We start from the raw sequence: 72089 nt of genomic DNA, 5'->3' as shown, positions 1-72089 counted from the left end.
CGAATTTTTTCCCCGAACTTTGAATTCCTGCCGAATTGCACGGACCCGAAGCGGGGGAGTTCGGACTTCGGCATATCCTGAATCTAAATGGGCCGAATTCAGCCGAATCCGAACTATACCAAAAAAATTTTAATTCCACAGCCCTAATCAGTATTGCTTATCTATCTCTTCTACTATCTCCTGTACAGGTTTTAGGGTTCCTCCTCTGAACATATCTCCCAGTCTATAGTATCCTTTTGACCTTAGGATTTCCCACCATTTACTTTCCCTTGTCTCGCTGTACATGGTCTCTAGAGGTGCCCATCTTGAGGTCCTCCCTAGCCATAAAGGCTGCCATTTACTCCATACTTCTAGTGCTGAGCATCTGGGCCCTGTGATTGATTTTAAGTCTTTATTTATAACTTTGGTGAAGATACCAAAATGTCCTATGTCACTGTTAATCTCATTTTCGAATCTAACCCATTTCTGGTCGCTTCCTTCTCCTATCTCTAATAATGGCTTTACTTGAAAGGCGTCATAATAACTATTCAAGTTGGGGACTCCCCAACCCAATTCTGATCTATGGCTATATACCAACCTTTTTTGAATTCTACATTTTTTACTACCAAATATCCATCCTCTTATCATTCTATTCCATTGTTCTAACTTATTTGTACGAATTCCTAGTGGTATCGTCTGAAATAAATACGTTAACATAGGCACCCAGAACATTTTAGTACTTCTAATTCTAGAAGAAATACCTAGTTTTATTTCTCCACTTTTTCATATCCTTCTCTATCTTTCTCAATATCATATTATAATTGACCTCCAGAATTCTATTAATATTCTTTTGTAGTACTATACCTAAATATTTAAACTTTTTAGCTCCCATTACTATATTTCTAATTTGATTTATCTTTTTTTCATCTTTGTTCACATTGAGATAATTAATTTCTGATTTAGCCATATTGACTCTTAATCCTGAGCAGCGTTCAAAATCTTCAAGTATAACCTTTATTTCTTTTATCGCTTCTTTAGGGTTTGTCATGATAACTATGATGTCGTCTGCAAATAAATTGATTTTCATTTCTTCTTTCTTCATCTTGTAGCTTTCTGCTGAAAAAAAATTCAGTACAGTTCGGCTTCGGCAAAATTCGGCCCTTTTAAATTCAGGCCGTGCCAAAGTCCGAACTGCCCCGCTACGGATCCCTGAAATTCGGGCGAGATCCAGAGTTCGGTGGGAAATTTGGCCCCCCTGCGGGCCTTCAGGGGGCTTCCCTGAAGATGCGTGGGGGGGGGGGCTTTAAACAGATCTGCACCTCCCAGCTGGGAGGCGCAGATCTGTTTAAAGGGTCCTCTGCGTGCCTTCAGGGAAGCCCCCTGAAGGCCCACGGGGGAGGGGAACAGATCTGCGCCTAACAGCTGTTAGGCGCAGATCTGTTTAAAGGGGCCCCCACACGCCTTCAGGGAAGCCCGTGAGTCCCGGGAAGAGGGGTGGTGGGTTGGCAAGCCCCTCTGCTCTGCCCGCACAGGCAGGGCAGAGGGGTTTAAAGACTCCCCCTCTTCCCAGGAGTCCCAGGAAGAGGGGCGGTGTGTTGGCAAGCCCCTCGGCTCTGCCCGCGCAGGCAGGACAGAAGGGTTTAAAGACCCCCCACCCCTCTTCCCGGGAGTCCCAGGAAGAGGGGTGGTGGGTTGGCAAGCCTCTCTGCTCTGCCCGCGCAGGCAGGGCAGAGGGGTTTAAAGACCCCCCTCTTCCCAGGAGTGCCAGGAAGAGGGGCGGTGTGTTGGCAAGCCCCTCGGCTCTGCCCATGCAGGCAGGGCAGAAGGGTTTAAAGACCCTCTGCCCCTCTTCCCGGGAGTCCCGGGAAGAGGGGTGGTGGGTTGGCAAGCCCCTCTGCTCTGCCCGCACAGGCAGGGCAGAGGGGTTTAACCCCCCCCGCCCCTCTTCCCGGGAGTCCCGGGAAGAGGGGCGTTGTGTTGGCAAGCCCCTCTGCTCTGCCCGCGTAGGCAGGGCAGAGGGGTTTAAAGACCCCCAGGCCGGGAGGCACAGACCTGTTTAAAGCCCCCCCGCATGCCTTCAGGGGGCCCTTTAAACAGGTCTGCGCTTCCCAGCTGGGAGGCGCAGACCTGTGTAAAAGGGGGTGGGTGGAACAGATCTGTGTCTCCCGGCCAGGAGGCTCAGACCTGTTTAAAGGGGGGGGGTGGAACAGATCTGTGCCTCCAGGCTGGGAGGCACACATCTGTTTAAAGGGATGGGTGGAACAGATCAGATCTGTGCCTCCCGGCCGGGAGGCACACATCTGTTTAAGGGAGGTGGAACAGATCTGGGCCTCCTGGCAGGGAGGCTCAGACCTGTTTAAAGGCTCCCCCGCGCGACTTCCCGGGACTCCCAGGAAGGCGGGTGGGGGTTGTCAAGCCCCTCTGTGCTCTCTGCGGGGGGGCCCTTTAAACAGATCTGTGCCTCCCAGCTGGGAGGCCCAGATCTGTTTAAAGGGGGGTGGTGGAACAGATCTGTGCCTCCCCGCCGGGAGGCAGAGACCTGTTTAAAGCCCCCCTTGTGCCTTCATGGAAGCCCCGTGAAGGCATGGCCCCCCCCGAATCTGCCGAATTTATTCATCGAACCCCTGAAGTCGTCGAATTTGGCTCCCCCGTTACCCACCTTTTTTATCGGGGGAAATTCAGCTGTTTTTCGGTTCAGGATGAACCGAATCAACAGCCCTAGCGGACAGCCCTGACGAACTCCTCTCTGAATCTGAAAGGCTTGTGAGTGATCGTTGTTAACCTTCACCACTGCTGTTCCGTCTCTATATATCTCCTGAATTGCATTTATATAAATATTCCCTATCCCGAACTTACTCATAATCTGCCACAGGTATTCTTGGGAAAGGGTGTCAAAGGCTTTGAATACATCCAGTTTTAGAAAGCCCAGTTTTTTCCGCTGGCCATGTTGCAGGACATTTATTATATTTCTAATGGGTGGGCTATGTTCCTATCTTTTACAAATCCGTACTGGTCTTCTTTTATTATATTCGGGATAGCCTTCTTTAGTCTATTAGGAAGTGGTCCTTTCTAAGAGCCTATCACTTCAACAGCAAGACCCGCTTCAATATTAGAGTCTGAGATCCACCTTCCTTCAGGTTCTACATTAAAAGCAAGAAAACAAGTATTTGGCCAGCAAGAATAAAAGGCAAAAACTAAAGGAAGGAAACAGGACTGCACCTGATTCAGTCACCCTAGACGGATGAATAGGCAGCCGCCTCCGAAAAGTTTATAACAAACCTTAATTTTTATTTTGATCCTATTTTGGTTGTCTATATTTGTTTAAACTCTTCCCCAACAAGATAGTTCATGATCACCTTGTCACAAATCCTATTACTGGTGTGTAGTTTATTGCTTAGAACTTGTGATTATTTTGCTTATGTCAGCCAGGATTGAATCCTGATTGTTCTGGGGGACTTTAATATCCATGCTAAAGATACGTTGCCAGGACTGGCCCAGGATTTTATAGTCTCTTCCTTTCAACACTCAGTAGTTTTAGTCACCAAACTTGGTCCTTGTTTAAAATAATTATAATGATTCCCTAGTAGCTTATTAATCAAACTGGATGTTTTGTAAAAAAAATTATAAATGAGAAACAAAAACATTATGACCATGCCAGGGCTGCCAACCTCCTGGTGGGGCCTGGAGAGCTCCTGGAATTACAAATAATTTCCAGACTACAGCAATCAGTTTTCCTGGAGTAAATAGCTGCTTTGGAGGTTGGACTCTTTGGTGTTACACCCCACTGAGGTCCCTCCCCTTCCCAAACCCTGCCTTCCTCAGGCTTTATTCCTGAATCTCCAGGAATTTCCCAACATGGAGTTGGCAACCCTAAACCAGGCCTATAGCTCACAAATATGCGAGTCCCACTTTCTGAACTTCTAGCCATTACACCAGTTTGGGGTTGCCTCCCAGAAGTGGGAAATTGGTCTTGGTGTAGGTGGGTCCATGAGGGTGGGGGGCAAGAGGAGAAAAATGAATGCCCATGTTCATTCAGCCTGGTATCTGTTTTTAATCATTAATTGCAAGACATCTTGCTGTGTGAAAGAATGTATGCCTCTGAGCATGCACAGAACCCCTTCTACTCACCAATGAATAACTACTGTCATGCTCTTCTCCTCCCCCCTCCTCCAATTTGGGATTAGGGCTACAGAAATGAAGAGACATTATGATCAGGCAGGTAAAGTTTAGAACTTCTCACTCAGAAGAAGACGTACTTCATTGCAGAAGGCCAAAGTGCTGGCGTAGGGGGCACTAATATCCAGACAATCTGAAGCCCTTTTACTACAAAAAAAAAAAAAAAGGTTCTTGAGAGGATCTAAAGAAATCTCAGCCAAGAATAGTTCCTTCTCTTAATGCTGGGACTGCAAACACTCAGCATGTGCAGAATGCTTTTCTGTAACTACACAGTAACCACACATACCTACCTACTGGCACTAGGCGATAATTTCAAGGCTAGTGGGAGTGATTTGCAAGTGGAATCTTTTTAAACAATTAGATTAATTAAAGCAACGATCAACTGCTATTTCCCCTGTAAGCCTTGTAAAAAATTGTATTTATGTTGAAAAGTGCATTGCCCTGTTTGACTTGCAAAGTTGTGAAACTAACCTAGAAGCACTGCCCTCTAGAGGGAGGTGCCTATTACAGGGGAGGCTGGGAAAAAGAGAACACCAGCTGGCAGAAGAGTGGCCATCTTTTGGACTCAGTCTTTGATCCTGAGGGTCGCGGGGGGGGGGACTTTGCTGTGACTGTGAGGAAAAAGGGGTTTCTCTCAGGAGCTGTGAGGAGAACCGTAGCCGTCTGAGTTTGTGAGTCAGGACCCAGAGACTAAAGAGACTTCCTCCCCTTTTCCCCACTGACTTTGGGACTGGTTAATATAATTGTTATTCTCGCCGTTTTGCTTCACACTCTCCATTTGACTTTATTATTCCCTTCCCCTTTCTTTTTTTTTTTTTTATATAAATTTTATTGGGTTTTATGATAGAAATTTTCCATTGCATTAAACAACATCTATAACAATATCGAATTTCAATTCTAACCTAAAGTTGTTATAATTCCATATCATATAATAAAAAAGAGAAAAGAAAAAAGAAAAAAAGAAATGGAAAATTTTTTGACTTCCCCATCACCTCTATCTGCCTCTTAATAAAAAGTTCATCCCGTCATAGGTAATCTAATCTTGATAAAATATCAATACCATATATAAAAAACCATAATCTGTAAGTAAATATAATTATGCTTATTCAATATAAAAAAAAATCAAAAATAATCCTCTGGATCAGATTAGAAAATATTCTTCCATTCTTCCCAATTTTAACTCATATTCACAATAATGCATCCACGCCTCCCATTCCCCCAAAAACCGAACGTCATTTTCTTCATTTAGAATAGCTGTGAGTTTTGCCATTTCTGCCACTTCAAACATTTTAACAATCCAGTCTTTTTTCTCTGGAGTTTCTAGCCCTTTCCATTTCGCTGCATAAAGCAGTCTCGCAGCTGTTGTGGCATATATCAAAAAGGTTCTTTGTGTTGCTAAGTCGTCTGGAATCATACTCAATAACATCATTTCTGGTGTTTTGGATATATTCTTTTGTAGTATTAATCTCAGTTCGTTATAAATCATGTCCCAGAAGTCTTTGGCTTTGTCACAGGTCCACCACATGTGATAAAAGGAACCAATTTCTTTGTTACATTTCCAACAAGTAGGGGACATCGTTTTATAAATCTTTGCAATTTTCTTGGGTGTTAGATACCATCTATACATCATTTTATAGATGTTTTCTCGCACTGACTGTGCTTTTATTCCTTTTAAATCTTTAGACCATAATCTTTCCCATTTATTTAAAACAATATCATGTCCCACATTTTGAGCCCAATCGATCATAGTTGGTTTAATCGTGTCCTGCTCACAGTATATTGTTAAAAGGAGATTATACATTTTAGAAATCAGCTTTGTATTATTGTCTAGTAGAATCCTTTGAAAAAGAGATTTTTCTTTAGAGAAACCTTTTTTTGCATCTTGTACAAAAACTGATTTGATTTGGTAATATTGAAGCCATTGTAAATCATCCTTAAGCAGTTGAAAGTCTTTTAGTGAGCATTTCTTTCCTTCCCAATTAATTAGATCTTGATAAGTAATAAATTTGTCTGGTCTAAGTGGGCGCAAAGTTAGCATTTCTTGGGGCGATATCCACATCGGTGTTTCTGGTTCCAAAATGTGTTTATATCTCATCCAAATACGAAGTAGAGAGGACCTGATTATATGATTACGGAATGTTGCTTGTAATTTAATTTTATCATACCACAAATAACCATGCCATCCACTTAAGTTATTATAACCTTCCAAGTCTAGCAAACGTACATTTGACAAATTCATCCAGTCTTTTAGCCATACTAAAGCTACCGCTTCAGCATAGAGTTGAAAGTTAGGCAGTGCTAAGCCTCCTCTAGTTTTTAGATCCACCAAGTATTTATAAGCAGTCCTTGGTTTTTTTCCTTGCCAGATGAAGTTTGAAATGTCTTTCCTCCAAGTTTCAAAATATTTTGTTTGTGATATTATTGGTAAATTTTGGAATAAGAAGAGCATCCTCGGTAAGACATTCATTTGGATCGTTGAGATACGTCCCATTAATGACAATTTTTTGTTTGACCATATAATCATATCAGTTTTAATCTTACCCCATAACTTGAGGTAATTGTTGGTTAACAGATCTTTATTCTTTGCAGTGATCCAAATTCCCAGGTATTTAACTTTGTTAGCTTTCTCCCAGCCAGTATATGATATAAATTCCTGTTGTTGTATTTCCGATAAATTTTTAAATATTATCTTTGTTTTTTCTTGATTCACTTTAAAGCCTGATACTTTTCCAAAATCATCCAAAGTCTCCTGAAGTATATTCATTGACTGTGTTGGGTTTTCCAAAATTAGCAGTAGGTCATCCGCGAATGCTCTCAACTTAAATTCATGTTTTTTAATTCTTAGCCCGCGGATGTCCTCCATACTTCTTAGTTTCACACATAGCGGTTCCAACACCAACAAAAATAAAAGTGGAGACAAGGGACATCCCTGTCTAGTCCCTTTCGTGATTTGGCAGTTATCTGACATTGATTCATTAACCAAAATTTTAGCTTGTTGGGAGGTATAAATAGCCGATATACCTTTCTGAAAACGATCTCCAAAATTCAATTTATCCAAAATCCGTTTCAAAAAGTGCCAAGAGACCATATCAAAGGCTTTTTCTGCATCCAAAAATACAAAAGCCGCAGTTTGTTGAATATTATGGTCATAATATTCCAGTGAATCTAGTAAAATTCTTACATTATCTTTTATTTGCCTTCCTGGTATAAAACCTGCTTGGTCCTCATGTATAAGATCCTTAATAAATTGCTTTATCCTACATGCCAAAACCGAAGCAAAAATTTTGTAATCCACATTTAAGAGCGATATAGGTCTGTAATTAGATGTTTTTTCTGGATCTCTTCCTTCTTTGGGTATCAGTGATATAAATGCGTGTGACCAAGTCTCCGGGGATGTTCCCTCGTCCAAAATTGCATTGTAAAGTGAACCAAAAAATCCAACTAAATTGTCACTAAATGTTCTATAAAATAGTGCAGTAATTCCATCTGGTCCAGGTGTTTTATCCGTTTTTTGTCTCAGTATTGCTTCTTGTATTTCTTCCCTTGTTACTGGAGCTTCAATACATTCTCTCTGGGTCATTGACAAAGCTTTCATCTGTATTGAGTTTAGAAATTTGTCTATTTTCTGTTTTGGAGTATTTTCTTTCTGATATAACTTAGAGTAAAATGAAACAAATTCTTTCTGAATTTCTGAAGTTGAATAAACTGGTCCTTTAGCAGTTTGGATTTTTGTTATAATCTTCTTTTGAAATGAGTCCTTCAGTTGTGTTGCTAAAAATTTTCCTGGTTTATTTGCATATTCAAAATACTTTTGTTTAGCAAGTTTCAGATTTTTATTCATTTCCTCCATTATTACCAAATTTAATTGGTGTTTAGATGCAGAAATCTGTATTTGAATTTCTCTTCTCTCCTCTTCCTGTGTTACCATTACCAATTTCTGCTCCAAATTTTGTAAATTCCAAAGTATGTTGTTTGTAAATTGCAATTGAGTCTTCTTCCAGGCCGAGTGTTTCTGTATCATAAAACCTCTCAGAACAGCTTTGAATGCGTCCCAAACTGTATTTAAAGAAGTTTCCCCATTAAGGTTAATTTCAAAAAAGTCTTTCATTAAAACCTGTAATTCCTTTTGTATCTTGTTGTCTTTTAAAAGTTTATCGTTCATTCGCCATCTAAATGCTTGTTTATTGTTCCAATCAAAGGTAACAGGATTGTGATCAGAAAAAGTTCTAGGTAAAATATGAATTTTACGTAGTTGCGTGAAAATTGATTTACTGGATATCAATGATAATTGATATCATATCGATTCTGGAGTGTGAATCATGTCTTGCTGAATAAAAGGTGTATTCTTTAGCTATTGTATTCATTGTTCTCCAAATGTCTTGTAATTCTAATTCTGAAGCCATGGCAAAGAAAGTTTTAGGCAAGCATCCATCATTGATATCTTTTGCTTTTGATTTTTTGTCCAGAGATGGGAGAATAATTCCATTGAAGTCGCCCATCAATAAAATTTGGTCTTGTGCGTACTGGGTTATCAGGTCATGTAATTTTTCATAGAAGGATTTTTTCCCTTCATTGGGTGCATAGATTCCAACCACTATTGTCCTTTGTCCCAATATTTTAGTTCTGATAATTACAATTCTTCCTTCATTGTCTTTATATACTAGTTCTGGACAGAGACTGGGGTGGGTATAGATTACCACTCCCTTTGTTTTAGTTTTAGCAGAAGCAATAAATGCTTGTCCAAGCACCTGTTTCTCCAAGTATTTTTTATGCTTTGAAGCTATATGGGTTTCTTGTAGGCAAATTAGGGAGTATTTATATTTCTGTAGATATTTGAAGATTCTGGCCCTTTTAGTTTTCTCATTCAGTCCATTTACATTCCAAGAAATTGCTTTTGCCATAATGTAGTATTTTTTAGCAAAATAAAAAGTCTATAGTTTGGTACCACCTTCTGCACCCTGTACCTCTTCTTCTTCCTCTTCTTCTTCCTCCTTCTCTCCAGGTAATTCTTTAAGGTCCATTTTATATTTTCTCAAAAATTTCCCCACATCTGCTTGGGATAGAATTGTCGTTTTCACTTCCTTATAGGTGAAAGCCAAACCTTGTGGCATAATCCAACGGTATTTGATGCCATTAGCTTTCAGTATAGACACAAAGTCTTTGTAGTTATTCCTCTGTGAAAGTAGATGCCTTGGAATATCCTTCAGTAGTATAAGAGAGGAATCTCCTGCTGACACTGGATTTTCATAATGAATCTTCATAATCTTGTCTTTAACTCTGGTGTCATAGAACACTATCATCAAATCTCTTGGCTTAGATCTTCTCATTCTAGCAGGTAGTGGTATCCTGTATATTCTATTAATGGCTTGTTTTAATTCTTGTTCATCTATCTGAAATAAGTAGGCCAAATTTGGTATTGCAGATTCTTTATTATCTCCCATCATATCTGGAAAATTGCGTATACGAAGGTTGGTCTCTTTCACTCTCATCTCCATCATTGCCATTTGATTTTTTGCCGCCATCTGATCCGCTTGTATTGTTTCAATCTGTTTTTCTTGGCTTGTTAATTTTTTCTTTGTGTCCTTGTGCTCATCCATCACTTTCTTAATTGATACATCCATCGCTTGCATATCTGTCTTCATAACAATCATTTGAGTTTTTACTTCTTTCAAGTCTCCAGTGACCACATCCAACTTCTGATTAATAGCTTGGGATGCTTGACCAAGATTTGTCATCATAGAAGTCAACTGTGCCATCTGTGTAGACATCTGTTCAACCTGTTTATTTGTTGCCTCAGTTTGTTTAGTTAGCATATCCTGTAACTTTTTTTCCATGGTCGAGGTTTGTAAAGAGTCCCTTAGTTTAGTATAGGCAGGGCTGTGTAGTGAGCCAGAGCGGGGTCGAGACATTTACATTCAAAAAAAGCTGGTAAAATACATGTCCACCGACAGGGCCTTTAAGGTGCTGGTTAAAAGATGATAGTTCAAAGATCAGCCTAATAATTTTTTCGGGTTGAAAAGAGTCGAAATTGGCTTTAAAATTGCATTTTAAAGTTTTAAAATACCAGTGAGTTTTTTCGGTCGCTCTAGATCGGATTAATCAGGAAGTAAACAGGAAGTTACTAGTGCTGCAGACCTTCTATCGCCTCTTCTCGATGGTTATTCCTTCAGGAATGATTTGAAAGTAACTCGAGTGCGACGGATATTCAGTCCCGCGGCTACTTCCTGTTGTTTTAGTTCCAATGATAGAGAGGGTGTTATAGAGAGTCTTCCGTTCCAGGCACTCCCTTACTGCAAACGTGGCAGGAATTCGCCGGAAAATCAGGAAGAGAAATCACCCTCCCCTTCCTTCGGACCTTCTCATTGGTGATAATTCTTGTCAGTCTAAAAGGTATCCTTCCGACTCTTTGTTATGGTTTAGGCTGATCGATCCGATAAGGCTCCTGTCGCTAATCCCGATGACTAACTCAGATCAAACTTTTTCAGTTCGGATTATGGAGGGGTGGGGGTCCCAGAAATATTCTTATCAGCCTCCCGTCTGTTCAAATTTCTAGTAAGTAGACGAAGAGTTCTTTTGTACTCACTTGGGTGTCAAGAGGTGAGGTTCTTTTCTTTATGTAGTCCTTATGTTGGTATTAAGGCGGTGGAGGGTAGAGCTTGCTGCCAAAGTTGCGTTTTGGCGATGTCCTTCCCTAGTGCCCTCGCAGGACCGGCGTCTAGGACTCCGAGGGGCTTAAAAAAGCCCCCTCAGAGTACCTAGGAGGTCAAACCGCGTTTGCGGGCTGCAGGGAGTTCCTGCTTTCCAACCCACTTGCAAGGGTCGGATTGGGGTATCTATGTACCCCAAAAATAACGCAAAGTTGGATTTCTCCCAGGACAACCTGGGGAAATGGAGTGCTCTCTCCAACGGCACCACCGGAAGTCCACTATTATTCCCTTCCCCTTTCAATAAACATTATTTGTTTAAGTGTTCCAGGTTTTGAACAGGGCCTCTAAAATCCTGTGGTCACTAACCTGGCCCTTTTTACAGCAAAAAGGGTTACACCCCCATACCCCAACTTACCCTACAGTCTTATGCCCTATAACAATCTCGAGAGAAGAATATACGGGGCACTAATTAAATGACTCATGGTAGGATTGCTTTTCCCTGGATAGGTGATGGTGGCCTGTGGTTCCCCTATGGCAGGGGTGGGGAACGTCAGGCCCAGGGGCTGTTTCAGGCCCGCGAAATCATTTGGTCTGGCCCTTCGTGGGTCCTGGCAGATCTCTAGCTCAGAAGGATCTAAGACTGGTGATCTGCCCCCTCCTGCGGACAGGAATAGCCTCTATTCAAGGCAGATGTGAGTTTGTTTTGCCGAGAAAAGGAACCATTTTTTCCCCTTGCAGAAGAGTCGTTAGCTATGGAGCTGCTAGGACCGCCCAAGAAACTGTGTTAATCCTTTCCCACCCAGGCCATGGAGAAATGTATTCCCTCTGTAATACAAGAGGGTTGGGGGCGGAAGTGGCGGCAATGGAGGGGTTAAAGGAGGCATGGCCAGAATGCGCGGGGGGGGGGGGAGTTCTTAGCCAGTGTGTCCTCATTTAATCTCTGCAGGTGGAGGTAGCAGGAGCCGGCTGTAGAATCCAGCCCCGACCGGCTGGACAGCTACACCTGGCTTGTGCAACAGAATACCCTGTGCCACCAGGTGGGCAAGTGCGCCAACAGTTGGATGCCTGCCTGCTTGCCCACGCCGGGGGGGGGGTCATCTGTGGCAGCTGCCTGCTTGGGGCTTAATTGGCTAATTTTTAAGTTGATAATTTTGTATGGCCAGCTAATGATGTTATAAATATCTAAATGGCCCTTGGAGAAAAAAGGTTCCCCACCCCTGCCCTATGGGTTCCCCTAAGACTTCTTGTGCACATGTAAATTGTTCCTGTACATGTAAATTGGAGCTGGAAGGCAATAATCTGGCACTATCAGCCCAACTACATTTTACATTTAACATATAGTTGATTTCCATGTCTTTTTTTAAAAAAAATTGGAAATAGCCTGTCTATTCAAAGTTACAAAACTGTGATGTAACTACACACCTTCACAGACACCATGTGATAAAATACCTGGTGATGTGTGGAAGTACTATCATTAGCCCTACGATTCAATATGAAATTGCCAGACCTCATGACATTACTGAACCCTTACTTATGACATCATCAGGCCATGTCCAATAAATCTTCGAGTTTAGGGTGATGGGGACCTGGCAAACCTACCCTTCCTCAGTGTACTCATGATGAAACAGGTTTTCCCTGAGGAAGACTTGATGCCAATGCAAGGACTAGCATCTTTATGCAAAATCCTGAGAACGACTCCCTCACTTACAAGATTAGGCAAATATTTTCCTTAGCGTTCCTCTCTCCATGGCTTTGCTCATGTCTGGAACTTTTTGAGAAGAACTTTCTGTAATAATTTAGTTCTTAGACTTCCTGTAACTGGAAACGTCTTCTTCCCTATATTATGTATAATCATTCTTGTCTTAATTTACAAAGTGTCATGAATTATTCACTGCTGGTTCTTGGCTCTGATTACAGGTTCTATAGCATTTTTCACATTTCAGAAATTATTGTATATTGTATAAATTATTCAGAAATATTCAAATCACTCTTATTCAGATGTATTTTTAAACAAAAGATTTTGCTTATCATGCCTAAAATAGTTTATTTAAAGGATGCAAATTAAAAAAATGGCTTACAAAATAATCATTTATAAATACTCTGGTGTAGGTAGAAATAAAAATAAAAATATGTCAGTGTACAGGAACAGTAAATAAAAATATGACAAACTTACTCTTGAAAAAAAACTTACTTTATTAGGGAATACAATTATTATTCTCTTAGAATATCCAGAGCCCTCTCTGACTTTTCTTCTCATTGCTTCCATAAGGATTCTTGCATTCATTGGGAAAGATCTACCGGCAACCTGGTCGCCTTCACAATCTCTGTCCTTTTCAGTAGTACATCTCTAGAATGCAACTTTGATGGATTAGAGTGCAGGAGACCTTCACAATCTGTCACAGTGAGGTCAGGGTGCTTAGACACACATCAAAATGCTTCCGGTGCCAAACATATGACAATGTGAGGCAGGCTGCTCTGCAAACGCACAAACTATTTTCAGAAGTGACCCCCTCTCAGGATAGATGAGAGCCAGCATGGTGTAGGGGTTAAGAGTGGCAGACTATAATCTGGTGAACTGGGTTTGATTCCCCACTCCTCCACATGAAGCCTGCTGGGGGACCTTGAGCCAGTCACAGTTCACTCAGAACTTTCTCAGCCACATGGAGGCAGGCAATGGCAAACCACCTCTGAACGTGTCTTGCCTTGAAGACCCTACAAGGTCGCCATGAGTCAGGTGTGACCTGACAACACACGCACACACACACTCAGGGTAGACCTTCCCAAACAGTACCTGATGTCCTTTAATCAGAGATCCCAGGGACTGATCATGCAGATCAGGTGTTTGGTCACAAACTGTTCTTTTATAGCATTGTGTAACTCTGTACCACTTCTTCGAGGACCCTGCCTTATCTGACCTAGACTTGCATGTTTCTGGAAGCCTTGGACTGGTTCTCCCATGCATAGAATTGAGAAGTAGATCTCTTCCTAGCTCTGCCTTTAGATGCTGGTTCTTAATTACTGAGGCAAGTTCTTCAGGTACAGCCCCCTGAGTGAAAAACTTGTCATCTGGGACCCCCCCCCCCAACAGAGTAACTTTATGTCTTTTGGAAAGGAATTCTGTCTGAAAAACCTCAGCACCATAGATGCTTTCTGGTTTCAGGATGCAGCACTACAGAAAATCATTTCATCTATAGTTTGGCTCAAAACTTTAAAGACTTCAGACAGAAGTCTAAGAGGTCTCTGGGTACCAATTGCTGTCAGGTTTATGGATGCATTCCTGTATAATGCCAAAGCAAGTAGTTTCTGCTCTCTGCAGGATGCCACTTCCAGCTCTAAAATCCACACTATGTTAAAGTGGTGGCAGAGACCTTGCTTAAATTGCAAAAACGTAGATATTCTGAGACAACAAAGAAAGCCCTTCTCTCATACCCTGCCACATTTCCATGTGCTCTGTCATAGATACATATATTTTTTTTGTGTTCCCTCCCCCAGACCTTTCTCCCATTATTTTGGATTAAATATCCTTTCAACTGCCCTTTGCTCCCTTAAACTAGTTTCTAATCACTATGCAAGACAGCTTTCAGTGTTAGGTCACAATAATTACAGCATACCCTATGGACATATACAACTCTCAGATCCTCTAATTTCTTTTCAATTTTTTAATCTTATGTAGCATGTAAAAGAAACTGGTCTAGATTCGGAAATATACCCACCAAATAAAACCAACTAATATGAGCACGTGGTTAAACTTGTTTCTGTCCTTAAGTTCTCCAAAGACCATGGGGAAAAAAAGAAAGTTCAGAATGGGAAGCTAATGATGGTTTTGATTAGAAGATGGAAGTATCTTCAAGGATATATTATGGTCTAATTTTGTAATCCAACTTTGTTGCATTGTTAACTGTATCACTACATAGTTCTCCAGTTTCTAATCCTGCTTTGCTGCCTGTACTCACAGGTCATTTATGTAGGGCTGACTTTGCTGCTCGCTCGCAGCTGAGTTTAATGATCCGAAACATAACTCCTGTTCATGGGTGCAGAGTAAAATGACAAAGTCTGGGGCTGAGCCCCCAGGGGGCTGCCATTCCAGTTCCAGAACACTTCTGTTAGTCCCATGGGTCGTCCCAGAACACTTCTGTTAGTCCCTTGGGCTGTCATTACACTCTGAGGGCTGCCATTCCAGTCCCAGAACACTAATGCTAGTCCCAGGGGCTGTCATTCCACTCTGTGGGCTATCATTCCAGTTCCAGAACACTTCTGCTACTCTTTGGGGCTGTCATTCCACTCTGGGGGCTGTCATTCCATCCCAGAGGAATGTATCTGGGCCAGAGACCTTTATGGAAAATCCACTCCACATTTTCTTTGCAACTCTTTTTGTGCTGTAATGTATTTCAATTGAGCCCATGCAAGACAATTGGCAATCCAGGCTCTCATTATCTTCATTGGGCTGTGCAGCCTGTTCCATTGTTTTTAATGGGCAATCTTGTCATTTGCTTTAGTACATCCCTGATTAAAAGAGCACTGCCTTGGTCTTTTGCCTTGAATATTTGTTTTCGTTTTTTAATATTTTATGATACAGCGCTGGTTTGATTACACGCAAGAGTTAAATCATTCATTTTTTCAATTCTTACACTCTCCTAAATTATCAGCCTATGTGGCTACTCCATTTTAAGATCAGCCCAGGTTACGGGCCACACACTGGTCTTTGGGTCAAGGGGGTGGCAACTTGTTCACCCTCAGCTTTTTGACCAATGCCTTTATTTGTGGCGATTAGACATCACCCCCCCTTCACAGATTTGCAGGCAGGTAAAAAAAAAAAAAAAGATAAAGTGATCGGTCATGGCTGACGAGAAGTGAAAAATTGGCTTCATATCTTCTGATTTATGTATCAATACTTACATCGATATTTCGACAAGAAAGAAATTAAAGAGAAAAAAAGGAAGCATTTTGTTACAATCTACTACCAGGAAGATTAATCTCTATTCATTCACATGTTTATTTTAAAATGCTACTCTTGAATGTTTCCTCAAGCTGAGTAGGGCTGCCAACCTCCAAGAGGGGTGGGAGATCTCCTGGAATGGCAAGTGATCAGTTCCCCTGGAGTAAATGGATGCTTTGGAGGGTGGACTGTATGGCATTATAACATGCTGGGGTCTGTCCCCACCCAAACCCTACCCTACCCACAAATTTTCCAACCTGAAGTTGGCAACCCTAAAGCTGAGCAGTACTACACGAATGAGAAGCATGTTTTCAGAGACTGTAGCACCTACAGCCCTGGAACAGCCGTACATACAAAGAAGGGGGGGGTGCGGTGAGTGTAACTGGGATGGCAAAAATGCCCCCCCACTTTTGATTTTCTTGTGGTGTTTTATGTTTCATGGTTTTTGTAAACAGTCTTGGCTCTGTTAGACCTCTATGTGGTTTGTTGTGCTGCTGGATTGGGTTGGTGTCTTGTTGTGTAGGGTTTGCGTGAGTTTTTGGGTAGGGAGGCATTGGCCTGTGCTTACTCACATACCTCTCCGCTTTTCCACTGGAACTTAGACTTGTCCTCCCATTGCTTTACATGGGCCCATTGAAACCAATGTTGAGAATGTTGGCTTGGCAATTCCCAGCATATGTGAAATAGGGCCACTGTAGTCTATGGAAAAATCTTTTCGAAGCTCCTGTGGAGGCGTTTTTGGAGTTCCGAAATTTTTAGGGAAATTTGAAGGAACTCTCCTTGCATGAACCCCAAAGTTCGATGAAGACGGGGTCAGGGGTCCAATTTTATGGGGTCCCAAAGGGGTTGCCCCCATTCCTTATAGGAAAAACAATGTTTTCCCATGGGGAATGGGGGTAACAACCCCTTTGGGACCCCATAAAATTGGACCCCCTGACCCAATCTTTGTAAGCCCTTGGCCTATAGAATCCCCAAAAGCAACAACCCAGACAGGTGGTCCTAAGGTAAGTTGACTTTATTAGAAATCAAGCAGGTAAACAGAGCTTCCATACTAACTAAGCCAAGAATGGTAGGTAGGTTCAAATCAGTGATATATATTGGCATAGATAGCAGCTAGTGCAGGTTGGCATGGCAACTCCGTCTCCCACGGGAGAGGAATGTCCGAGATAAAGTGTTCATTACAACAACAATCCTTGGCCGAGACGAGCAAAGCAAGGCAGCTGCGAGAAGCTGCAAGAAAGTCAAAACAACTCAGAGGAGCAGAGGAGCCGAGAAGCGTCGAGAACAGGCCTGCTCCTGACAATTTTTTCGGTAAACCTGGAGATACGCCGAATATCCATATTTACCGGTATGAGTATTCAGTTTATTTTGGGGTTTACTCAAAAAATTCGGGCCCAATAAACCCAAACCTGAAATGTACGAATTTTTTTTTTTTGCACAACCCTAGAAGCTAAGCAGGGTCAGCCCTGGTTAGTATTTGAATGGGAGACCACCAAGGAATACCAGGGTTGCTGTGCAGAGGAAGGCACCGGCAAACCACCTCTGTTAGTCTCTTGCCATGAAAACCCCAAAAGGGGTCGCCATAAGTCAGCTGCGACTTGAAGGCACTTTACACACACACAGTAATGAGAACACACTCCTGGAGAGTTTAAAGCAGGAGTGTCAGACATATGGCCTGGGAGATCTGGCTTGCAAGGCAGCTGAGGCAGCCACCCCCCACTCTTAATTTGGGCTGGGGATCCTGCTGTAGGCAGCTACACTCCCACTCTCGATTTTGGCTGGGAAGCCCACTGCGGACTCGCTAGCCGAGTTAGCCACCCCACACTATTGATCTGTGCTGGGGAGCCTGCTGCTCTGGGGAGCCCACTGGGCTGGGGAGCCCACTGATAGCCCCTCCTGATAGATCACTCTTGTGATCCATTGGTGGTAGAGGAGGATAGTTTTATTTCAGTTGTAAAGAAGGACCACTGCTTGGGGTGTACACACTGATCCCATTGTCCTTTATAGTAAACAGATGTTGCACATTTTTGTGTTGTTTCTGGCTGATTGTGTGGAGAAGAGGTTGTTTTAAGTCTGGACAATAAAAGCTTCCTTTTGTTTACCACACTGTGGAGAGGTTTTGAAATACGTATTAAAATATTTATACTCTGCCTTTCCCACGTGAGCTCAAGGCAGCGTATATCATTTCATAAAAAGCCACAACTCACAAACATATTAAAATAAATATGTTAGAAAATAAGTTAGAAAACCTCCTGCCGGAGGCAACCCTAACTAGAAGTAAGTAGGAGTTGTACTGGTGCAGCACCACAGTGCCCCACTGCTCCTAGCCACTATAGCAGACCCATGGAAGCCAATGTCATAGGTCCCTGTGCCGGTGTGGAAGTGGGCAGGCTGGGGGCACGGCAGGAGTTACCGTAATTGGCTCCCTAAGCCATTTCAGTCTGGGATTGCCCCCCTCCAACAATAGTGGAAAGTTATGACAGCAAAAACCATGGCTTGGCTCATAGGTGTAAACTAAAAACTCGAGTGCCCCTCACTTGCATGGCCGTGCCCAAAAGGCCTGGTATGCTGAGTACGGGGGGAACCAATCTCACCTGCAGTGACCAAACCCCCTTCCAAGCACCCCCCCCTGCCCTACAAAAACCTTGATCAGGATACCCCATAACTAATAAGGTCATCTCAGAGCTCCCTTCCATTTGGATTTAGAGTGAGCAGCATGACATTTTGGTCGCAGGAAAAGCAGAGAGTGGGCACTTAGCACTACTGGGTAAACACTTAGCACAAACATCCAAGAGGAAGAGCGTAGTCCATACTGTGTGGCTAACATGTGGATCAGCTTGCCAGACAAACCTTGGATTCATTCCCTTGCAGGATCAGAGCCCTGAGCAGCAACCGCAGCTGCTGTGGTGAATTGATCATTTGAAGTCTCGGAGGACTTCTGCACAGGCCGGGTGAGTGTAGTTGGGAAGGCACCAGCATCTGCCTTAAGGAGGATTCCAGGCAAATTCCCCCCCCCCCCATGGGATTGGGACTGTAGACCCTGCTGGGGTGCCACAGACATAGTTGATGTTGTTGTTATTGTTGTTTTTAATTTTATTGGAGAACAGCAATAACAATAAACAATTACAGCAACTAGAAGAAGCAGAAAAGAAAGACAGCCCAGCACGTCTGCTGTTTTCCATTGCTGCAAGTCTCTGTTTTGTTTCCGTGCAGGTGGCTGCTCTAGGAAGGGGGGGGTGTCTCTGGGTGCCACATTCTCCCACAGCGCTGTTGGTGTCTGATAAACCATGCAGAATGTCAGTGCATGAGTAGGACAGCTGTGGTGCTGAAGCACAGGGGGGTAGTAGAGGAGTGGCATCCAGGTAAACTGATGGATATCTGGGGCAGCCCACCGGCTGGCCATTCTGTCCCCCCTTTTGCCATTAGTGGGGGCAGAAAGTCAGCCCCAAGATTTCTGCCCATCTCTCCCTATGTGGGGAATGAATCAGGAGCCCTGGTACTGCTGTCCCAGTGCTTTTTCATTGAGCCATGCCTGTCTGATATTCTCTAACTGGATCCATGTTGCTGGTGGTGACATCAAGGATGTAGTGGGCTGCATTGTGCCTACTGGCATGTCTCCTTGGAACCTCCCCTGGGGTTAGGGAGCTGATCTGGAATATTGGGGGCTATGGGTTGATATCTGGCCTCTATCTGTTTTGGTTTTTTTTTGGTCTTTCTATTTTTACTTTTGTGGGGGAAGAGGGTATATGTATTGGAGCAGGCATGTGTGAATGTGGGCGGATCTATTGCTGGGGAAGGGATGGGTGTCCCCTGTGGGCTGGGGAGGGGGCCTCTTGGGCCACAGCCCTCTTTTGGGGTGCTGCTGTTGCAGGGTCTTTCCCCTCTGTCCACTGGTATTCAATGGAAGGTGGGTGGGAGTTTCTGGGGTGGTTTCTGGGGACAGTGGCCAGACTGGCAACTAGTGATTGGCTGTGCCTGTGTTTGCTACTCACAGGGGCATCATTGGTTGCTGTTGTGTGATTGTTGGATGCTGCTGTGCCTAGCAGGGGGCTGAACATTGCTATTTCCCCCTGCATAATGTCCATAGGAAAAAGACTAGTGGTGCTGGGCTTATGCCAGCAGTCAGACACATACACTTGGGGCCCCCTCAAGATTGCTCTGTTAGCAGCCTAAAATAAAAGCAAACATGAGGAAGCAGCACTGGGGGGAAAAAAACATTCCTCTTTGCCACCCATCTCCTTTCTGCAGGTAGGGGCATAGAGGACAAGTCTGAAGAATAAGGTCTTAACTGACAAGCCAAACACAATGGAGGAGGTGGTCCTTCTGATACCCTGCCCCAAGCTGTTTACAGCCTTAAAGGTAAGAACTAGCACTTTAAATGGTGCCCAGAAGCAAATAGGGAGCCAGTGTAGATCATTTGGCACAGGACTGCCCCAATTCCTGTGTCCAGCCTAAAACTGTGTATCCTAACTGCTGAATTTGGGTTCCACTGAATTTCCATATAGTTTTCAAAGGCAGGCCCACATAAGGGTAATTACAGTAATCTAACCTGGATATGATCAAAGCGTGGACTTCTGTGGCCAGGTCTTCTTCTTCTTCTTCTTCTTCTTCTTCTTCTTCTTCTTCTTCTTCTTCTTCTTCTTCTTCTTCTTCTTCTTCTTCTTCTTCTTCTTCTTCTTCTTCTTCTTTCTAACAAATAAAACAAATTGTAAGAATGGTTGGAGCCGGGGTGTCATTAAAAGCTGCTGAAAGGTACTAAGCACCACTGGGGAGACCTGATCATCTAAGCCAGCTGGGTCTCTAGGGCCCTTATTAAAATGTTTTCCCTTATTATTTCTGGAAAATTTATACTTCTACTGACTGACTTACCAGTAGGAGGAGAGAAGGAGGTATGAAACCCCAGTTTAGGGCTGTCCCCAGTCAACTATCCAATGATGGAGAGAGTTTGTCCATTTCTCTCTTTTCTGAGTAGGATGAAAAATTAACCACATAAAAGCCAACAATTATGTCATTAAAAAAACACAACCGACAATGTAGTCCATACACATTTCAAAGAATACTCAGACGTCTTGTTTTGTACTTCAGTGTGAAAATAAACTTTCTAAGCTTGAAGACTGGATTCCACAGCTCTCTGCTTAACACTTTAAAAAGAAGACATGGCCCAGATAATGTATTGTTTTGTTAGGCTATCTGTCCATTGTAATGCCTTTAATCAAAACTACATGTAAAAGAGAATGCCTGAGGGAGCATGGCTGCAATCTCATTTCCCATGTATATGATTTCACATTAGGTGAATAATCTCACTCACTGGACCTTCCTAGGAAGAGAGAAATCAACAGACAGTGACATTCTCCTTTGCTAAGTGGTAACTGTCTTTTCCACTGAAAATCAGAGTCATTTTTAAATAGCAGACAGAATGAAATCACAGCAGTAAATGGAAATATTTTAGAGGTGAAATTGACTTGAAGCTTGCATTTTAAAATCAATTCATATTTCAGGATAGGAGCTGTCATTGACAAGTTACACTGATTATATTTAAAAAGAGTTCTTGTATATATGCATATGAGCAGTGTACAGTTCATGACACACCATCTACTCGGTTAAAGATAGGCTTACTGAGAGCCAAACGTGTATCCTGCTCGATAGACTCCCACTGACATGGTAAGTGCTTGAGACCACTAGGATCTAAAGCTTCTGAGATCCTTTTGCAACTTTGAAGGAGAGTCAATGAATGTGGGTGTAAACCTCCACTCAGCGTGTGGGAACATCCCAGTCGAAAGAGATGGGGCCCATCTGCTGATTATCAGAGCAGAAAAAAGTGAAATTGGTTATGAACTTCCTAGTGCCACATCCCTTGCGGGGTCAAATAAATGAGTTTGCTTGGTTTCTGCATTTTGCATTGACCAGGGGGGTGGGGAGGGCTGCCTCTTGGATGCCCAGACAGAAGTTACCACTGATTCAGAACAATGCAATAAAGGATAAATCAGAGTTATTGTTGCTTCAGTAGATTTACCATGTGCATTTTTCTTTAGTGATAGAGCTGAGTATTGTCAAAATTACAGTTCTCAGATTTCTGTGTGTGTGTGTGTTGGGGGAGCCACGGCAGTTATACCAGATAAAATGTATAAAGAAGTCATGTTTTACATTTAGATACCAAGTTGTGGGAATGGGAGAGACAACAAAGGGTGGTGGTGGTGAAGGATAAGACAAATCAAGTATATATCTGTATTTTTAGATGAAATAAACTGTCTGAGGACCCAGGTTCAGTTTAGTGAGCCATTTTTTGTACTGTCATTATGTTATTTCATATGATTACCGCAGACTTTTGAGGTCCAGCCATGTGTGTCAAATCCTGCTATTTCTGATTGAGCGGTGCATCAAGCACAACCTCCAACTGGAACTGTACTTTGTAATGCTCCCTCAGGGTATCAAAAACACACAGTGTGTGTAGATGCAAGGAGAAAATGAGGTTAGAACTGGTTTATTCATTGACAAAAGCCCACAAAAAGCTTTTGCGAATCACTGTGGTAATATGGTAGAAATGGCTACAGTGCATAGGCTGAACAGCCGTTAACAAATTTGAGGCAGTGTTCCTCTTGCCTGTGTATTTTTGCTTCTATCAATGTAACTACTTCCATTGTTCTACAGAGATACGTATGGAGTAACCACACAATTTTATGTGAATGTTATCTATTTTAGCTCATCTGATGAACAGGATCACAGACAGTGCAATCCCAAACAGAGTTATGTCCTTCTAATCCCATTAACTTCAATAGAATTTGAAGGGTGTGGGCCACTGCTTACAGCTGCACTGTTAGTAGAATTTGCAGTCATTTTACATCAGTACCTCGGTACATCAATTTCCATGGTACAAGATGATATTACCAATTGACAGGAGCTCTTTTCCCCCAGCCCTGTTTCCTAAAATCAAGTTCAAGCCTTTCCTACCATATAACAGCAGGGGTTCTTTTTCTGTAATGTTGTTGATTTCTTTTTCAAAAGCTGCTTTCAGAGAAGGTCTAAGTAGCTACCATTGTAGCCAAGTTGCATCTGACAGATATGGGATTCACCCTGCTGCTCCTTATTAAGTCCACGTCCCACTCTGTCAACATAATTTAAGTGCATGAAATATATTACATGGGTAAAGTACATTAAATCCCTTGCCTTTCTTCTCTTCCTAAAACATTAACTCCACTTCTTCACTTTAAACATATACTTTAAGAAAGGGTGCTTGATTGATTGATTTACTTATTTATTTGGAAAATGTATGTGCTACCACTCCCTAGACTTGCTTGAGGTGGCTCACAAGTAAAAACAATATGATGAAATCATAAAAACAACAAAATAAATTATTAGTTTTAAAAACAAGCCATTAAAACAAGCCGTGGGCATACAATGCATAAAACAATAGCCCAATTTTTTTAAAAAATCTTGAAGCATAAAAAATATATATCTAGAAGCAGATCGTAAAATTGCCTGAAAAACCCTTAGTAAAAAGCCTGGGTAAAAAGAAACATTTTGTTCTGGCACCTAAAAGACAATAAGGTCAGGTCTAGGCAAGCCACAAGGGGGAGGGCATTCCAAAAGCAAGGTGCCACCACTGGAAAAATACTGTGTGGTTTCTACCCACCTCACGTCTGCATGCAGGAGCATAGACAGCAAGGCTTGGGAAGCAGATCTTAACTCAGGGGTGGGTAATCAGGCCCAGGGGCCGTTTCAGGCCCGCGAAATCATTTGGTCTGGCCCTTCGTGGGTCCTGGCAGATCTCTATCTCAGAAGGATCTAAGACTGGTGATCTGCCCCCTACTGCGGACAGGAATAGCCTCTATTCAAGCAGATGTGAGTTTGTTTTGCCTTTTCCCCCCTTGCAGAAGAGTCGTTAGCTATGGAGCTGCTAGGACCGCCCAAGAAACTGTGTTAATCCTTTCCCACCCAGGCCATGGAGAAACGTACTCCCTCTGTACTACAAGAGGGCTGGGGGTGGAAGTGGCAACAATGGAGGGGTTAAAGGAGGCAGGGCCAGAATGCACGGGGTATGTGTGAGTTCTTAGCCAGTGTGCTCATTTCATCCCTGCAGGCAGAGGTAGCAGGAGCCGGCTGTAGAATCCGGCCCCGACCATGTGGAGCAGGAACAACTCCGGCGTGCGGCTAGACGGCTATGCCCAGCTGGTGCAACAGATCATCCTGTGCCACCAGGTGGGCAAGTGCACCACTAGTTGGATGCCTGCCTGCTTGCCTGCGCACGCCGGGGGGGTCATCTGTGGCAGCTTCCTGCTTGGGTCTTGGTCGGCTAATTTTTAAGTTGATAATTTTGTATGGCCCGTGAATGATGTTATAAATATCCAAATGGCCCTTGGCGGAAAAAAGGTTCCCCACCCGTCTTAACTGTTAGGCTTCACAGTATGGGAAGTGGTGATCCTTCAAGTACCTTGGCACCAAGTTGTCCAGGGGCTGGAAGTTCAGAACAAGCTCTCTGAATTATGACTAGCAATTTATTTACTTCTTAGTGTAAGGAATAGTTGCCCGTTCATCATTTTCTTTCCCTTTAGCTCTTAATCTTACTTCTGTTCCAATACCACTTTCCCATCTACTTCATGTACCTGATGAAGTGGGACTCTTGTCTATATGAGATTGTGCTATAGTTTAAATCAACTATTCCTTTAGGAGCGACAGGTCTTTGTCACTGCCACAGACAGAGCACAACACTTTTTCTGGAATCTTGTTTTGCCTAGTGTCACCATCAAACTCCATTAATTTCAAACCAAGAGTCTTAAGGCAGCTGCCTAGGGATGATTTTCAATTCCAATAATGGTATTACGGACATGTTGCATCCTGTCTCCACATAGATAATAACACTTATTATAGCATGGTGATGAGCCAAATGATAATGCAGCAAAATATTAGACATTTGAAAGTTAAAAAATAATAACGTCAAGTTACTATTTTCCCCTCAATAGTCCTAAATCCTATTGATTGTATCTTAGGGCTATCCCTGCAGTTCAGCTTCAGACTTGTGGCTTGAGCACTAGTGTAGATAAGGCCTCCAGGGAACAAAGTCTTACAGCTGACTGAGACTGTAGGAAAAGTTCAGGCTGAGCTTTGTTGCTCCACTCTGGGTATGTGTTAAGTGCCATCAAGTCGCTTCTGACTCATGGTGACCCTATGAATCAATGTCCTCCAAAACATCCTGTTGTTAACAGCTTTGGTCACGTCTTGCAAACTGAGGACTGGGGCTTCCTTGGTTGAGTCAATCCATTTCACGTTGGGTCATCCTCTTTTCCTGCTGGCTTCAACTTTTCTTAGCATTATTGTCTTTTCCAGTGACACTTCTCTTCTCATAATATGACCAAAGTATGATAGTCTCAGTTTAGTCATTTTAGCTTCTAATAAACTAGTTATCACATTTTATCACATTGTCTCTCCTAGAAGCCCTGGTTCCCCCACCCCATTACTTGCACAACAACCTTGTGAGCTTAGGCTGAGAAAGAGGTCTAAGGTCATCCAGTGAGCTTCATGGCTAAGTGTAGAAGCTGTAAAGCTTGACACTGTCAGAAGCTGATCATTTAACACATACACATCTTTAAGTCCACAGATGTACACATCAGAGAATCTTGATTGGGCCCGGGTCCTTGTTGTTTGTATGTCATTTACAGTTTATATATTTTGTATGGCAAGTACTGGTGCATAAGCAATAACCATATCTTCTGTGAATTTAGGTATTGATTGAGTTTATTCATAGACTACTTTTCAACTAAAAATTCAAAAAATCAAGAAATATAGTAAAATGCAATAGAATATAGTAAAAATCAGTTTATCAACAGTGTTATTCCCTCTGCCACATTTATTCTTATTGATCTAACTCAAAGGCCCTCACAAAGGAGACAAGTCTTCAAACCCATCCAGAAGAAAGCCAGCCATTCTCAACTCCTGAATGAGGGAGTTCCAAAGGTTGGGGGCAACAGCTAGAATAGCCCTTCTCTTGATCCACCGGCCAAGCCTCTGCTAAGGATGGTTCCTTAAGGAAGGCTCCCTGGGCTAGACTCAAGCATTGGGTTGGTTGATATGGATGGAAGAAGTTTTTTTTAAGTATTCTGGGCTTTAAAAGTCAAACCCAGTACCTTTGAATTGAGCCCAGAAACAGATTGGAAGCCAGTGTAGATTTTATAACACTGGTTATTCTGTCACTCTCAAAGATGTCTGCAAGAACGCTGTTACATTTTGGTTTAATAGAAGGTTCACGCATAGCCCAATATAGAGTGCATTACAGTAGTCAAGTCAGGATGTTACTAAGACATGTATAACTAAGACATGGCCAGATCAACTTTCTCTAGGAAAGGTTGCAGCTGGTGAACCAGACTTAACTGGTAAAAGGCATTGTGGCCAGCTTCTGACACTTGATTGTCTAACAGTGTTGAGTCTAAAAATACCCCTAAACTTTCAGGGGGAGTGTAATCCCATTCAACCGTATTCCGGGATAAACCTTAGTCCCCACTCATTACAATTCTATCTTGTCTGGATTAACCTTTAATTATCCCTCATCCAGACTGTCATGGTTCCAAACATCAGTTTAACACTTCTACTGACTCCTTGGATTTTGATCAAAACCTGGATGTCATCTGCATACAGATAACACTATGCTCTAAATCTCTGGATGACCTGCCCCCACACCCAGTTTTATTTAGACAATGAAAAGCACCAGGGACAAGATCAAAGCTTATGTTATCCCATAAGCCAGTGGCCATGAGGCTGTGTAGAGGTCCCCAAGCCTCATCTTCTGGTACTTAGTGTGAGGGTTCCCAACCTCCCTGTGCAAACTCCATAAAATCACTTGCTCAGACGGTCGTGCAGAAACAAGGAACTTTATTGGAAGCTTCAGGTTAGTATAGGCCCTACAAGGGCAAAGTTGCAAGTGTTAGCAAATTCACAAAGACAGAATTATAACCCCTACAGGGAAGCAGATGTCAAATACATGTTATGGGAATCTACGAGATAATTATGCATGGTACAGGAACATCAAAGATCTCAGGAAGCTTGTTAATGCTATCTTCACACCAAGGCCACAGCCAGCTAGTGGGAGGGAGTCGGAGAGAGCAAGGGAGGAGGATGGCGGGAAGAGACATTCCAACCTGGGGCCTGCTGAATGCAGTGCCTGAACCAAAGAAAGGCTAAAGGCCTGGACTGCTTTTACGAGCCCAGGGGGGAAGTACAGAAAGCAAAAGCTGACAGACCCTCACATTCTGCCCCCCTTAAGACCCCCCTCCCCTGAGTCCGGGTGGACGAGGCTTGTCAGGATAGGCAGAGTGAAACTCTCGAACCAGGTGGGGAGCTGCGACATGGGGAGCGGCCACCCATTCGTCATGGGCGGGCCCCAGGTGCTTCCAGCGGACCAGATAGAACAATTTTCCCTTTTTGAGTTTAGAGTCCAGCACCTTAGAAACTTCCAGATGCGTTTCCCCTCCCACCACTGTAGGAATTTCGGACTTAGGGAGGGGGTGGAAGTGAGGGGCAGCGACGTACGGCTTAAGTAGGCTGATGTGGAACACCGGATGCACCCCTCGGAGAGACTTTGGGAGTTCCAACTCCACCGTGACGTCATTGATCACTCGGGTGATGGGGAAAGGACCTACATACTTGTCACTAAGCTTTTTGCAAGGCCGAAGTGAACGTAGGTTCTTTGTGGAAAGGTAAACTTGCCCTCCCACCTTGAGTTCCCACCCCGGGGACCGATGTTTATCGGCCTGGTCTTTGTACTTGCGCTTGGCCCTTTCCAGGTTTTTCTGCAACCAGGGCCAAGTGGTCTGCACCACCTGTACCCAATCCTGGACCTCCTGTACCCCTTCAAGTTCGGGGGTGATGGTAGGAGAACCAAAGGGCCCAAAGTCTTTCCCATAAACCACATGAAACGGACTGAAACCTGTGGAGGAATGGGGGGCATTATTACAGGCGTATTCAGCAAAAGGCAGTAGGTCTACCCAGTTGTCCTGGTGGTAATTGACATAACACCTTAGATAGCATTCTACCACAGCATTGACACGTTCCGTTTGACCATCGGTCTGGGGGTGGTAGGCTGAAGAGAGTCCTTGTTCCTCCACCCCCATGACTTTTAGGAAGGCCCTCCAGAATTTGGCAACAAACTGAGCCCCTCTGTCGGAGAGGACCTTCCTTGGGATCGAATGATGCTTCACCACGTGATTAACAAACAGTTTAGCCAACTTCTGAGCCGAAGGTAGCCCCGCACAGGGAACAAAGTGAACCTGTTTAGAGAATAAGTCTGTTATCACCCACAGTACAGTTTTCCCCCGACTTGGGGGCAGATCAGTGATAAAATCCATGGCAATTACTTCCCAGGGCATGGTCGGAGTTTCCAGAGGCTTCAAGAGTCCAGGGGGTTTTCCCATGCGTTTTTTGGCAGTGGCGCAAATGGGGCAGCTGCGCACGTATAACTCCACATCAGCTCTCATACCTGGCCACCAAAATTGACGCCGCAACAAATGCAAAGTTTTAACAAACCCAAAATGCCCCGCAAGTTTGGCCCCGTGGACCAGCCCCAGCACTTCTTTTCGGAGTACTTCAGGGACATAAAGTCTTCCCCCCCTGCAAACAAAATGAGCCCTGTTGGTCGAGATTCGCGGGGAGAACCTGCTGATCTGCTTCCCTCTGAGAAGCGTCCCGGAGCCGCTGTAGAAAAGCCTCTGGGACTCCTTTGAGGGGAGGCAGGTCCTGGCGGTGGGACTGGGACCGGGTGGTCACTGTAAGTCCCGAGACTTCCCCTCTCTGTTCAGGAGTAAACAAAGAATCTACCGGTCGGTCAAAGTCATTGCGATATTGGGGGAGCCTGGAAAGAGCATCCGCTAACGCATTGTCCTTTCCTGGCACATGTTTAAGGACAAAGCGGAACTTAGCAAAAAACTGCGCCCAACGAATCTGTTTCGCGGTGAGCTTTCTAGCCCCCTTTAAGGCCTCCAGGTTTTTGTGATCGCTGCAAACTTCAAAAGGGATTTCTGCCCCCTCCAGGAAATGTCTCCAAATGGTAAGGGCATGTTTAACGGCTGCGGCTTCCTTCTCCCAAATGGCCCTTGATTTCAGATTGGGAGAACTTTTTAGAAATATAGGCACAAGGTTTCAGCTGTCCGTTCTCGTCTCGTTGCAAGAGCCCCCCCCCCCTGGCAACATCAGAAGCATTGACCTGGACCACAAAAGGTTTTTCACAATCAGGGTGAGCGAGAACGGGTTCGGATGAGAAAAGCCGCTTGAGAGTATCGAAAGCCTGCTGGCAGTCCGAGGTCCATTGCAACCTCGCAGAGGGCAAGGCGGCTCCTGCCCCTTTCCCCTTCGTACGCAGAAGCGAAGTGAGAGGGAGCGCTACCTGGACAAAATTAGGGATGAAGTTTCGGTAAAAGTTAGCAAAACCCAAAAACTGCTGCAAGTGTCTGCGCGTGGTGGGGGGGTCCCACTCCATTACCGCCCGAACCTTCTCGGGATCCATCTCTAAGCCTTGGTGGGAAATCACATACCCCAGAAAAGTGATGGAGGGTTGATGGAAATCACATTTAGAAACCTTAGCAAACAGTTTGTGCTCGCGCAGCCACTGCAGCACCTCGCGCACCAGTTGTACGTGCTCTTCCATGGTTTTCGTATAAATGAGGATATCGTCCAAGAAAACCACCACCCCACGGAACAACAAATCATGAAGTACTTCATTAATCAATTGCATGAACACACTCGGAGCCCCCGAAAGTCCGAACGGCATCACTAAATACTCAAACATTCCAAAACAACTTGAGAAGGCAGTCTTTGGTTCATCCCCTTCTCGTATGCGGACCCGGTGGTAAGCTTCCACCAAATCCAATTTGGTGAAGATTCGGCCCTCCTTCAATTGTGCGAGAAGGTCTGGAATGAGAGGCAGGGGGTATGCATTAGACTGAGAGACAGCATTCAGTCTACGGTAATCAATACACAGTCTTAAGTCTCCCGTTTTTTTCTTGACGAAGAAGGCGGGGGCCGAGTATGGTGCCTTAGACGGGCGGATAAAGCCCCGCGCTAAATTGGTGTCTAAATATTCTCGCAACACGGCCTTTTCATTAGGACTCATGGGGTAGACCTTCCCTTTGGATAATTTGCCATCCCCCACTATTTCGATGGCACAGTCCGTCTCCTGGTGGGGGGGCAATTCGTCGCATTCCCGCACGTCAAACACATCGGCAAGCTGGGAATACTCGCTGGGGAGCTGGGGCAGGGAAGCCTTGATAGGAGGTGCCCCCACGAGGGCGGCTGCAGGAGTTTTAAGCACTTGGTCTTTATCATGGAATTCACACAGGTTGCGGGGAAAGGTGAGCGTCCGCTCAATCCAGTCTATGGAAGGATTGTGCCCCAGCAACCATTTCATCCCTAAAACAACGGGCGAGGCAATGGGAGCGATGGTGAAATAAAGCCGTTCCCAATGCTCCCCTATGGCCATGACGACCACGGCGGTGCGGTGAGTAACCGCCCCCTTTTTAAAGTCACTGCCATCCATCTGGGAAAAGCGGATGGATTCGGGAAGTCGCTTTCGCTTAACCCGCAGTTGTCGGGCAACCTCTTCGCTTATCATGGTGCGGGCACAGCCCGAGTCCACCAGGGCCGTAAATTCTAACATGGGCCCCCCCTTAGGTAACGAGAGATTGACTTTTACATACACATTGTCTTCTTGATCGCTTACCATTAGCGGAGCTCCCTGCACAATGTTCGGAGCGGTCTGCTGAGGAGCCCCCTTTACAGCAGACCGACGGCGTTTTTTGCCGGCATGTCCCAGTCCTCCTCCTCGCTGGAGGACGCAGACTCGGTATTTGTAATCCGTGACTCCGGTGAGTCAAAGGTTTCATTTGTAATCCGTGGCCCCGATGGGCCAGAGGTGCCAGAAGCTTCGCCCTCGGTGCATGCGTGCAAGGCCGAGGGCGCGCCCCGTTGGCTCGGCGCGCCGCTCCGGCGGCGAGGTTGCCCCTCAGGAGGGGATTTCACAGGTTAGGTCGGTGCCGGACGAGACGGTCCCGGACGTCCAGGTTGGGAAGGGCATTGATGTCGCGCACAGCTTGTCTGGACTTCAGGAGTTTACCTGGTAGCAACTTCACACCACGCAGTTCTGCTATGTACAGTTTATTTACAATATCTACACAGAGTCCTTTGGCTGTTAACATTCACAGCTCTGAGCAACAAAGTGCTTCGCCAGCATATATATTTCAGGCAATAGGTAACTTACATTCACTATACAGACTTATATACACATTCATGACCAATCACAGTTCACCTGAGATGAGTCATTCTGGAAATCCCCATTCCTGGCTGTACAAACTGGATCAGACCAGCCTCATCACATGACTTAGCTGTCACTCTGATCAGTATGATCTGTTTAGCAAACTGCAGACTAGGCATAACTTTGACATATGTTGACACGCCTCCCTAGTCAAACGTTTGTTAAACACAGCCATTTCTTTAAGTATTGAAACCTTTCAGTATTCAAACATTTCAGTCTCCTGGCTTAGTACACACCAACCATTCTCATTTCTGGAGACTTGCACCCCTAGGTAATTCTTAATTGGGCCTAGATGTTTCCTGTCTGACCACCTGCGTAAATCCCCTTGCAACTAATCTTGCCTTATATTTAACATTCCCATTTGGCAAGGTTTTGAGTCTGTACAACCAACGGCAACTCAGAGTTTTCTTATCTGCCGGCAATTCAGATAAGGAAAATACTTCATTTGACACCAATGAGTGATATTCCGCCTCCATGGCTTGCAGCCAGGCATTTTTCTCTTCTGAGGCTAGACTTAACACTTCATTGTAATCAGTTGGAATTTTAACAAACACATGGTTAGCAGTTACACCATACCTTTGAGGTGGAATACCTTTTGTAGATCTAGAGGACACTCTTGGCACTACTCTCTGATCTGCACTTTGCACACTCTCAGAGTCTGCATGTATTGGTGACTGCACCTCCTGTTTCACTTCTGGCATGTTTACAGAATTATCATTCATAGGTAACAGTATTGTAGATGGTAATTGGTTTGCATGTATTTTAGGCCAATTAGCATCCTCACAGAATGAAGCTGAACGACTGAAACGTAATGTATTCTGGTTATTTACAAAACGGTAAGATTTCATTCCTGTCTGATACCCCAGGAATGTCAACTTTTTTGCTCTTTCACCACCTTTCCTACGTTGTTTCAGTGGTATATTAACCCATGCTTTACTGCCAAATATCCTGATATGATCCAAACTGGGATCTTTCCCATACAAAGCCTTGTATGGAATATTATTTGTGGCACTTGTCCAAATTCTATTTGAAATATAACAAGCATTTTTTGCCGCTTCTGCCCAGAACATTTTTGGCAATCCAGCATCAAGTAGCATTGATTTTATCATTGTTTGCAGTACTCCTGCCTTTCTCTCTGCAACACCATTTTCCTGACTCATAGATACATTTGCAATTCTATGTTCAATACCTTGAGTCTTAAACCAATGAGCCATTTCACCAGACATGTACTCACCCCCAAAGTCACTTTGGAACTTACAAATTTTATGCCCCAATTGCCTTTGCACATTGTTAGCCCACATCTTTATAGTATCACACACCTCTGACTTCTTTGCTATGGGATACACCCATGTGAACCTTGTGGCATCATCTATCAAAAGAAGAAGATATTTTCTTTTAGATATACTGTCTGGGAAAGGGCCTACCAGATCACTATGTACAAGATATAGAGGGGTTTTTGTTACTCTGTCACTCCTTGGTGCAACTGGGTGTGCTTTAGATTTACTTTGCTTGCACACATCACAATCCAGATATGTTTTGCACCTTTCAATCTTCTCTTTGCCCAGCAGGGCAAGAGTTTTATTCAAGGTACCCCAACCCACATGGCCAAGTTTTCTATGTAGCAAATGTATACATTTATGGTGTGGGTTTTTATTTAACACTGTTTGTGCTTTACCTGCCATGTTCTCTAGCACATACACATTATCTTTCAAATTCCCCACTGCCATAACTTTATCACCTTTGAGAATATTACAGCACTTATTTCTGAAAGTCACACTGAATCCAGCAGAATCTAGTGCACTTATACTTAATAAGTTTCTCTCAAGAGAGGGTATACAAAGCACATCATTGAATGTATGGTTTAAACTTCCAAACATTACACTTCCTTCACAGGAAACAGTTGCAGAACGTCCATCTGCCAAACTTACATGACCTAACGCCGATTGATGTGAGTTCATTAGTAGTCTTTCCTCCCTCACAAATATTTGTGAAGCTCCTGAGTCAATTATCCAAGAGTCATTCAGGGAGTCTGGACTTGCTCTCACCAGCGTAGCTTGTTGTTTGGTCACAAATTGAGTCCTTTTTCCTTCTTTGTATTTTCTTGCAGCAGGGCAAAATCTTTGAATGTGTCCCTCTTTCCCACATCTGAAACATCTCTTTTCACGTAACACCATAGGTATAGGCTTACTTGCTTCACAGCTGAGGCTTGTATCCTTCCTTATCTCTTGCTTGGCACAGCTCCCGGTCTGGCCGGCTGCCAACTCCCGTTGCATATATCTCGTCTCCTCTGATAATAACCTCCCTGTGAGGTATTGCAGAGATAACGTTGCTGCATCCACAGATTCAAGGGCTGAGATAAGTGGGTCGAAACGCTCCGTCAGGGAACTTAAAACTATAAACACCTGGTCCTGGTCAGAAATCTGCTTTCCCCTCTGAGCCAGCAGTTGAAAATACGTGGCTAAGGTGTTCAAATGAGCTCTAACACTCTCATTTGGCTCCATAGTCTTTCTATACATCCTTCTCATGAGGGAAATAAGAGATCCAGCTGTGTCTTGCACATATACAGCCTTGAGGCTATTCCAAGCATCTTTAGCTGACCCCTGTCCCGCCACATGCACCAACTGGTCATCAGCAACACTTAATATCAACGTGGCCAATGCCTTTTGGTCTTTTAAACTTTCCTCAGGCGTGGGAGCTTGTGGGGGAGAATCCACATACGTCCACAATGACTCACGCTTAAGATAATGCTCCATTCGCAGAGACCACACAGCATAGTTATCTGCGGTCAGTTTATCAACCAGCAGGGCAGAAACAGCTTGCGCCATGATATCCTCGCTCACCGGCAGTAGCTGATTATCTTCCCCTGGTTCCTCCTCCGACTCTTTGTCAGAAACAACTGAACCGTCTGCAGACTGTACATCAAGGTCCTCAGCGTCGCTGGCCTCTGTAGACATCCAAACCGCTCACAGCAGCAACTCACGGCAGTAGCTCACCAACTCCAATAGAACCTCCAGCTCTCAGCGCAGTCTATCTGGGCCCATAACCCTGTCGCGCACAGCTTGTCTGGACTTCAGGAGTTTACCTGGTAGCAACTTCACACCACGCAGTTCTGCTATGTACAGTTTATTTACAATATCTACACAGAGTCCTTTGGCTGTTAACATTCACAGCTCTGAGCAACAAAGTGCTTCGCCAGCATATATATTTCAGGCAATAGGTAACTCACATTCACTATACAGACTTATATACACATTCATGACCAATCACAGTTCACCTGAGATGAGTCATTCTGGAAATCCCCATTCCTGGCTGTACAAACTGGATCAGACCAGCCTCATCACATGACTTAGCTGTCACTCTGATCAGTATGATCTGTTTAGCAAACTGCAGACTAGGCATAACTTTGACATATGTTGACAATTGAGAGGCAAAGTGTCCCCTTCCCCCGCAAACGAGACAGGCCCCGCTCTCGAAGCGTTTGCGGCGTTCGGCCACTGATGGTACTCCCCCCGAAGGGGGACGAGAGTCTTTCGGGCCGCCGGGCCTGTCTCCACGGGTCTTGGCCTCTTGTCCAGTGCGTTGCCGGGACAGGAGCAGCAGCTGCTTTCGGTTCTCGATGTCAGCGGCATGTCAAACCCACCCTTCAACATCAGGAGGGTTACCTTGCATGAAAGCCCAGTGTTGCAATTCCGGGTTCAAACCTTCGCGGAAATACTGCACCCTGGTAGCTTCACTCTAGTCCAAAATTTTACTCGAGAGCGACTGAAACTCGCTTGCATACTGCATGACCGACTTAGTCCCTTGACGCAGTTGTAGCAAGGCGGTTTTGGCTCGCTCCCCCAAATGCGGGTCCTCGAAACGGTGTCGAAGGGCGATCATGAAGTCATCAAGACTTCGCAAAACAGGGGAGCGGAGCTCATACTGCAGCACCATCCAGGCGGCCGCCTCACCCTGTAGAAGAGAAGCCACATATTGGACCCGGGATTCTTCTGAGGTGAAGGTCCTAGCCTGTTCCCGCATAAAAATGTCCACTTGTACCATAAAAAACGTCAGTTGGTCACTCGACCCGTCATACGTGATCTTCAAATCTCGGCGGGCCGGTGGAGCGGGACGGATGGGAGGCGCGGGAACCACCGGGGGGCCTGGTTACTGCCCTCCGTCCACCGGAGCCACGGGTGGCGTCGGAACCTTCAAGTCATCCATGGCTTGAGCCATGTCCAGAATCACCTCGTTCATGGCATCCATCCGGTCCAGTAATTCCTGGCCCTCTTCCTGCCAGCGCTGCCGCTCCTCATCCATCTGGTGAAGCAGCAGGGCTTCCTTTCGGGCGGGATCGTCCTCAAACCCTATCCCATGAACCGTAGTCCGTCGTGACCGCGCGTCGCTCTGCGGGAGCGACCACCCCCGGGGAGACTCCAGCCAGGTATTCGAGCGGGTGGATTTGGGCTTTGTACCCAGGCCCGATCCCGAGTCGGCTCCACTGGGCGTCTTCCCAGTTGACTTCCCTTCTGAAGGGGCCGGATCGGGCTGCTTGGGTACGGTGCTGTCCTTCTTGTCGTTGTCATCCCCGTTGCCTGCCATAGCTGTCCAAAAACGGTACAGGAGCAGGATAACTAGGCACAAGACTTGCAACTTAATGTGAGGGTTCCCAACCTCCCTGTGCAAACTCCATAAAATCACTTGCTCAGACGGTCGTGCAGAAACAAGGAACTTTATTGGAAGCTTCAGGTTAGTATAGGCCCTACAAGGGCAAAATTGCAAGTGTTAGCAAATTCACAAAGACAGAATTATAACCCCTACAGGGAAGCAGATGTCAAATACATGTTATGGGAATCTACGAGATAATTGTGCATGGTACAGGAACATCAAAGATCTCAGGAAGCTCGTTAATGCTATCTTCACACCAAGGCCACAGCCAGTTAGTGGGAGGGAGTCGGAGAGAGCAAGGGAGGAAGATGGCGGGAAGAGACATTCCAACCTGGGGCCTGCTGAACGCAGTGCCTGAACCAAAGAAAGGCTAAAGGCCTGGACTGCTTTTACGAGCCCAGGGGGGAAGTACAGAAAGCAAAAGCTGACAGACCCTCACACTTAGCTACCAAGAAGAAACAAAACCAGCCTCAGATTAGCTAAGCAGACCAGGAGGATACCATCTAGGCCTCAGCAATTTAGGGCTTAAATATCAAACCCAGCACTTTGTAAATGATAACAAAAGCTATCAAATGGTCCAGAGAAACAAAAAGTCTCCCTGTCGGTCAACCAGTATAGATCAGGGAGACCAAGACAGTTTCTGTGCCATAACCAGGCCTGAACTGAGACGGAAAAGGATCAAATACTAGATGAATACTTCATCTAGAAGTGCCTGGAATTGCTTGGCCACTACCATTTCCAAGACCTTCTCCAAAAATGGGAGATTGGATGCTGGTTTGGATCTGTGCTATTTAATGACGGTTTCTTCAGGAGGGATCTGATTATAACCTCGTGTACCGCTGCAGGCAGTGTGACTTATAGTTGGCACCATCTAATTTGTTAGCCACTCCATGTCAATTTCACTATCCATAAGGGACACAGATCTAATGGGCAGAGGACACCTCTGTGTAGACACAGGGATAGCAGAAAAGTATTGGTTCTTTGCAGCCATCACACCACAGAGTTAGATTTCGAATATGTTCTGACCTGTGTTCAATAGAACTCGGTTTGAGTTTTCCTCTGCCATTGTCCTAATGGTCTTCCTCTGGACTTTAGATCCTCTGCATCCACTGCAAACTAGGGAGTCAGGCAAGCTCCAGAGTGAGGGAGAGAATGTACAGGGAAAGCATATCTATTGCACACTGAGCCTCCCAGTTGCAGAAGTACACTAGATTTTTCATGTGACTGCCAGCCACGTCAATGGCAAAAATCCCTCAGAGTGGTCAGAAAAAAATTCAGAACTGTCCTTTTCAAGGGAAGACCATCGTAATTAAATCTCCATCCTGCAAAGGCCTTGAGCTGCCTTTAGTTGACTCTCCTAGGTAATTATCTGTCCATGACAATGAAGTAATGTTAATCTCTTTCATCCCCAGATCAAAGTCTCAACACAAAATACCAAATTAAGAGTATGAGCAGGTGTGACTACATGTAGTCTGAGAGGCTTCTAGTTGTCAAGGTGGCCATGAAATCCTGAACTGCACCAGAAAGTCATGCCTTGGTATGACTATTGAAGACTCCAGGACAAACAGCCCAAGAATGAATCTCCAAACTATGCCAAGACCAGCTCTTCTAGCTCAGGAAGAGAAACTTTAAATAGTACACCGACAGAATCTCCCAAATCCCTTCCAGAAACAGAGGCGTTTGTAATTTCAACTAGTAGTTTGTGGTCACATATGAACAGTTTTAATATATTGAACACAGAAGTGCTTTATTGTTTCATGTTTGTAGGGCTACCTACCTTGAACCTTTGGAATAAAATAGGACAAAATAATATTCAAAATAGGTCTGAGCATGATGCAGCTGATCCAAATTTGGTTACACCTTTTAAATTGACCCCCCCCCCCCAGTGCTGTGCACACATTGGCTGTTACTGCACTAGGTATTCCCAGCGATGTATTAAGAGTTTGGAAATGTTATAAAAAATACTGTTCACACTTTCTATGTATTCCCACCGATGTACTAAGAGTTTGAAACTGTTATAAAAAATACTGTTCGCACTTTGTTTGGCCCCTTTAGCTGTGAAGACGTCTTCCAACCATTTTTTAGCCATGGTATCCAAAAACCCTTTTAAAGCGATGTTTTTTATAACATTTCCAAACTCTTGATACATCGCTGGGAATACCTAGTGCGGTGACAGCCATTGTCTCACCCAGAACATTTGGGCCAAAAATTGGTTTCTGTGGATTAAATTTGAAATGGTGAGGAAGAGCTTATGGTTTTGCGAAAGCAATAAATTACTGCACCTGATGAGAACAGTAGGTCATAGACAACTGTGAGATAATGGCAGAGGGCAGGCTTTGTTGTCAGAAAGGAAGATAACAGGGAGACAATATTTGAATCTAAGACATTCAGCGTGCAAGATATTCAATCAACATAAACATGTAGGGCAATATTTTCAGAGGGTAGCTATGTTGGGCTGCAGTAGAACAGTTAGACTTGAGTTCAGTAGCACCTTAGAGACCAACAAGCTTTTTTGGGTATCAGCTTTTGCGATTCAAAGCTCTCTTCGTTAGATGTAGAGAAATGTAAAAGTCAGAAGCCTGGGGACCATTTTGCAACAGATTGCATTAGAGTAGCCATATGTTTTACAGACTCCGGGGGAAATACTATGATTGCAACTTTTAATCAGTTAAATGCTTGGTTTAATGGAAAATTTCAGCCTACTAATGAAGAAGCTTATGATTAATTTGGCAGTCGATTTTTAAGAATACCAGAGGTTACTACAACTACAGGTTACAGGTGCCATCTTAGAAGAGACATCATCAGTACAATCAGAAACAGAGGTAAGCTCATTGATGTCAAGTGAGGAATGTAAGATTTGTCTACTGTGGTTTATGCCCTGGTTACATCTAGATTTATTGCATGAGGCTGCCTTTGAAAAGGGTTCTGAAACTTCAACTGGTGCAGAATGCTGCAGTCAGGTTGTTGACTAGAGTGGGTCATAGGGAACATGTCACTTCAGTCATGGCCAATCTGCACCGGCTCCCAAATGATTTCCACGCACAATTCAAGGTGCTGCTGTTGATCTCTAAAACCCTATATGGCTTGGAACCAGCAGACCTGAAGGACTGCCCACTCCCTTACAAACCTACCCGACCACTACAGATATCTTCTGAGCCCTGCTTGGGTTCCCCCTTCTGAAATGAGGAGGGTGGCAACCTGGGAGAGGGCCTTCTTGGCCATGGCTCCAAGAACCTGGAACTCTCTCTCCAGGGAAGCTTGTCTGTCCCCTTCTGTTGCCGTCTTCTGCCAGTAGGTGAGACTTTTTTTGTTTGGCATTTCCTCAGTGATCCCTCTTTCCTGCTGGATGTTTTAATTTTGTTTTTATGGTTTTGTATTGTTGTAATGATGTGGGTTTTTTGCTTTACTGACTTTTAAGCTGTATTTTTATTATGTTTTTTAATCTATTAGCTTCCTTGTGGCCCTGAAAGTGCTACTTACATTTTGTAAGTAAATAAATAACTTTGCTTAGGGTTGCACTGTGCCCCTTTTCTGTCTCACAGGGAGACTGCTTTTCTAGGATGATATCTGCTGTGCCATGTGCATGCACAGTCTAGAATCAAAGTATGCACCCTGCTTCTGAACAGATATTTTATTCCTATACAAATTTAATAGATTAGTCAATTAATAAACGGAAAGTTATACAATCAAGTGAACAAGATTTCTTTAATCCAGTGACAATAGTAAAAGTTACACAGGTAACTTTTGGAAGCATTATGCTACTTTTTATAATTGTGGCTTTGATCCGCCACACATGCATGTGATGCTGCTTTCTCCTACCATAGTTGACAATGTCAGAGTCTTACTTTATGTGCACATAGCTGAATTCCAGCCCTTGTACTGTGCTGCTTTTTTTTTTTTTTTTTTTTTTAAGGGACATGCTTCAGTAGTTTTACAGTTACATTAATGCCTTTTCTCCTCTTGGGCATCTGATTACATTTGAATCACTTTAACATTCATAACGTGCAATTAAAATCATTGCAAGTTGTATGTCCTCCAACCTAATAAAAATGAGAATTTCAAAACAGCATGAAACATGTTTCTTGCCTATCTAGTTTAAAGGAAAGTGACCCCATTTAAGAAGGAAGGTTATGCCCTACCTTGCTAGGAAATCCCTGCCCATACCTGTCTGTACATCATGCTGTGATTTCTGATGCTTCTGTAGCTTGTCATGTGCAATCTCATTCATTTCCATGTGGAAATGTGTCAGGTTCAGTACCATGCAGTACAATGCTAAGCAGAATTGCACCCTTCCAAACACACTGACTTCCGTTCACTTAGAAGAATGAAACTACACTTAGGATGGCACAGCAATTGGTGCAAAGAGGCTGGGAGGGTACCATGGGAAGGGAACAGAATATAGGGCACATCTGCCTGATTTCCACTAGAACTGGATCAAGTCCCTTGCGTGACACAGCTGTAACCTGCACCAGCTGGGGTGAGAGGTTTGATTCTGGCTTGATCTAGTGCTGCCATCCACTATCAGGCCAGCCTTCTTGCCAGCCTTAGAGCCTCCTCCTGTGCAGTGGCTCATTGGTCTGGACTCTTGGTCTGAGTAGCATGACCTTACACAAGACCTGCTTTCTGTTTGACAACATAAATTTAAACCACAAATCAATAGGAATCCATGCTTAGATACCTGGTGAATTTTGGTCACTTTGTTTCAATGTAATTATGAATTAGGGAGTCCCAGGCAGATTTCTCTTGGCATTTAAAGATGGGATTTTCATTTGAATTGCACATTACTTGTATATTGGTTAGAATCTTTCACCCAGAGAGTGAATGACTTATTTTTGCACAGCCGTTGAATGCATTTTGTTACCCTTAGCTTTAAATGTCAGTTAATTTGTCATGTTTATGGCAGATGGGGGAAATGATGTCGAACACAGCTGTCACCCTCTGTGTCTGGCCTTGGCAGTTTTTCTGCAAAGAATGAATCTTCCAGCTTGTTTACCCCCCAGCCTTTAGTTAGCCGAGACTGCCTTTTACTCAGCTGCAATTAAGAGGGCATCTGAGACTTTGTGAATTCCTTAGTCCATTAGTCTGAGCTTAGCCTAATTACACTGAGTAAAGCTGGTTTCTGTTCTTTTAATTTCCTCAATTTAGTTTATTCAAAGAGGGATCTGGCTGGGTTAGTTCCAAATTTGCCACTTTAAAAGTTCTGGCTGGGAAGAATTATTTTGCTGAACTTTGCAAAAAGTGATTTTGTGGGAGGGTCCGTGCTTGTTTCAGATTTATTTTTAAAAACACAGAGCATACCCACACAAGAGAAGTACATTGCTTTCATGCATTTCAGTGATGTTTGAGTGCAGGAGACCTTCCAAGTGACTTAATTTATACAGCAATAACTGCAATTGTGCTGTCTACCGACGGATTTAACAATTTAGCTGGTTTCTGCTCAGTCTGGATTTTATGGGGCCTTTATCTCTTCCATTTTCCTTGGGTTGTACCCTACCAACCTCCCCTGAATGAGGCAGATTCCCCTCTTACCTTTTTCCCAGGAGCCTCTTGTGATCCCTCAATAGGCACTGTGGGGACAAGGGGAACTCTCTCCCATGCAAAACGCTTTGTGGACTGGGAAGGCTGCAGTGTGGAGGGGGATCGGATGAAATCTCCCCTTGTTGCCCTTTTGTCGGCAGAATGGTGGTAGGATAGAACCTTGTATTTTTACTGTTTGTTTTATGAGATGATTTTGTTTATGAGACATTGAGTGTTACATTGTTAAGACCAAGGACAGAGACCAGTAACTATTGGGGTCTCAGTGGTGTAGAGACTGTCAAGCTCTGCTATATTACTTAGGGTGTTGATGACCAGTACTATCTTTCACAGGCTTGGGCTGAGCCCTGCCCCAAATGATTGGAATGAGTTTACATTTTGAGAGGGGACTGTTGGTCCTGCAGGCATCTGGAACAGCCTGTACTAATCCCACCGTTGTACCCTTTTGAAGGTAGGACTGATGTGAAGAAGGATCTAACATGTATTGGTTGAAGTTGGTGGTGTATACAGACTTTTCCCACATTGGGAAAAGAAGGAGGGAAGATACACCAGCTGTTTGTGCTCTATGGAGGGGATGGCAAGTTGAAGCAAGACAGCAGTCAGGGGTGGTGAGGCTGGATCAGAAGCAGAGGTTCTCCCCAGTCCTCTACCTGAGGCCACCAGCTCATATTGTCTCATTGTAGAATTGGTCTTGCTGCACATAATTCTCGTTCAACAGCAGTCTTGCATTTGTCAAAAATGTGTTCAATCAATAAGTAAATATACAGAGGAATTATGCATCTATCTAAATGCAGTGTCAAACTGTGACTCTAACATTGGAGATTGATAAATATTACACGGGGTGTATAATTAATATTTGTGTGAGCCTCATGATAGCTGTATCTCAACTTGGTGTTCCTGTGATTGTAAATAAAGATTTCCTCACCTTCACCATTGCTACAGGATTTTTGCCCACAACAATTGACAGGAGAATGTCAAAACAGTCAAGGAAATGGACACTAAATGAAGTGGATTGTCCTATGTAGTTTCTCTTTCAAGAACTTCATTTCCAGGTAGACATGTGTACTAGCATGAATGCATTTTTTTTTGCTTTCATTTTATGTGTGCCTGGGTCTGAATAGTCATCAGGTCAAAACTGAGAAGCTGAAGCTTTATAGAAGCCTTATTTTTCAATGGACTTTGACCATACTAGATAGAACTCTCATATCCAGATTCTAAAAACTTTATATGCAAGTTGGTCACACTCAGTTTCGATGGAATTTCTATGTAATAGCTATACTCTGCATGTACATGGGTCTTCCCATAGTTGCTTATAGAGAGATAAATGCTCTGCAAATGTACCTGGTATACACAGAGAATTTTTCATTCCAGTTGATAGTTATGGGAATCTCCATGTATATGTAGTTCTTGAAGTAAAATGCAAAGTCTGCAATCCAAAAACTTGTGTTTACTCTGGGTAACCATTATGAGATGTCATCATCATCATCATCATCATCATCATCATCATCATCATCATCATCATCATCATAGATCTTTAATGGAATAACAATTATTACAAAAGAATGAGATCATAAAACTTAATAACAATAATTTAAAAGTAGATAAAATAAGGAACAATATGATCAAAGATCAGGACTTCCAAGATTTTGCACTCTCAGCACATCCGCTAAAAAATTGGCAACATCCTCAGTAATCTCTGGAATTGAATCATTCAATAGAAATTGACATTTTATTTTATTAGACGAGTGACGTTTGGAATATAACCAGGTTTTTAACCATTTCCCACGGGATGTTTCATATAAAGAACAATCAAACATTATATGTTCAATTGTATCTAGGGAGTTGGAACCACAAGGACAAATCCGTTCCTGATTTGGAATTTGATGGTACCTTCCACGAAGCATCCTTGATGGAAAAGCATTAACTCTAGCAAGAAGGATAGGGATATCCAGATTATAAAAATAATGGGGAGTACTGCCAAAATTATTCTTAAGGCCCAACATTGCAGAAGACGTAAGGTTGGATTGGATGCATTTTTTGAATCTCCATATCTAAGAAACGTTGTTTAATAACTTGTAAAATGTGGGCTTCAGTAGTTAGAACCAAATCCTCCAAAGAAACACCAATGGATCTTATTTTGGTTAAAATTGTATGGTCCCAGGAGATATTGTGAATTTCTTTTAACAAAAGTGATAAGAGGGAGCCACACTCAGTTCTAAAGTACAATTTGAGCCAATATCGAACAGTTAATAACCAAGCCTTGGTTTCTTTTTTTTTATATATATAAATTTTATTGGTTTTTATAATAGAAATTTTCCATAACAATCAAGAGGATATGAACATTACACAAAAAAAGAAAAAGCAAGGGAAATTTCTCAGACTTCCCCACCACCTCTATCCGCTTCTAAATAAAGTATTGTTATCCCAACATGATATGTTCTGATCTTAATTATTCTTAAACCCATTTTAAATTCATTTAACTTTCATATAACATACTCTATTAATATAAATGGTTATAACTCTTAATATTAGAAGTGTCATCTAGATCAGATTGAAAAATATGCTTGCATTTTTCCCAGTTTTAATTCGTGTTCACAATATTTCATCCAAGCCTCCCATTCCCCCATAAATTGAGCATTGTCTTTTTGGTTTAAAGTAGCTGTAAGTTTTGCCATTTCCACCAGTTCAAACATTTTCATAATCCAGTCTTTTTTCCCAGGAATATCTGTCCCTTTCCATTTTGCTGCATAAAGCAGTCTTGCAGCTGTTGTAGCATAAATCAAGAAATTTCTTTGCATTGACAAGTCATCAGGTATCATACTTAAAAGCATCATTTCTGGTATTTTGGGTATATTTTTTTGTAGTATCAGTCTTAGTTCATTATAAATCATATCCCAAAAGTCTTTAGCTTTGTCACAGGTCCACCACATATGATAAAAGGAACCAACTTCCTTGTTACATTTCCAACATTTAGGGGACGTCTTTTTGTAAATCCTTGCAATTTTCTTGGGTGTTAAATGCCATCTATACGTCATTTTGTAGATATTTTCTCGAACTGACTGGGCATTTATTTCTTTCAGGTCTTTTGACCATAGTCTTTCCCATTTATTTAAAGCAATATCGTGTCCCACATTTTGAGCCCAGTCAATCATTGTTGGTTTAATTGTCTCCTGCTCACAGTATATTGTTAAAAGAAGATTATACATTTTAGATATCAGTTTAGTATCATTATCTAGTAGCAACTTATGAAAAGGCGATTTTTCTTTAGAAAATCCATTTTTCAAGTCTTGTGTAAAAACTGATTTAATCTGACAATATTGAAGCCATTGTAGATCTTCTTTAAGTAACTGAAAGTCTTTTAGTGAGCATTTTTTCCCTTCCCAGTTGATTAAATCCTGGTAGATGATAAATTTATCCGGTCTAAGTGGACGTAGTGTCAACATTTCTTGGGGTGATATCCACGTCGGTGTTGCTGGTTCAAAAATATGTTTATATCTCATTCAAGTACGAAGTAAAGCGGACCTGATTATATGATTACGGAATGATGCATGTATCTTAATTTTATCGTACCATAGATAGCCATGCCATCCACTTATGTTGTTGAAACCTTCAAGATCTAGGAGACGCACATTAGATAAGTTCATCCAGTCTTTTAGCCATATTAAGGCTGCTGCTTCAGCGTAGAGCTGAAAGTTAGGTAACGCTAAACCTCCTCTAGTTTTAAGATCCACCAAATATTTATAAGCAATCCTCGGTTTTTTCCCTTGCCAGATGAAATTTAATATATCTTTTCTCCAGGTATCAAAGTATTTGACATGTGATATTATAGGTAAATTTTGGAATAAGAAGAGTATCCTTGGTAAAATGTTCATTTGGACTGTTGATATACATCCCAATAGCGATAGATTTTTATTTGACCAAATGATCATATCAGTTTTTATTTTACTCCATAATTTAAAATAATTGTTATTTATCAATTCTTTATTCTTCGCAGAGATCCAGATTCCCAAATATTTGACTTTGTTAACTTTCTCCCAACCTGTATATGAAATAAATTCCTGCTGTTGTGTTTCTGGTAGATTCTTGAATATTGTCTTTGTCTTTTCTTGATTAACTTTAAATCCCGATACTTTTCCAAAGTCGTCCAGGGTCTCCAACAATATCTTCATTGATTGTGTTGGGTTGTCTAAAATTAACAAGAGGTCATCCGCGAATGCCCTCAATTTGAATTCATGTTTTTTGATTTTCAATCCGCGAATGGCCTCCATATTCCTTAACTTACAACATAGTGATTCCAACACTAACAAAAATAGTAACGGAGATAGAGGACAACCTTGTCTTGTTCCTTTCTTAATTGAACAATTGTCAGACATTGATTCATTAACCAAAATTTTTGCCTGTTGGGATGTATATATGGCCGATATGCCTCTCAAGAAACGGTCTCCAAATTTTAGCTTTTCCTGTATCTTTTTCATAAAATCCCATGAGACCATATCAAAAGCTTTCTCCGCATCCAAGAAAACAAAGGCCACCGTGTGTTGGATATTCTGGTCATAATATTCCATTGCATCTAATAAGATTCTTATATTATCTTTAATTTGTCTTCCTGGAACAAAGCCTGCTTGGTCCTCATGCACAAGATACTTAATATAATGTTTCATCCTATTCGATAGGACCGAGGCATAGATCTTATAGTCCACATTTAACAATGAAATAGGTCTATAATTTGATGTTTTTTCTGGAACCAAGCCTTGGTTTCAATCAAATTTTGGCCTAGTTCAGAGCAGATTGCATGGTAAGAAACACAATTAGGGAAACCCAAGATTTGTCTAAAAAAATTTGCTTGTACAGATTCTAATTCACGATTAAAGGCATTGATCCAAATAGGAATACCATACAAAGTCTGAGATAAAATTTTTGAGTTGATTACTTTGACTGAGGCGGGAACAAATTGATTGCCCTTAGAAAAAAAAAGAAAGACTTTAATTGATTTGAAGAAATTCTCCCTGATTTGGCAGTCCTATTTCTATGTATTGCCCATTTGAGATTATAATTAAAGGTAATACCCAGATATTTATAACTCTTTACCTGTTGAATTTTGACCTTACCAATATGCCAACTAGAGGGCGACCAATTCTTTGAGAAAACTAAGACATTGGTCTTAGAATAATTCATTTTAAGGAGGTTTAGATGGCAATTGGTTCTTGTGGGTTATCCGGGCTGTGTAACCGTGGTCTTGGTATTTTCTTTCCTGACGTTTCGCCAGCAGCTGTGGCAGGCATCTTCAGAGGAGTAACACTGAAGGACAGTGTCTCTCAGTGTCAAGTGTTTAGGAAGAGTAATATATAGTCAGAAAAGGGGTTGGGTTGTGCTAATCATTGTCCTGTAAGTATCAAGATAATGCGCTAATGAGGGTGTGGTATGTTAATATAGAACCATTGTATCCTGATGGTAATATTTCTCAAAGGCCCCTAGATAACGTTGGAGTCCAATTTTACAAAAAGATAAAATTGCGGTGTCATCGGCATATAGAAGGATAGGTATTATGAGATGTAATACAGCAAACTATGTAAACGTAACAGGCAGTGACAAAGACTTACTGGTACAGTGTGATACCTTATATTGTATTCATTGTGTTTACAGCTTGAGCATAAGGATATGAATCTCATGAGATCCAAAGCCAGAATTCTTGGATTTCAGCAACTTGATTATGATTTACTTTAATAGGAGTAGACTGACTTAAATACCACAGACTATCAGTACCATCATAAGCACGAAGCTTCAGTGGACCTAGAAGGGTATATCCCTGTTTAGGATGGCACTACATTCGCTTTCAGGGGACCATCTCATTCTATTCTCTATTCAATTAAGGAGAATACTGATTTCCTTCTTGTCATAAATATCTATATCTAGATCCTACCTTTATGTTATGAGTAGAGTTGTATGTCAGTTCATACGCTATTACAATTACCATCCTGAATAATCTGGGAGAAGTACCATGACATTCAAAATACTTGACAGAAATCAGAATTTTGGATAAATGGGAATTCTACTTACAGCCAGCCAGGTCACAGTGGACTGCATAGGTGATGTTCAGTGAATTTGGAGGGAAAAATCTTTGGCTTCCCACAGTGGGTTTTTTTTTTTTTTAAATCACCAACTGTTCTGAATGTGATGTGGATCTTGAACACCCTCAATGATCGAGCAGTACATTTAGGAAGGAAATCTGGACAATTAACTTGACAAATTTTCCATGCCAGCTTTCTTAAAAAACGTATATGAAGTATTACCTGTCCAGTTTTGAGTAATTTCCACAGATGACAAATCAGCTCAAGACAGGCGGCTTGCGTTTAACACTTTGGTTTATGATTTTGAAGTCTTTGACATGACTGATTATGCTAAGGCCTGGAGCAATTTACTGAATTAATGAATTAATTACTAATACATGAGAGTGATTAATTGAGATGCTTCTTTGGATCTTATTTGGTGTAATGAAGCCTGAGCAATGACAGGTGAATACTTATGGGTTGGATTCGGCAGCCTTTACTCATTTGAGCCTTTACTCATTAGTGGGAAGGATTGCTGAATCAGGCCTTGCATGATTAAATACAGCAAAATGCTCGGGGCATAATCCAAAACTCACTGGAATCATTTAGGCATTTGCCCCGAGGTTAATGAAGGCAGGGTTCTGTCCTCTGGTGGGTTAATAAATACTCTTAAGGAGGGTTCTTATTATTGTTTTTCTCCCTTCAGAAGCTGACCTTTTCAGGGTCATTTCACACATTACCTTTTTGTAACAAGGAAATTAATCTTGGTGTCAGAAAAAAGCATGCACCCCATAGTGTATGAATGGGCAAGCAAGTGCTTTCTTACACCCTGGGACATTAATATGCATGGTGATTGTCTAATCCTTGTATCCAAGATGAAAAGACACTGTACCATTTCACACTGCAGAATATGCATTTTGTATGTCCACAGAGCCTTCAGTAACTTTGTGGTGAAATTGGCAATGCGTACGTAACACTCTTCCTCTGCTGTTGGGATTCTGAAGAGAGGAGGCAGCTTTAGTGAACCCATAGCTAGGGCAGGAGAAACTTTGGGGATGTGCAGAGATGAGCAACGGCTCATTTTCTTTTCTTCTTTCTGGGAAGGGGATGAGGCAATAAAAATTGCCAAGTAGTCAGTGCCTGAGGCTGAAACCTCTCACTGTCCTGAGCACTGATGGATGGGAGCCACTCTCTTCCATAGTATTTCCACTAGGGGAGATTTCGAATTTCTCATCCCTGCGGTTTCCACCTGAAATTCTTTGTTTGATTTTGCTTCTGCCATGTGCAAAAAGAAGCTATTTTTTTCTTTGTCACCCCAAAGTTTTCTGATAAATGGTACATATCTTTCAACATCAATTGTGCATCAACACTGGAATCCAACCAGCTTTTCTGCTGATGAAAAAGGAAGGCGGGGCCTTGATGACAACCAAAAAAGGCTATGCTGGGGATTGTGGGATTTGGATGAACAAAATCAATGTTTGATGGGAACTGTAGAAAGGAGGGGAGTTGGGTAAGCATTAAGGGAAAAGCTGGCTGGATACAATCCAATATCCATAAAAACTGCATATAAAATGAACAACATGGTACAAATGAATCTACAAAACCACCTTTGTATATCCTTGATATCAACACACACAAAAACACTCTCATCTATTAATTTGATGGGACATACGAACTGGGTCAGGTAAAACTCCAGCATGATGAATTCAGACTGCAGACCTTTCTTGGCTCAGCAAAATGGGTGTGGTCCATATGAGTGACAGGTAGGGGAAAATTAATGCCTGGTGTGTCTCTGCCCTTCAGAATCCAGCCTTTCGACAGATTTAAAGCAGCATTATTCTGTAAACTGCAAGTATGTTGCTTTCTGTTCTGACATGCTTTTTATCTCTTCATCCACTTGGTTGCTTATCAGCTTACATTGCTTTATAACAACCTGCCTTCAACAAGAAACCAAGCTTTGAGTAAATTGGATGTCCTTTTAAAAGGAAACATTATTAAATAAGGAGCTGTCCTCTCTAATCTTGGTGACTGAAAAGTCTACATGCTTGCTGAATACACTGGATGTGATTATTACAGTAAACAGTGGCTTTCATTTATATGTTGATGGAACTTCACCAAGCACTACTTTATTAACACAATTACGCATAGCCTAAAATAGGGGTTGGCAGAACAATTACAAAGTCAACTACTCTGTATATGAAATGTTGGCAAAGTATTGGCCTATGGGAATTCAAAGCTTTTGAAGCCCAGCTGACAAAACTAGGAACATAGAACAGGAAAGCTTTCTTTGTACTTATGGACCACACAACCTAACACTTGTGTCTCACTTTCTATATTCAGCTAAGGTCAAACTAAACATGATGTTTTTCAGGAGTCAGCTTCTGGGAAGTTAGTTCCCAATCCATGATTGGCAAGGAATCTCAATCAGAAAAATCAGTTCAAAAGAGATCATCAATTGGTATTCTATTTAATTTCAAGTAAAGCTTTGCTTTCATCATGCAATTACGAGTCAGTTGTGTTACTTCTCATGAGTGTTATTTGTGAAGCAGTCTTGATGTTGCATATTTGAAGAAAAGCTCTTTGATGTAAGACCAATGCAAGTTTCTGCTTTAGAATGTAAAAGTCACTTTGATTTCAGGGCCTACCTGTTGTGTGGACAAGGGGCTACTTTGTACATAGCACCAACAGCCTGTCAAAGATTTCTTTTCATATTTAAATAAGAACCAAATTCTCCAGCTTCGAAGGTAGAATTCAGACCCCATGATGTGTGGAGACTTGTTGGGAATCCTGTACAGCAGGAGATTTCTCATATACTTTCAAATGTGCCTTGTTTCAGGTTAAGAGCTTTTATTTCTAAGCATAATTCTGACTTCTCCCAGCAGCTTACTAACTTAATTAGTTCTGCTTTCTGTTGTCGCAAAGCACTTCATAGTAAAAACAGGCAAATCAAAATTAGCTCAGTTATTTCAGAGACATTACTGATTTAGCTTTAATATTTATATTATAAAATTTAAGTATTTATAATACATAGTGTAATATTATAATATATATCCAAATCCCACACTGGATTTGGTCTATTTTACTGCTGGGGTGTTGGTGGGGGAGTTAAAGCTTACTCCCTTGCCATGGACAGATCATCACCTGGCAGAGTTTAGACTTACTGCTTCCTCTTTAATCCACACTGGCGCTGGACCCATTAAAATGGTCCACCCCTGATGCCTGATGGATCTTGATGGGTACCTGTTGGCACGGGAATTTTCCTACCTTGATTCTGATTATTTTCCCACTTTGATGCTGATGATTCTGTCTAGGTTCTGACTGCTCTGTGGAATAGGGAGATGGCCTGGGCTGTAGACACAATGGAGTCTAAGCACACTCTCCCCTCTGGACAGAGCCAAGCAGTCTCCCTGGTCACTGGAGAGTTGATGGAGATGAAACAGGAGGGACAACGGCTAGAGCACCAGTGACAGAAAACTCAGAGCAAGGCTGATCAAACATGACATAGAGCCCCACATTAGAGCCTATTATGATGATGGTGAAAAGGCAATATTTCTCCACCACCATTGTGTGGTGGAGCTGAACTGTTTTGTACAGTTTGGAGAACCTTTACATCATAGCACCAAGGATTTGGACTTTGACCACACAATGGCCCTCTATGACCTATTTGCCACTTACTTTGAGACAAAATTGCCCAGATCCAGTCTGGGTTAGATGCAGCATGGATGCATATTCATATGATGTAGCTTTGTCACCTGCTTGTTCAATTTATATGGATACTTTTCAGCCTGAGGATCATGAGGATATGGACAGGATCCTTGGACATGTGAGAAACACCATCTGTGTTCTTGACTCTTACCCTTCCTGGCTGATAAAAGCTACTAGACGGGGACTGGCTGAATGGGTAAGGGGAGTGGTAAGTGCATCATTTTATACTGCTTTAATTTTGTGCTGCTTTATGTCCTAGCTGGTTTTTAATGACCTGGTTTTATGGGTTTGACTTGTTTTACTGTTGTAGGCTTCACCTTTTATTTTTTAATTGGCTTGTATTATTTTGTTGAGAGCTGTCTTGAGCAGGTTATGGAGACACTGCAGAGAAATTTTCTAAATAAGTAAAAGTCCAAGTACAGTGAAATACCAAACTGGAGTTCATGTCAACTTTCACATACCACTAAATAGTATGATTTTTCAATTAATTAAGTATGGTTGAACATCAAATACTGAAATCAGATGTCATTTGGTGTCAAATTCCTATAACGGTGAAAATTCAAAGTTAAAATTTGCAAAAGAAAATTTGGGGGAGAATTTTTGTGGGCTAATTTGTTTCAACTCTGCCATGAACACTGCAGTCCTAATAACACTTTCCTAGCCCCATTGAGTAGACCTGCTTAACAATTCATTATTAGCATATTACAAATGTAGTTTGAGGTTTACCTGGACTTGAAATAAAACCTTAGCTGGATCATATGTGACAATACCCCTTCCTAGATGGTCTATTGGCATGCTTGGCCAGACCGCCTGAACTTATGGGATGCCGAAAGACGTTCAGCACCATACTCCACTGCTTAGGAGCCCTTCAGACACCTCACTGGACCCCGCTATACAGAGCCAGCAAGACCATGCAGATGGCAAAGCAGCGCATGGGCCCAGAGAAATGAAGGGACAGACTTTCCATCTTGGATGTGGCTGCACAGCAGAGACTCCCCTCCTGCATCCCCAGTTTGCTTCTCCAGAAAATGCCACCTTTACATGACCAAGAAGGTGGCCCATCTATCAAGATCAGTCTAACGACCTCAGACTCTGAACAATGGCAGTTCCCCTTCCTCTCTTTGCATTTCTTCTCTGGGATAGTCCAACTATATGCTAATCCCATTTTCTCATTCAGTCTCCTTGACTATCCCTCATCCCACTTCCTGCTGGCTGTCAACTTTGCAATCCATCGATATCTGACAGTCGTCAATAACCCAGTCATATTCTGATCACCCTGGCTCTTACCTTTTCTCTCCCCAATCTCTAACCACTTATGAAGCAATTGTACCTTTGTGCCCCACTGCTCACATGCCCCTTGAGCCAGCCTGCCCCAAGGGCAGAATTCAGCCATAAATAGTGGCTCCCTGGCACATGCTAGTTGCTCTTCTTTTGGATCCACTGAACTCCCCATAGAACTATTTGCACGGTTCCCTTGACTGCTAAGCACTGGTCGCCGTGTGGTCACCCCTCCCTTTCTCTGACAGCGTCTCTCGTTGGAACCCAGCAGGACCTTCGCCGGATAGGTAGATATTGCATCTCATTTGTTCTTTCCCTGCTAGGATTCTCTTTGTGTGTGTGTGTGTGTGTGTGTGTGTGTGTGTGTGTATGTATGTGCTTTGCATTTTGTGCATGTTTTGTACCCCCTTTTAATCCCCAAATAAAAATAGTTTGGTTTTCACTCTATTTGTTTTCTTGCTGACTTCTTCTCGGTTTGCTCACCTTTGTTATACATTGGGAAGACCCTGCTAAAGCCTCTCGTTAGTGCTTTGAATTTGTCTTCAAATTGACTAATTCCCCCATTTAATATTGTAGACCCCCAGCATTACCCGTAATACATAGCTCACACTATAATTAGTGTACTGTCACCAGTCATTTTGGGAAGCTTCCTGGGTAAATGCGTAGCTTCCGCTTCAAGAGCCTGGATCTGCTGAAGCTCTAACCCTGGCATTCAAAATTACAGCATCAGTTCTTTGCCTTCTCCATTTTTCAAACTTTTGCTTCTATCCTTTGGGCCTTCTCAGTCGTACAATATATTTTTCTCCCTTTTGACCTCATAAACGATATGGAGAGACAAGAACAGTCAGACTCACTAATCGCTGAGATGCCTCAAACATAGTCATGTGCTTTGTTCAGCTTTCCTTGCATAGTAATATAACCACATGCTAACCTTAGATCTTTTAAAAAAATGCATATAGATTTGAGGAAAGGTCATTAATCTATCTGAAGAACAGGAAAGTTAAACTAATAAACAGCGTTCTGAATAAGAACACTGTTCAGGAAACCAACAAATTGGTTCTTTAACAAACAAGCAAAATTGCTCACGGTCTCTAGTCATGTGTGTGTAAAGTGCTGTCAAGTCACAGCCAATTCAATTCAATTTATTACAGTCATTGACCAGCAAAGTAGATATACATGTCGCAGCCAACTTATGGCAGCCTGGTAGGGCTTTTTAAAGCAAGAGTTGGTTTGCCATTGCCTTCCTCTGCATAGCATTTCTGGAATTCTTTGGTAGTCTCCCATCTAAGTACTAGCCAAGACCGATTCTGCTTATCTTCTGAGACCTGATGAGATGAGGCTAGCCTGGGCCATTCATGTCAGAACATCTATAGTCATAGTTCTCTCCAAATAGTTTTTTCCCTTTTGATACTTCAGTGAAGGGATGCTGGAGATGATACTATTGTGTGTGTTAAGTGCCATCAAGTTGCTTATGAATCATGTCGACCCTATGAATCAAAGTCTTCCAAAATGTCCTATCTTTGACAGCCTTGCTCAGATCTTGCAAATTGAGGGCTGTGGCTTCCTTTATTGAGTCAATCCATCTCTTGTTGGGTCTTCCTCTTTTTCTGTTGTTACCTAGACCAAAATATATATTATAAAGAGAGCCACCATGGGGTAACTATATTTCAATAGCAACATCCGATAGCCAAATATGTGCAGATGCATCAGGACTCAACTAATGTATCAGGTCATTCATTTTTTTATTTTTTTTTACATAGGGGAACATTCTAAATGACATTCCCCACCTGAAGTAGCACAGTATACTATACCTCCTCAGGATTCTGCCATCTCCATCAGCTACATATGAGATCAGATCAAAGAGGACAAAGAGGCAGCAGGGTGTAGCGGTTAGTAGTTATCAGACTAAGATCTGGGAGACCCAAGTTTTAATCCCCAGTCTGCCTGGGTGACCTTGGGTCTGTCACTCTCTCAGCCTAACCCACCTCATAGGTTGTTGTTTTGACAATGAAATGGAGGATGGAAAAACAATGATGTAAGCCACATTAATCCCCAACTGGAAGAAAAATCGAGTTTAAATATCAAAATACATGATAAAAGAGGAGGAACTGGTACCCGACCCTGACGCAAAGATCAGTCACTCTTTCTCAGCACCAGTGGCTATCTTTTAAAACAGATGTTTCTTGTTTGCTGCAACAGCAGCTGATGCCCTTTGACTAGGCAGTGGTGGCTCTTACTGGACCTAATGAGGAATTCCTGCTTTGCACAGATGGTTACAGCTGGGGAGTATGACGAGGCAGGATGTGAGGCAGCAGTGGCTTCTCTTGCTTCTTTTTTCAACAGCACAGAGAATAATCAGGGTAGTACTTGGGATGTACACAACTGCCAGTGACTCCTGATTCATTAGAGTAAGAGAATAGAAATAGATCAGAGAGACTGCAGTTTTTTTGACCAGGGAAGAAGTAAGTCAACAATGGCTTAGGCATCCCATGACTTCCTGAGGTCAGCCTTGGTGGTATGTCCTACAGCTCATGTGTGCTAAGAGGATATGGTGCTGATTTAATTTAGAACTTGAGCAAACTACTTCATTCCAAAGATATAGCATGAATATTTAGCACTGCTAGCCCTTCTAGGTAAAAGTACATTTGTACAGATGCATATGGTATTTTGTTTACTTGAGTGCAATCCAGAGAACCAGGAGTAGAGGTTTGTTTATTAAACTGATAAGATCTTTCCACCTTCTCTCCCTGCTATACCTCCTTGTGCCCTCCAAAGCCACTTTTGTGAATTGGGGGACTTTTTGGAATAGTGCATAAAGGGAAATCCACACTCACATGGAGAAGTCCCGGAGCTGTGCACTGGAACAAACTCTGATCTCATCTGTCTCCAGTGTTAAACCAGGGAGAAAACAGTCACTCTATTAAGATTGTAGACATCCCCATTAAACATTAAAGCTGAGTTTTTTAGTTAGTGCTCCAATAAATTTAATGAGGGGTGACCAGTGTTTTTTACCAAGCAGATTGGTAATTATCAGCTGAGCCTGACAGGTCTGCTAATGGACTAATAAAATTTAGCCTACTATGAAGAAGACCCTCAGTGGACAACAACTCATTTCTGCCTATATACAGATAATTTCAAGTAGTTTCCCAAGTATGCTATTAGTTTTAATTAAGCAAAACATGTGTCTGAAATAATATACAATTCAATTTATAATAAAGCTAGTCTTCTAAAATATTGCATAGACCCAAAGACTTCATGATGACTTGAGCCACGGGTTCATCCATGTCCTTGAGCAAATGCAGTTAGCATACTTTCAGACTGCAGTACTTCACTGCATTTCTTTCATAAGGAACTTCACTCCAAACGTAGTCGCGAGTTTAAAAGTTTTATTAAGAAAGCCAGCGAATTCAGTAAGTCCATAGAAACATAAGGCTAGAATACAGACGTGGGGAAACACCAGTACATTTATAGGGTACATACAATAGGATTGATTATGTTCAGGGTATAACACAAAAGGATGAGGTGCGGCAGAGCTGTCTTGATAATTCAGATACAAGGAAACAATACAGAAGGTAACTGCCGGTAACTACTCATTGAAAACGCATACAAGGAATTAACACGCGAATTAGCTAGACGATATCCAGGGCTCCCAGGCATTGTTCTGCGGGACCTGGTAACATACTAGCGATTATCCCGGGCGGGTCTCCAGTGTGGTGCAGATGCCGGGCGGGGGACAGAATGCAAATGTGGAAGGACAGAGCGAACTCAAACTCCATTTTGTTCTAATGAGGAACCATCTTGTTTATCCAGGGTCGACAGAAAGCCCTAGCTGACACATATAAGCCATCAATACCTTACTTTTGATGGCTCTTTTGATAAACACCTTTACACACAGAGAGATGCACATAAATGGAAGCATTTGGAGCCCCCACATTACTATTACCTGTGGCTGAGATGAATATTCAAATATTTCTGGGAAGGAGAGTGCTAATCAGATGGACAAGAAGCATAATATTGGCCACACAACTTGATTGTGAAATTCACATACACACATTGAAGCCAAGGGATATAGCCACTGGGAAGAGGCCCTCATTCAGTTTGATGCATTTGTAACATGGGGATGGATGGACACAACTTGGTCTCTAGGACTGCTCTTAACCAATACATCAGCATGGTGTAGTGGTTAAGAATAGTGGTTTGGAGCGGTGGACCCTGAACCAGGTTTGATTCCCCACTCCTCCACATGAGCGGCAGAGGCTAATCTGGTGAACTGGATTTGTTTCCCCACTCCTACACATGAAGCCAGCTGAGTGACCTTGGGCAAGTTACAGTTCTGTTAGAGCCCTCTCAGGCCCACCTACCTCACAGGGTGTCTGTTGTGGAGAGGGGAAGGGAAGGTAATTGTAAGCCGGTTTGAGTCTCCCTTAAATGGCAGAGAAAGTCGGCATATAAAAACCAACTCTTCTTCTTCTTTTCCTAGTAGTGTTTCTGCCACCGAGCAATTCTTAAAGGCAACACATTCGTTTGCTAACTCATCTCAAAACAATATAATATTGAATTAAATTATTAAGTTCTAGTCATGCGTTGCTGGATGTAAGTCTCAGTGAACTCAGTACTTGATAAATGCATTTAGTATTGGAATGTTCATGTGAAATATAGGTGTATTATTTATTTATTTAGAAAATCTATAAACTGCCTCTCCAGAGGCCCTGGAAAGGTATGAATTAGGATTGAAACCAAACTTTGCAAATTTGCTGATTTGACTGGGTTATCTCCTTTATGTTTGCTTCTCCCTTGTGAGAAACAAACCTGTGAGTCTTGATGTTCACACCATTTTCTTTTTTTTAATGCTGTGCTTCAACCGTATTTGGGTGTCGATTGTATATAAATTGCATACACATAGTGTATAAATGGTGCATGTTAAATTTAAATGGCATAAAATGGTGTAAAACAAAGAAAAGAATGACTGGTGACAGTGAGGAAAATGAGCCAGATTGAAACTAACAATGAGCACAGCAGCCCTATCAGCTCATCCCTTGTTTGATTATGTGAGACAGACTCTACTCTGTTTCTTCTTTGCCTTCCCTAATATTTTTCCAGATGCTGCCAAGGCAAACAGAAACTGTAAATGGCAGCTCTTTGGATACAGCAGCTGTGTACAGACCTCTGAGAGAAAGATAGCCTTTCCCCAGGAGATCATTACTCAGGTACTGTTCCTACTATAGCATGTGTAAACAATTCCCCCCACCCCTTCCCTCACCTATTGGAAACAATCCAGTCAGGGTTAATGTGGGTTGAAACCAACAACCATGAACTTGGCCTCAGCCTTGAGCCCCCCCCCCCTCCTTCCAAATTTACTGTCCCCAGCCACCTAAGTCTATAGCAAAAGCTTCAGTTTAGGACTGCAAGAGATGGCAGCGTATAGACACCGCCCGTCCATTTTGCTAATGGCACCAAAACCCAACAGATCCAGAGATGGCACCTGTAGACACTGGCTGTCCATTTTGCTAATGGCACCAAAACCCAACAGAGCCAGAGTTAATGTTCTTTTTGCCACTGAAATTCCCTGGTTTTTTTTGTTGAAAATACCCTCCAACTAGGAAGAATGTTGTGAGTGATGGGCATTCTTATATGTTCATTTTTATTCCAATCCAAACCTTTGAATTGAACAGGAGAGCCATCATGAGAATTATTAAAGTGAGCTGCCTTACTGTAAATAAAACAGTTATGGACTGTGACCTTTTCATGCTGGCAGATTATATCACTTTATACTGCTGCTTCTTCGTTTTTCTGAGCAGTATTTGTGGTGACTCACTCGCAAGGACTGGGGGTGGGGGTGAGCGCCAGTAGACACTGAAAGTAATCTGAATGTGCTTTGTCTAGGTCTAGGAGGAGAATGCTATTGCTAATGGGTCTTCCAATTCAAAACTGTGCCCTTTATACTCTATGGAAGGCATTTTAAATCCTGTGATCTCATTGCTGGCGTCAGGGGATGATCAGGGGATTGAGATTAGTAATAGAAACCATGCCAGATCTTTCAAGGTTTTCTTTTCTAGGGGCCTGGTTCTGGACTAGAGGCAGGGAATCATTGCAGTGTTGGAGCTGCAGATTAAGGGCTACTGACAAGACACTGAGCCACTCCTTTCTGCACTATGGACAGTCACTCCCATTTTGAAAGTACAATTTCCAAGACTCTGCTTGAAGCAGAAATGAAAACAGTTCTGTTTCCATAAAACGTTTGGCACAATCCTTAGCAGCAGTTCTCTCACTGAAATAAAGCCTAGATATAAAAAGTCTCCCAATATGCCCCACCACGACAGCTGTGCTCATCTGAGCAAAGAGTGTTGAAGGTGCCATCCTGCAAAGGGATAACATTAGCAGTGGCCACTTCCTATGCGCCCCCCTACCTGCCTGTGCATTTTTCCTCTGCCCCATTTGCAAGCCTTCCTGTTGCCAAGGCTTACAGTCACCTGTGCTGCCACCAGCCCTTTCCTTGATGCCGCTGGGCAGTGTGTGCAGCTGGGAGCGTGAGTGATAGAGTCTTTCGAATGGAGCGGATAGGAAAAGGGCATGTTGGGGGTCAGCAGCAGTGGGTCCATCCATCCAGAAGTGCTGGGCCCTGGCAGCTACCCCACCTCAGGGTATGCTGATGCCAGCCCTGCTTGAGCATTCTCTGTTATGGCTTCCACTTCATGGAATGGCCTACCTGAGGAGGTCAGGAATGCTCTCTCCCAGAATGCGGAAAACTGATTTGTTCAGGAGGACATTTTTATCATGAGACAAGGGCTGCAGTTTATGGCACTGCTTATTGTATGCATTATCTTGTTCTTGCTGCATTGTTTTCTAATTTCTGTAATCTCTTTTTTTCATTTTTGTAAATGTCATGCCTTATTCCTCCTTCCTGTGGTAGACCTCTCTGACTCCCCACTTATGCTGTTCCTGGGGGTCCCATAGGAGCAGCAGGGGCATTTGGGGTTGCAGGAGGATGTAAGAGAAGTTGCACTCCCCTGCCAGAAATCCTTTGGTTAGTGGAAATTTTCAGCAGGATCCAAGCTGAAGAAGGGATATTGTTTCCTTCATCGTTATTGTCATGACAGCTCAAAAAGTAATTGATGTTACCCATTATTATTGCATAATTTTCTGACTTTGTAACCCAATCTTATTACACTGTATATTGTGTGTCCTATACTGTTCTTATTGCATTAAATTTTGTCATCCTTTTTGAATCTAAGAAGGAAATAAAGTTAGTACAGAAATAACTGCCCAACATCATTTACTATTTCTCACTTATTTCCTTTGCTTCTATCTCCAACCTTTGATATCTCATGTGCTGTTCAAATAAGCTCTGAAGGGCCCTTTTTTTGTTTCTGTTAGTTTGCACATCATGTACATTTCTAACAATACTAATAATACACAATGCCAAGTGTCCAAAAACAAGTCAGTTCTTACAATTGCTTCAAATGAGGAAAGCTAGTTAGATATTGGAGAAAGGTACTACTATGCTTTGCTAAATGCTGTTTCCTTGTTTGTTCTCTGAATACTAACTCTCAGGTTTGCTGGGAGTGGCCAACAATCTCCCAGCAAGCTTCATGGCAGAATGTACGTTGGAATGTGGATCTCCCCAGGCTTAGTCCAGCACTCTAACCACTCTACCCTACTGGCTATTAAATAATAACATTATATGGGAGAAAGGAAGGGCAGATATATTAAAGATTGAGGAGGGAGGAACCAAGTGAGAAGACCAAGGGGCTCTGTAGGGCGCTGAAAAACATAGCAGGCATTTGAAAATGCAGTTACCCTGAAGCTTTCCCACACGACAGCTGGACTGTGTAAGGTTCTTCCTGCGTGAATAATGCACAACTGGGAGCATTCCAAGCTGCCATCTGGATATTCCCCCTCTTTCAACTGATTTTATCCATTTGCCTCATACCTGATGCCAAAACACCTAGGAAACAGTGGGTGTGAAATTAATGAATAGCAGCAATAAAATGACTCTGCTCAAGTTTCTTGAGTGGCCTTAGGCAAACCAATTAACTATCCTTGGCTGGCATTCCCTCATTTATAACTGTAGCCTAATAAAAAAAATTCCTGCATTGCAGGGCTGTTGTGAGACCACAGTTCACGAATGTTGCAAAGCTCTTAGCTGGAAGATGAAAGAGAAAAGTCTTTTCAAAACTTGTTGAACCATTTGAGGTAACAGCATACATCTGGTGGGGAAAGGGAGATGTGGAGTAGTTGCATTCTCCCTTGCACAAGAGAGACTTGAAGAGGGATTAACTTTCCCCTGAATTTCTACTTCAACAAGTGAGAGATTTGCTGCTGCTACTTTGCTTTGCTTTGCTTTATCATCTTGGTTCCTTCTGTCCTCCTTCTGCTTTTTTGACAGGTTTAGGATCAACTCAAACATATAAGCACGTGATTCATTGACCCCTCACTGGCTAACTTACAAGTGATTTGTTTCAGTCCTTATATCCCTCAAACACTAGATATATGCTGCTCAAGATCAATAAATCAAGGGGCTTCTAAGGGATAAAATGAAAGGAATGTTGAGGACAGTTGAAAGCTAAGGCGAGAGAGGGAAGAGAGCCTGTTCAAACAATTGAGAGCTTAGACACAGGACTGGTTTGTTACCTAAGCAACCCAGGGGGCCACTTAGCAGAGGATGGCAATGTCAGAAAAGGTGATCAGTATAGCTTATGCCTGTGATTGTCCCCACTTGTCCCTGCTGCTCCCTCTCCCGCTGCCCCCCCCCCCCCGTCCAAGATAGGCCACAGAGATTTTGCCTGTCAAGACAATCTGACCTGGCTGGGAAGAAAAATATGACCAAAAATTAATAAAAAGAAAAAGACCCCCCCCTCACAATCTTTCTCCGCACACACACATTGGAAGGAGAGATTTAGGGGTGGGAAGGACTATGAAATGACTGATTTCCAGATAATCCCTTGTGGGACCCTAGTTTGTCCAGCTATAACTGAATGCTTAGTCTGGTATAGATGTATAACCCCAAATTTGACTAGAGATGTAATTGCTGATTTTAAAAAAGCCTCAGAAAACTCTCCATGGGTGGTGGTGGAAACAGTGACCATGAGGAGGGGCAGGGGTGAGGCAAGAAAAGTGCAGGGAAAACTGTGTGTCAGCAATGAGAGCTACATGTAGAATCATTGCCATGAGAAAGCAGCCCATGAGAAAGTAGCTGTGCCACATGCCTAGTATCTCTGCAGCATAGAGACAAAATATGGTCTATAATAGGGATGTTGATTCAGTTCGGCCCGAACTGAAAAACAGCCGAATTTCCCCTGATTCGGTGGTTTTTAGTTCGGGACAAACCGAACTCAAAAATGGCGGGCAACCGGGGGAGCCGAATTCAGCGAGTTCGGGAGTTCATGAATAAATCCGGCCAATTCGGGGCGGCAGTAAGCAGCATAACCGTCAGTAAGCAGCATTCTCCTTCCCCGGCCAATCGGTGGCCAAGCTGGGTCTTCTTCTGGCCAATCAGTCAGGATTGAGTACTGGAGGAATCAGCTGATGTGCGGCCGGGCCAGGGAGAAAGAGAGAGAGGGAAATCCTCGTGTGTGTGTGTGTGTGTGGGGGGGGTGCTTGTGCACATTCGCTCCTTTCTGTGGCTGCAGGGGGTGTATTTTTTGGGGTACAGACCCCAAACTTTCAGCAGAGATTCAGACAAGCCTTTTTAAGAGACCACCCAAGTTTTGTAAATATTGGGTCAGGGGGTCCCGAGATGGGCTCCCCCCCTTTTTTTTCCATGGCTGCAGGGAGCGCATTTTTGGGGGTACAGACTTAACCTGCAATTGCCCTTTTTCAAACCCACACAACCCCCCCTTTTTTTTGTAAAACTACACCTAGGCTTTCTTCAATTGAATTATTTTTAAAAACCTGCTTTTGACTTCCTAACCTAAAGATTAGTGTTTTCTAACTACAATCTGTGATTTTCCCAAGCCTACAAGCAAAAACTATTTTTTCAATATTAAGCTAATCTCTCATCTTTCTGAAAGCCTATCTTCAATTTTTGTGGAAGATTAAAAAGTCAGCCTAAACCCTATTTTTTAACCACTCAGCTGAAATTGTTCTGAAGCTCAGGTCAGCCTAATAATTTTTTAAGAAGTAAACACTATGCTACAATTAATTAAAAAACAACAACAACTTCAATACCTTGCTTCAGATTTCTTTGGAAGCCTAACAAAAGCCTAATTTTTTTTTGGGGGGGGGAGAACCCTAAGATGAAATTTATTTTGTGTTTTTTAAACTACCTAAACCTACAGTTAACTTAATAAAACCTAACCAGAAATTTCCTTCAGATCAATTCAGTGTTCAAAACTGACAGGCACCCCCCAAAACACAACACAGAAAGATCTTTCAAGCAACTGTAGAAGAACAACTGTAAAAAACAGAACCAGAAGAATTCCAAAAGATAAACTTTTAAAGATAGTAAAATAGTAACAACTTGTAAAATCTCCCCCAAGCACAAACCCATTAAAAGTTAAAATACAAGCCAAAGGTGGATCTGTAATTTGTTGGCAGATCGCACCCAAAGAGCCAGGATACAGGATGACAAGCTGGAGAATTGTGCTAAAACCAATAAAATGCATTTCAACAGAGATAAATGTAAAATTCTGCATTTAGGTAGGAAAAATGAAATGCATAATTATAGGATGGGGGAGACTTGTCTTAGCAGTAGTGTGTGCGAAAAGGATCTTGGGGTCTTAGTAGACTAAACACTGAAAATGAGTCAGGAGTGTGATGCGGTAGCTAAAAAGGCAAATGCAATCTTGGGCTGCATCAACAGAAGTATAGTGTCCAGATCACGCGAAGTGATGGTATCGCTTTACTCTGCTCTGGTTAGACCTCACCTAGAGTATTGTGTTCAGTTTTGGGCACCACAATTTAAGAAAGATGTAGACAAGCTGGAACGTGTCCAGAGGAGGGCAACAAAGATGGTGAGGGGTCTGGAGATCAAGTCCTATGAGGAAAGGTTGAAGGAGCTGGGTATGTTTAGCCTGAAGAGGAGAAGACTGAGAGGGGATATGATAACCATCTTCAAGTACTTGAAGGGCTGTCATATAGAGGATGGTGCTGAGTTGTTTTCTGTTGCCCCAGATGGTCGGACAAGAACCAATGGGTTGAAATTAAATCAAAAGAGTTTCTGTCTAGACATTAGGAAGAATTTTGTGACAGAGTGGTAACTCAGTGGAACAGACTTCCTTGAGAGGTGGTAAGTGCTCCTTCCCTGGAGGTTTTTAAGCAGAGACTAGATGGCCATCTGTCAGCAATACTGATTCTTTGACCTTAGGCAGTTCATGAGAGGGAGGGCATCTTGGCCATCTTCTGGGCATGGAGTATGGGTCACTGTGTGTGTGTGTGGGAGGTAGTTGTGACTTTCCTGCATTGTGCATGAGGTTGGACTAGATGACCCTGGTGGTCCCTTCCAACTCACGGAAAATTTTGATGCTCTCCTGCCACGGAGCAAAAAAAAAAAGTGATTTAAATTTATTTTTCATGGGCGCGATTTAAATTCATGTTTTCATATCCCCTTCAATCCAGAAGTAGTTTTGTTTGTTCATGGGAACAAAGCAAGCAGTATTCTACAACGGTTTGGTCTGTCCCCTTCTGAAAAGCTCATGGTTTATGCTCACCCCAACTCTGCCCCAACTCCGCCCAGTGGATTACCCAGTACAGTTCACCTCTGTGGACACAGCCCCAGCCAAAAAAACCCCCCGTCCCTCCAGTTTCCTTATATAACTTTTCTATTTTCCATGCTCCCCATTCCCCCCCATACTTGGCCATGCCCCCCTTTCCCAGACGTTGACAGAAGGTCATCATTGTGCCCCCCCCCCCGGAGCTCTGGCCATCCATTGCCAGGAACTTCCATCCAGATAGAGAAGGGTGTCGAGGAGACCCGGTCTGCTCTCCAGCAGGCCGGTTCCTCTTTAGTTCAAAGTCACCAAATGTTTTCCTAAGAAAACCCAAATCCCTTACAGAGCTCCAGGATTCCCCCTTTGAGCGCGGTATAGGTATATTGCCACCAGCTCTCAATTCCAAAAGGCTGGCTTTCCAGGGATGAGCTGAGAGCTACTCTTCAGCCAGTTTCCCAAAAGTCAAAACCAGCAAAACCGTCCCTGCAGAGTAGAGCTTCTGCCAGGGGAGGCTTGCTGCCACAAAACACTAAGGTAGGTGGTTACACACACACACACACACACACACACTCAGGCACTTGGATTTAGCCCTGAGCCCCAGAAAGGTTTCTCAGACTTCAATATAAAGTCTATAAGTTTATTTTAATAAAATGTGCTTGTTACAGAAAAGGAAATTATTCGTGAGACAGGTAGCATAAAACAAGAAATCTTAGCAATCTCTAACTTCACAGTAATTCACAAGTTTCAGGCAAAATAGGCAAAGTTTCCAAGAGAGTAACAAATGCAAGGTTTTAGTTGATTTATAGTTACCAAGAACAAGATTTGGTCCTAACACGCAGAGTGTCAGTCCTTCATGGTTGCCAAAAGGTGATGATAGCTTGGGGACATGGCCAGCATGACCCCCTCCCAAGCTTCATGATTTTTGATTAGAACAGAGTTCATATTTATCTCTCCCATCTCCTCAGGTGATGGCCATTCGCCCAATGAGATCGTTGAGAATGCAGTAAACTTGTAAGATATTTGGCATGACACCTCTAGGCCTTTTGAAGTTAAGGATGTATTTGCATCTCTGCAGCAATGCAAAACATCTGGGCTTCTTCAAGCTTTTGAGATGTCAGGCTTCTAACAGGATTGTCACCAAAAGAACAGATAGCTGATTTACAATAGGAAGGCTTTGAAATGGAGGTGCTTTGAAGTGGAGGTGGTAGTGCCTCCGGTCTCCACACCTTTCCCCCCAAAGTGAAGTGGTTTCCCATGGGAAATGGGAATGGTTTCTCACGGGAATGGTTTGTGAGAGAGCTGGACATCAGCTCCCAGAGTCTGATATCAAGACATTGAAGACATAGAAGGCCGCAGCCTGAACCAGTGTTTGGTGATCAGGAGAATAGCAAGGCGGCTTTTCTTCACAAAGGGAGACCCAGAGCAGACTGGCTGCCCCTCTTCAGAAGGATGATGGGAGTTTTGGCTTGGATTTGCTTTCTCAGGATGCCCCCCCCAATACACACACACAGGATCGCACCGGCAGGAGAGAGGCCCAGAGCAGACTGGCTGCCCCTCTTCAGAAGGGTGACGGGAGTTTTGGCTTGGATTTGCCAGAGGGAGATCTGTCCTGCCTTGGAGGGAGGCTGTCCCCCAGGCTTGAAACTCTCCCAGCCAATCGCCATTCACAGGGGAGGAGAAATTAGCCGACATGGGCGGGGACAATTGGTCCGAACCCAGGAACGTTTTTCATGGAGTGAAAAAACACACGAGTAGCAGCCACAAAGAACGGACCAACACACGTTTGAGAAGACGTGGAGTTGACGCGGTTTTTCTGCTAAAACTCGAAGCGTTCATGAAAAAACAAAAATTTGCAGCGGGGCAAAACAAAGGCGAAACCGTGCCAAACCTCCATGAAAAAATGCCCTATGATTCTATTCTATGAGTAGAGAACCCAACAAAACGGCACAGGTTTTTAAACTCAAAACAGCACAAAACAAAACCAAGTAAAATTATTTTTAAAAGAAACAGAAGGAAAACAAAGGCTCTCCCTCAGCCACTACAATCCATCAGGAAAAATGTACAAACACAGAAAAACTTGAAATAGTATTTTAAATAATATTTTAAAACAGAGGTCAACTGGTTCTGGCACAGAATAAGAAGAGGGTCTTCCCAGGCAGGCAGCAGCAAGCAGCAGGATTAATCCAAGGTACAGATGACCAGAGCAGCCAGAAGCACACCAGCATTCCAAAAAAATCTCATCCTGAAATGGAGTCAAGCTGCAGCCTCTTTTTCCAGGGTCGGGAAAGCTACAGGCTATGAGAGAATCATTGTGACTGGGAAGACAGTTCTAGTGCTCCCCCTAATGTGTGATTCCATTTGCCTGGGAGAGATGCCTCCATTGTGTTGCCTGGAAAGACTGTAAAATGGGGGGAAAAACAGGCCTGGGATTCTTAAAATGCCAACCCAACTATTCCCAAATATTTCCAGAAATATTTCCAGAAATATCCGGGACGGCGATGCTGGTATTCTAAAGAATCCTGAATATCAATCTGGACACTGGAATATACCTGAAAATACTGATAAGGTATTTATGTTTGAACTGGAACTATCTGAACACACATTCCTAGTGCAAATGATAGATACTCATCCTTTTTTCCCCATTTGAAAGGGCAATTAACAGCACAGGGCTCCAGTTTCCAGTTTCAATTAACAAATCCATCTGAGGTGGAAGGGTTAAATGCCTTCTTTCCTTCTAAAGCAGCCCTGATACAGATCAGGGCTGCATACAGAGGTAATTTGTCTTGAAAAGAATAATGGAGATCCCAAATCTCCTTCACATCTTGTTTGACCCTGAGATGCTGCAAAAGCATCTGTCGCCTGAATTTGTCCATATCAGAAAATTACTACATAATGGGACTAAAACCACTCTCTTTAATAGGTTCGTAGGGATGTGCACTGAATCTCAGGATGAGAATGCATTTCTCAAAAGTGTGTAGGTTAACTGATGCCTCGTATCATAGGTACACAAACAACAATCATTGCTATGCACATATTTCCAGGACTGTATAGAAAGCTTTTGATACAGGCAATAATAACAGATGATGCAAAGCAGAAGGCCAAATATATTTTCTTGTTAATCTTCATTTGAATTGTATGGATATAAAAAGCTGCTTTGTTTCCCCAGGCCCCAGCCTGGGATGACTACTTAGGAGGGCTTTGTTGACCCTCCAAGGGGTGAGCAACAGCTCCAGCACAAAGCATGGCCTAAATAGTATTGATCACATGTGCTAGTAATGATGTACTTTGGCACATCTCTGATTACTCACTTCCTTCTTTCTGTCAAGGCTTTGCAAGACATGTATTGAATGTCCAGTGCCAAACAATTTCTTAAAATATTCATCACCAAATAAGTGCATACATTCTGCACTTAAAAAGACTTGCAAATGAACTGATTGATTACTTCAGGGGGGACTGGAATGGTGGGGGGCTCAAAATTGACACAGGTTACAGAATATGACCTTGAATGAAAAAAATGCCAGTAGTAAGAAAAAATTCTGGTTTTTATTTGTTTGTTTGAAAGGAAGGGTTTTGTTCTTGTGGTTCCAGAAAAACAAATACTGCTGTCCAGCCTTTTTTTGTGGGAGCCAGAGTTGCGATGTCTATAGGATCCCCTCCCTCTCCTTCAAGGGTTTTCTCATTAATCTTTAATGAAGGGGGGAAGCTGAGCTTGTATATTCTTTCATCCAAAAGGAAGAAAACCTAGACCAGATGCCTCCACTGAAATGAAGGAGATAGGAAGGGTACTTATGCATACCTGAATACACATTACTGAACACACATATGTAATCAAGGCATAAGCCAGCAATGGCTTATGTTGATGTTCAAACCATACATTCTAATCTGCTTTATACAGTATTTACTCCAATGCAAGGCTAGTTTCGTTCCCTTTCAGGTATGCCATCAAAAAAAGAGGGGGTAGTCTTACATTCACATACAAGTTATACTTGGGTCCAGTTAAAAGAAGTTTGGGTATATAACATTTTTGGGGGAGAGTTATCTTATATTCGGGGTCACCTTCCTGGCTCTCTAGTGTGCTTCACTGACACTCTCAATCCCCTCCTGTCTTTGGGTCATATAAGCAAGATACCCAGCAAATGATGGGGAGGTGTGTGGAAATGTGACTTAGAGATGGGTGAATAGTGAATGGGCCTTGTTTGTCCTACTCTGTGTTTCCAGACAGCAGCTGTGCTGGTTGTTTTCTAAAGTCATTGATTCATTGCAAAGCATTAAGGCCTTTGCCCTGTTCATCAATACAAGAGGTGTCATTTGGTAGGCATGCAAATCAGCGTGTGATTTGAGTGGGCATTTAAACAATCATTGCTATTGTTACAGAGGTAATGGACCAGTTTGGATGACATGCTGGCCCTATGCATGATGGAGAACAGGAGAAAGTGAAGAGCATGCCAGCAGCCATCTACACAGAACCATATTATCCCGCTTTAGTGTGTACAGGCTCCATCCAAAATTAAATGTCTGATTAAATGGAGGGTTTCAACTGCCCATATGAAGCCTATGCATGCCAGAAGACAGGGCAACATATAAATGCCATCTGAGACTGTAGGTGGGATCAATTGGGTATGGAAGTCAGGTATACTTCCCACCTCCTTCTACTCCCCACCATGCATAAGGCCAGTGAGTGTATCATCAAACCAGCCTACTAAAGCAGAGGGGTGTAGTATTACTATCCTGTGCCATCCCTAGGTAGAAGACTGTCTCAAGTGAAAGAGTATGGATTTATCAGCACTGCATCTTCCCCTCCTTTTCAATCTGGCATCTCACTCACATTTCATTGAAGCAGTTGAGTGGGAAAAACAGCTTTGACTGTGGGACATTGTTACAGAAGACACTAATAAATGAGTAAGGATGGACTGTCTTTCTGAAACCAGTGTCAAGTCAAAACCAGTTTTCCTCCCTTTTTTGTACTTTGCTATTAAATAACAACATCAGAATCATCTGCCCACTTAGTTAGCTCATGGTGCCTTCTGATACAATCAGTACTGTTGTCCTACCTGGTCACAAATGGGTTTACTGCAGATGTAATCTGGGGAAGAGTGCTGCACTCTAATAAAACTTTTAACAGGATAGCCAGTTTCTTCATGATGTAGAGTCATACCTTCTCTCTGGCTCAAAAACCACAGCTTGGATCCTACTGCCTCCTCCACCCTGAAAACAAGGGCAGTGGTACTTCTTGGTAAGGGTCCTGAAGAGTTCAGGCTGGACATTATTTATACAAGCTACCAGCCTATGGGCCAGGTTTTATCAGTGCACTAAAAAGGATGAGTCTGTGATGATGTATAATTCTGTCCCTTCTTAGCTTCTTGGGGCTAGGATTATGTATTTTTATATAGAGGTAACACCTGGCCTGTTATAATGCTGGTATGTAAATATCATATGAACACATTATATTCAGACTGCACTCTTCAGCACTCTTACCAGGAAGTGCCAATAGCACTTATTTTCAGGTCAACATGGAGAAGTTCAGAATGTAGACATTTTTAAAGGCTGGAGGGGTTAAGAAGGACTATTTTTTGTCTTTCAAACCACCAATTTCTATTGTGCTGATCCAGATGTTTTTTTACCCCATTCTAGGCTACCCCATTTAATTCAACGAAAGAAGTACATATACTAACATATTCCCTTGCTGCTGCAAATTTTGCTTCCTCTGTTGAAATAAACATGGCAGCCTATATGTCAAAGAGCTCCAGAGTTGTGCTGGAACACACATAGGTTTCTGTTTTGTTCACTGGTCAGCACAGAGATAATAAACATACAGAAAGTTACTTAACTATATTCAGGCATGGACTGGCCATTTAATTTACCAGTAAAGTTCCTGCTGGGCTGCTGATCTGGAGGACCTCCTGCAATTAGGAGCAAGCTAAACAGTCCCTGGGCAGCACCACAGAAACTGCTTAGCTCAGACTCATTGGCCAAGCCTGCATCCATTGCCATTATCATTTTGTTACAAGGCTGTTTAACATTCCAGTCTGCTCCTGACTATTTCATGTCACATAAACTCATAAAGGAAATTCTTAAAGAACTTAGCAGGCAGAGAGAATCAGAATTTCTTACTAGTTATGGAATAAGTAGGTTTGGAGAATAGATTTAAAGGTATGGACGGGTGGGACACTACAAAACCTTTTCTGGCCAGCACTCCAAGAACAGAGAGAAAAAAGAAATTTGATTCATAGCTACTCTTTCACTTTTTATTTTATTAATTTATAGTATTTGTTTTAGAAATCCCTGAACCATCTAGTACCTTTTGCCACCAAGTGTAAACATTTTAATCATTCTATTCATTCTAAAACCTAAGAAACCAATAATAGCTTCTGTATTTCATAGCTATATGTTTAATACACTCTGGGGCCATGAAGAAACTTCCTGAAAATCTAGGGTGATGCAACTAGGTACAAATTACAGTTCAGCTGCAGGGCATTCAAGTTCTCATCGAAGATGACTCTAGAGGATATAAAATTTAGGTCTGCAAACCTGCCCCCATAAGATTCTGTAATAGTAAAGTGAATATATGGGAAAGTTAATAAGAAACTTTGGAGAAACCCTGACAATTTAAAGGATACGATTTCTCACTGTAGTTTATGAAATTGTTCTGTTTCTAGCATATGCGAGGAAGGCAAGAGGCAGCTATATTTAAAGACTGGGGTGCTCCTATCAGGTGGCCTCAATACATTAAATTGACTCATCAATTATAACATTTATACCTCATTTCTCAGTTATTTGCTGCTTTGGTAGCATGCTTTACTTTAATGATATTGCTCACATGGCCAATTCGGCCCTGAACAATGTCACACTGAAATCAAAATAAGAAAAAAGAAAAAGTAACTAACTAGCCCATAAAGAAATTAATATTTTTAATCTTGATTGTCTGGGAAAGAAATTTGGCAACTGCCAATGTAATATTAAAATCCACCCCTGCTAAAATAATTTGGAGACAGATTCCCGGATAAAGGCTTTATCCATCTGTCTCCAGCCTCGCTGAGTAAGTCACAACTAAACAAAGCGTGCTGAAGAGTGTCTGTTTGGCCAGAACCACATTGATATACTCTTTCGCAATACGGTACCCTATTTAAATGACCTATTAATTCCCCTGATGGGAGGGATTGCAGCAAGTTTAGACCTAGGTATAGAGGTGAGCATACTCTACGTGCTCTAATTTTAGTACTTCCAGAATCCAGTTTTTGCAAGCAGCTCAAGATGGAGGGAAGAGTTGCCGATGACTCTTTTAGGTCAGAAAGAGAGATTCCTAAAGACTGGAGATTTGCTAGCATACACAAAATAAGCATCATACGACTAAAAATTAACCAAGTTATCCTGTTGGTCAATGGAATGGTCGCTTGTTCTCATTCCTTCTTCTTCTCCAGGGAGGTGTACACTGAGAGAGGCTCAGGTGATTTCAACATGATTATGATACTTGCAGTTTGCTCTTTGTTGCTGCAGCTATTGATTCAACAGAATGGCAATAGGGCTTCACGTGGCAGCCCCCCATTTTTCCTCCCCCAGTCCTCCATGGAGGTTATTTACCAACTTGCACCACTGGGGTGGTGATAGGGTTGCCAACCTCCAGGTACTAGTCAAGTCAAGTTTATTAATAAGGTCTATTTGACCAGCCAGAAGTTAGTTTATCATATTGTCCAACTTGATAAAACTGTAAAAACTGTTACAAATTACAAAAATTGATTAAAAATCAGGTATTAATAAGATATACAAAATTAGTGCATGACACAAAAGTGGCTTGCTAATTGAAGATTACTAAAAATATAAAAGTATAAAAGAGTACTAGCTGGAGATCTCCTGCTATTACAACTGATCTCCAGCCGATAGAGATCTGTTCACCTGGAGAAAATGGCTGCTTTAGCCATTGGACTCTATGGCATTGAAGTCCCTCCCTCTCCAAACCCCACCCTCCTCAGACCCCACCCCAAAAACCTACCAGTGGTGAAGAGGGACCAGGGAACCCTAGGTGGTAAGTTGAATCATGCTGCAGGACAATAATTAAATCCATGGCAAAGCATCCAATCATCCAAGAAAGTGAGCCAAATCATAAAAAACCCAAATGATTTAACACAAAGAACTCAAAACAGAGAAGTGTTGGCATAGCAAGCAGCAAACTTGTTGGTGAGACATGCAGATTGCCCATGCTATCTA

The sequence above is a fragment of the Euleptes europaea genome, chromosome 16 (assembly GCF_029931775.1).
Source record: "Euleptes europaea isolate rEulEur1 chromosome 16, rEulEur1.hap1, whole genome shotgun sequence".
NCBI lineage: Eukaryota > Metazoa > Chordata > Lepidosauria > Squamata > Sphaerodactylidae > Euleptes > Euleptes europaea.
The sequence above is the reverse complement of the archived record's forward strand: the minus strand, read 5'-3'. Positions refer to the sequence as shown.